The sequence below is a fragment of the Amphibalanus amphitrite genome, unplaced genomic scaffold (genome assembly GCF_019059575.1).
Source record: "Amphibalanus amphitrite isolate SeventyFive unplaced genomic scaffold, NRLGWU_Aamphi_draft 001076F_arrow, whole genome shotgun sequence".
Classification (NCBI taxonomy): domain Eukaryota; kingdom Metazoa; phylum Arthropoda; class Thecostraca; order Balanomorpha; family Balanidae; genus Amphibalanus; species Amphibalanus amphitrite.
Window position 1 is genome coordinate 2,833 of NW_024882570.1, and position 72,089 is coordinate 74,921.

General features: G+C 47.3%; 2 protein-coding genes and 1 long non-coding RNA gene across 5 annotated transcripts; 2 read left to right on the forward strand and 1 right to left on the reverse strand.

Annotated features, from left to right (window-relative positions):
* Positions 1–2,056: 2,056 nt before the first annotated feature.
* LOC122369827 (muscle LIM protein 1-like) lies at positions 2,057–5,681 on the reverse strand. 3 transcript variants are annotated; one of them, XM_043344885.1, is made up of 4 exons: positions 5,544–5,681; positions 3,424–3,560; positions 2,998–3,169; positions 2,057–2,454 (listed from the first exon to the last, which is right to left on the reverse strand). In XM_043344885.1, exons 2-4 carry the CDS (start codon positions 3,536–3,538, stop codon positions 2,436–2,438), a joined length of 306 nt encoding a protein of 101 aa, XP_043200820.1. In that variant the 5' UTR covers positions 3,539–3,560; positions 5,544–5,681; the 3' UTR covers positions 2,057–2,435. The 3 variants fall into 3 exon arrangements, with proteins under 3 accessions (XP_043200820.1, XP_043200822.1, XP_043200823.1); XM_043344887.1 differs by having other exon boundaries at positions 5,490–5,595; XM_043344888.1 differs by lacking the exon at positions 5,544–5,681 and adding an exon at positions 5,472–5,540.
* Positions 5,682–13,967: 8,286 nt separating this feature from the next.
* On the forward strand, positions 13,968–33,927 carry LOC122369828. The gene is made up of 4 exons (XM_043344889.1): positions 13,968–14,016; positions 28,966–29,648; positions 30,012–30,097; positions 33,211–33,927. Exons 2-4 carry the CDS (start codon positions 29,029–29,031, stop codon positions 33,516–33,518), a joined length of 1,014 nt encoding a protein of 337 aa, XP_043200824.1. The 5' UTR covers positions 13,968–14,016; positions 28,966–29,028; the 3' UTR covers positions 33,519–33,927.
* A 2,986-nt stretch (positions 33,928–36,913) lies between these two features.
* LOC122369829 lies at positions 36,914–39,908 on the forward strand. The gene is made up of 2 exons (XR_006254481.1): positions 36,914–37,137; positions 39,154–39,908. It is a non-coding gene; the product is annotated as an uncharacterized LOC122369829 (long non-coding RNA).
* The last annotated feature ends 32,181 nt before the right edge of the window (positions 39,909–72,089 follow it).

Here is a 72,089-nt window from a genome sequence, read left to right on the forward strand (position 1 = left end):
GAAAAAAAACGGAATATATGTGATAGAAACATGCTTATGACTTACTCTAGCAAGTTTTAGCCAGATATCTTTAAAATGACCAAGTTATACGCATTATAACAAAAATTTCACGATTATAATTTTCTAAATCAGTTTCTTAGTACGATCTGACATCGTATACCAACATAAATAGCACCATCGTGTTCCTGAGCTCAAACTGCATCCGATAGACACTTTTTATTAAAAATTTCAGCTTTAAAATTTGACTTTTATTGACTTGAAAGTGGCCCGACCTGAGCCAAATTCAACTCAAAATGACCTCGAATGACATAAACGACATCGAATTCGAAATCAATGGCCTAAATGGATCATAAAACATGTGTCACGTGACCGATGCATGACATAAGATTTCCGTGACCTGTGATGACCTGACCCTGACCTGAAAATCATAGTACAAGTTTGATACCCTCAGGGTATCTAAGGCATCTGTTCACGAGTGTGTAAACCAAAAATGAGCCCGATCTGACTCGTAAGACGGCGGCCAGAGCCCAAAATGTGAACAAGTCAATTATCGATAGTTTTACTTTGACCTGACCTGTGACGTTATCGGTGACCTCGTCCTCGAGGTCAATGAAATTAGGTTTCGGTCGACAGTTTTTCCGGGGCTATCAGACCCCGTTTGAATTTTAACGATCGGCCCAGTACTTTCGGAGTTAAGAGGGGGGGGGGCCTCCTGCAGTAGGGCGCGCCGTATACGCAGACCCCAGTGGGGCGCGGGTTAAAAGGTGTTAACCTGTGCCGTGCCGGAGGAGCTTTTCGGACCCCCTGCTGTTTTTCGCAGATACTTATAGGTAGCGGTGCAGAGCGCCACCATTTTGGGCAGACCTATTCATGCATCTTGTCAGCAAACTTTGTGAAAAAAAAATCAGAATCAAGGTCAGGTCACCAGGTGGCAGGTAACGTCAAGTGACCTCACCTCAGAAAAGTCACAATGCTTATCATATCAGATCATGAAAGGTCCCCAGCAGGTTTTTGCAATAACTTTTGATAAAGACATGCTAGAGCGATGGAAAGGCATAAGGTTTCTTTAGGTTCATGTTACGGATTGACTGATATGCAGCATGACCTTTTTCGGTCAGGTCATGACCTTGACTTTCGGTCATTTTTTAAAGGACCTTTTAAGATAAAATAATTATATTTCATTCGGCGCATCCCGATGAGAGAACACGATGATGGCAAAAATTATTGTGCTTTTCCTAAGTCAAAAGCTATTACCGAAAATACTTTTCATCAAAACGGTTTTTCTAGAGTTTTTGCCCTCTGTGGCCGTATTCACAATCACGGGTTAAGGGTAGGGGTAGGAGTAACGGGTAAAGGGTTATTTTTGTGACAGGAGGCTAAACCGTTGATCTTCGGTTAAACCTTGGGACAGCTTATGTGTAGAAAGAGCGTTAAAGGAGCTATCAGATGCGCTTTTACACCTTAGATGACCTCCGGTGACCTGACTTTGACTTGACCTAATAAATGATCGGTTATTTTCGTCATGATTTTTGACGTTCTTTGGATTGCCGCATACCGTGTGTCGCTACATAGCCCAGGAGCCGAATTAGAGAGGGGGCTCAAACGCCCCCCCCCCCTCATTCCGACGCTATTAGCGCCGAGCACCGGCCCGTCGCGTGTTGAAAGAGCTATTGAATGATTTTTTTCTGCTAATCGAGCCCAATTACTTCACGAACTGCGAAATATTTTATCGAATAACGTGAATACCGTTCAAGTTTAATGAAGTCCGGTTACCTGTCCTTTGGCATGAATTAAAATGACCCGGAAACTTAAGTCGTGTTTTTTTTTACTTTTCTAACGCTTTTTTCTGCTTATTGCTGTATGGTCCTGGAGCCCAATTAGAGTGGAAGGTAAAAAAAAACAGCTTCCGGCCAGGAGGAGCTGCGATCAGATCACAGTCCTTACTCGGGCTTAGGCATCGTTGTCTCCAGTAATCTGACGTTTACCACCTCCAAGTCACTCGCAGCCTTCGTTTCACCATCGCTCGCAGCGCTCACAACTCCACGGACACAGCCACGGTAACGGCACCATGTATTGTGCGGTCAGTGTTTGTACGGAGACCGAGCGAAAGCCCGCGGCCCACCGCGCGCCGTTCAGACCGGTCCACGAACCGGCGCGCGTCGCTCTCAGGAAAGCAATCCGGCCGGAGTGGCTGGAGCGACGGTCGCAGGCGGCTGCCCCAGCTGGTTAGTGACGGTGACGGCGCGGAAGGCGCGGACGGCGCGGTCCTTCAGTCGGCGGCGCGGCCGGCCGCCCGGAGCACCAGTGCGAAGGGCGGCGCTGTCCGGCGGCGCTGGCTGGCGGCGCTGGGCCGACGGGGCGATGAGCGAATGGAATCGTGGTGCGTCCGGCAGCCGGTGATGGCGGCGCTGCCCGACGCGGCTGAAGGCGGCTCCTTACATGAGCGGCTTGTTTCTGTTACGGAGAGAGAGCTCGGGTCAGTGTCAGTCAGCACGTGCGGGTGAGCGGGCGCACGAGCGACGGACAGACGTGGCGCAAAATGCGCCATAGGTGTCGTCACAGAAAAATACACAGAGTGAGGCAAAGGACTGAAAATACACAGAAGCGGCGTGGACGAGCTACGAACAGTTAGGAGAATCAAAACAAATGGACTGAATTGGGTACTGGGGTTACGTCCCCAGTTTAAAAAAGAACATGTTTTAATGTGTCTCGTGTACTGTTTATCGGAGCTATGATATAGTCCGAAAAGTATTTTACAATATCCGTTTAAATTACGGTATTTATAATCAATTTCTGATCAACACTAAATAAAAAAGAAACAAAAATGCCAATCAAAAGTGAGCCAGGCGGATTATAGCGACACGGACGACACGCGGCGTGGCTGGAGGTCTCCCCGTGACGTCGTCCGGCTCCGGCAGCTCGGCAGGGCCGCCGCTCCGGCTCCCCGCTCCGGCTCCCCGCGCTGTCCGCGCCGCCCGCCGCCGACGCGCCACTTACGACGCCGACTCCTTGTTGCCGAACTGGGCGCCAGTGTCCATGCTGAGCGCGCCGGCGCCGCCGCCGAACCCGTAGCCCTTGGGTCCGTACTTGCGGCCGTGGCACTGCTTGCAGAACAGAACCTTCTCGTGCTCGCTGCAGTTGGTCGAGTCCAGCGCCTTGTTGCACATGGCTGAAAACGCCGCGCACAGAAGTCAGAAGTGGTAAGGTATAAAAAACACGTTAATCGGTTGTGAGGTCTTTAACATTTTTTTTTTAGACCTTCCCATATGCCATCAATTGATATATGCTGATGTCTCATGTCAACCCCGTCCTGTATGTATAACAGCAGGCTGCACACTTAACAGCCCACATCATTGCTAGGTGCACTTCATAACTAACTATTCCCGCTGAATACACGCTGCAGACTTTTCGCCGTTCACTTACAGCACTTGAAGCACGTCTTGTGGTACTTGTATCCACCGGCGACCCGCTCCTCGGCCGCATATACTGACTTATCGCAAGCCGGGCACTTGGGAGTCTCGACGGGCTTGAAAGGCATGGTGGCTGCTTTTCGGGATTATCTGTAGAATAACAAAGAACGAGGGTTAGAGGAAAGATCACCAAAGTTGGTTTTGAATGGAATTATGCTGTCATTCAGTGTCATGTCGGCTGTCGCTATCCGTTCACAAAGATATAACTAAGAAAGGCTGTGACCGATATTTTCAGGGTGAAAAGCTAATTTCTTACTGCTAGAAATGCACGAATTCAGGGAAACTCCAACTATGGCCAGAACCCTAACCTCCCACTTGCGTCGGATCCATGCACCAAAGCTTGCGTTTTTGGCCACTAGTTAGCGCTGAGGGTGTACGGCGCGAGGAGCCAAATTTGGCGAGGAGTCAAGGTAATCCGGCGCGGCGCAGTGTCAGGCGCGGTGAGTCACCCTACGAGTGACCTCAGTGGCTCCGCTCCACGCAAATTCAGGTCGGTCGAGCCAGCCAGGCCCAGGCGGCAGTCGAGGCCGTGTAAAAGAGCTCCACCACTGAGGCTGGCCTGTTGTTGAGCTGATTGGCAAATGATGTATGAACAATGGCGGGAATGCCAAAATGTGGCACGTATATTGACCAGACTTTTGAGGAAACAACTATTGTTGATTTGTTGGGAGCATTGGAGACATCAATTCCAAGTTATTTGTAAACGTTTTGTCTGTTTATCCCGCGCTATAGGGGAGACCGGGGACTGGAGCTGTGTCGCTCTCGGGCTGCATCATTGCTGTAAATGTGATATTGTAATATTTTACGCAATAGCATAAGATTAGATAGTTTACATTTTGGAATGCTTATGGAAACATGTCAGTAAGGGTACCTTGTAAATATTGGCCCAGGAAATTCTGTTGCGAAACCAGAAACATCTCAAACACCGATTTTCTTCTCTTTTATAGAGCTCGTCTATAATTATGTTGAGTTATACACTGGCAACATACCACCTCACGCAACATAACTCTATGACCGTTAACTAATAATTGCACAGGGTGTCAGAGCTCGACGGGGCTGGAGGACTACTAACAAAGTGGGAAGAGAACTGAACGATGACAGCGTCACACTCTTCAGTCCGTGTTCTGCCACGGCTCGCTGGAGGGCGATACGTCACATGTGACATGTGCGCCGATGTGTCAGATGCGAACGATACGTCAGAACCAAAAGACGTGGGTTCTGATGTGTGTGAAGTTTCGAGTAATTTTCGAGGAGCAGATGTTACGTCCGAGATAGCAATGGGAGTCGGGAAAGCACAGCATTACAGGCCTTTATTAACACTTTTATCCATGCGAAATAAACGTTAATTATCCAGGGCTTGAGATCGATGCGGTATCTAATACACAAAAAGGACATGCCGTGCAGTGCCAATGGCCACACGATAATTCTTGGCATGGTACAACAATGATTCATTATCGCTCCCCAAAGTGTAATTCGTTAGGTTGTAATTGGTCCTACAATGGGGCTTGATGTAAAATGTCATCACGACTGGACTAACTGCGGTTAATCACGGAATTCTGCAGAATCTATGGGAAGGAGCGACAAATGCTATAGTGCGGACCCAAAGGAGCGATCATTGTGAGTTCCAGGATAGCGCGCTTCGCACCTGAAGTAGCGAGCATTTTGGGCCAAAAGAAAAGACTTTGTAGACCCGAATGATCAACCATTACGGATCCAAAGGATGGACTTTGCGGGCCTGAGTGATAGACCATTACGGGCCCGATAAGACGACCATTGCGGGCCCACAGGAGTGTTCAATGTGGCCCAGTCGGCGCTTTGGAACGAGCCACGGCTGTGTCCTGGATCAAACCACAGCCGCAGCCCACCTCGTGGCACCTCCCCGTCGCTGGGGTCACACTAGGGTCACAAGGGGTCACACGGGGTCACAACTATGTGCCGGTCGGTATCGGCACTGCACCGGTCGGGTTAGGCACTACACTGGGCTGCCGATCAGTCAGTCACATTTTCCACAGCTGGCACCACATAGCGGGCCGAGCTGACCGCCGGGCCGCCGGGCCGCTGCGGCTCGGTCACCTGGCGTCAGCAGAGTCGGAGGCTGTCTTCTCGTGCGAGGTCGGACGCGGACTGCGCACCCGCCTTCCAGCTCACCACCCTGTTCGACTAGCGATTCAGAAATATCGGCTGAAGTCACCAACCGAAAATAGCGCCCCGCCTCGGCCGGCCTCTGGATCGGGCTGCTCTGGCGCCGTCCGTGCCCCCCCCCCTCCACTGGCCCCCTCCCTGACCCGAAGAAATCGAGTGAGGTCACGGGGCGGAGCACGGGTCGCTCGCTGATTGAGCGGGGAGGGACGGGCCAAATCCCGTTCAGTGAAAATATTCTCGGCGTTTCAGCTGTGCCGCAGTTGGTACTTATACCAGTAATTTCCCTGATTAATGGTTCAGGGACAGAAAACGTCTAAAAATTAGGGTTATTTACATTATGGTTAAAAAAAAACATTCGGACACTGTTGCGTTGTTCTTCTGGACAGAGCTAAGCCACGTATTCGTACGAGGTTCTCATAAGCAAACACAAGATGCTCATCTCTTCTACAACGGTGAAAGTTTCCGAAAATTATATAGTGGCTTCATTACGGTGAACGTGGTGACTAGGGTGAAGAACTATCTGTCATTCGCTTCAGGAGAAATAATGTCGGATACATTTAGAAATATCTAAGTAGAATGAGTCTTGATGATGGGACAATTACAGTTGAAAACACATTTTCGCGTTGCAGGAGCCGGTGTAGGTATGTGCCTTTTATAATAGGAAAACTTCACTTAAATCAGCACGGGGAGCACGGGTCGCTCGCTCATTGAGCGGGGAGAGACGTTCCAATTCCAATTCTGGGAAATATTCTCGGCGTTTCAGCTGTGCCGCAGTTGGTACTTACACCAAGTAAAATTTTTATCATTTTATATCAGACATTACCAGTATAACGCCTTTTGGGGCGACTAGCGGAGCGAGCGAGAGGGTGGGCCTTGCACGTGCGAAATTTCGAGGGGGTACCTCCAACTGAATTGAGCACGGCACCCTACTAACCGGTCTCTAGCAATATGCCAAATTTGAGCACAATCGGCCCAGCCGTTCTCGAGATCTGGAAGCGGCACCCTGCACGTGCGCACGTGCAATATGGGTCCCAACTGACTTGTGCACGGCACGCTACTAACTGGTCCCTAACCGTGTACCAAATTTGAGCGCAATCGGTCCAGCCGTTCTCGAGATCTGGAAACGACCCCTGCACGTGCGCACGTGCAGCAGCACCCCAACTCTGGCACATGGATATGCAGTGCCTAGTGGGTGCCTACCTATATGCCAACTTTCAGCGCAATCGGCCAAGTAGTTACCGAGATATTGCAACAATTACAAAACGGACACCTCTTCGTTTTGCACGTGGCACGTGCATAAGGGGTCACCCACATGCATCGGGAATTGTCCAATACTTGGTAGAAGGAATGAAGCTACCGTACAAAAATTACCGCGCGTAAATCGGTTAAGTGGTTGCTGAGATATAAGCCTCGCAAAAGCGTCCGCACGGCCGGCCGGCCGGCCGGCCGGCCGCTCATACTCAGAAATTTCCGTTAATCTAAGGAAAGACTACGCTCGCTTCGCTCGCTCCGTAACCAGTATAACGCCTTATGGGGCGACTAACGGAGCGAGCGAAAGGGTGGGCCTTGCACGTGCGAAATTGCGAGGGGGTACCTCCAACTGACTTGTGCACGGCACCCTACTAACCGGTCTCTAGCGATGTGCCAAATTTGGGCACAATCGGCCCAGCCGTTCTCGAGATCTGGAAGCGGCACCCTGCACGTGCGCACGTGCAAAATGGGTCCCAACTGACTTGTGCACGGCACCCTACTAACCGGTCCCTAACTGTGTACCAAATTTGAGCGCAATCAGTCGAGCCGTTCTCGAGATTTGGAAAAGACCCCTGCACGTGCGCACGTGCAGCAGCACCCCAACTCTGGCACATGGATATGCAGTGCCTAGTGGGTACCTACCTACATGCCAACTTTCAGCGCAATCGGCCAAGTAGTTACCGAGATATTGCAACAATTACAAAACTGACACCTCTTCGTTTTGCACGTGGCACGTGCATAAGGGGTCACCCACATGCATCGGGAATAGTCCAATACTTGGTAGAACGAATGAAGCTACCCTACAAAAATTACCGCATCTAAATCGGTCAAGTGGTTGCTGAGATATAAGCCTCGCAAAAGAAACCCCGGAAATAACGGAAATTTACGGAATAACGGAAATTTCTGAGTATGAGCGGCCGGCCGGCCGGCCGGCCGGCCGTGGTCACGATTCTGCAACGCTTATATCTCAGCAACCACTTGACCGATTTACATGCGGTAATTTTTGTAGGGTAGCTTCATTCCTTCTACCAAGTATTGGACTATTCCTGATGCATGTGGGTGACCCCTTATGCACGTGCCACGTGCAAAACGAAGAGGTGTTCGTTTTGTAATTGTTGCAATATCTCGGTAACTACTTGGCCGATTGCGCTGAAAGTTGGCATGTAGGTAGGCACCCACTAGGCACTGCATATCCATGTGCCAGAGTTGGGGTGCTGCTGCACGTGCGCACGTGCATGGGTCGTTTCCAGATCTCGAGAACGGCTCGACCGATTGCGCCCAAATTTGGTACACAGTTAGGGACCGGTTAGTAGGGTGCCGTGCACAAGTCAGTTGGGACCCATTTTGCACGTGCGCACGTGCAGGGTGCCGCTTCCAGATCTCGAGAACGGCTGGGCCGATTGTGCCCAAATTTGGCACGTCGCTAGAGACCGGTTAGTAGGGTGCCGTGCACAAGTCAGTTGGAGGTACCCCCTCGCAATTTCGCACGTGCAAGGCCCACCCTCTCGCTCGCTCCGTTAGTCGCCCCAAAAGGCGTTATACTGGGGATTTGAAGATGTTTGATGTAAAAGAGATTTAGTGCAGATTTGGTCAAGTTTAGTGAACTCGCCAGACAACCCGTCGTGAAAACGGCTTATGTGTCAGATGGTCTCAGAATAGCCGTTTTCACGACGGCCATCTGGTACACATTTGGTGCACATCTGGTACAGACTAGGTGCAGATTTGGTCAAATCAGGTTCAGTGTGTCTCTTAGCAGCTATCAGCTAGGGTTGCACTAATTGCTTATATGCCTGCTTTGTCGTATTGTCAGAGAGCATCATCGATTAAAACACTGAAATAATTTCATAAAATGAAGATATTTACTGTAAAAGAAATTAGGTGCAGATTTGGTCAAATCAGGTGCATTCGCCGGATAGCCCGTCGTGAAAACGGCTATCATAGCAACAATGCTAGCTCAAGTCGTTTTTATGTAGAGCAGAAAACTGACAGACAGCGAACCATCCCTCCACTCCACCAGTAACAGCTAGCAGGGTTCAATAAATATGATTTAACCTAGATGTGCCAGTTAGCTGTCTCCCTCAACCACTTCCATTCAAACACCTCCCGGTGAATAACAGCCTGAGGCCAACAACCTTGACCCAGCCTGGCAGACGGCCCCACCTGGCCTGCCCCGTTACCCTGCTCCAGCCGCGTACTATTTGTAGCGTGTGCAAAAACCACGTGGCAATGTTTGGCCCTGATGCGTCGCTGATTGGACAGCTGGCCACTGACGTCAGTGATCTGGGCCCAACGATAGCCGAGCTCTCAGTGCCGCACCTCCCTAACACGTCGTGAAGAGAGCTGGTCTCGTACTATTTGTAGCGTGTGCAAAAGTCACATGGCAGTGTTTACCTCAGCGGCGTCGCTGATTGGACGACTGGTCGCTGACGTCAGCGACCTAGACCCAACAAGCCGGGGGCTCCGTGCCACACCTCCCTAACACGTTGTGAGGAGAGTCGGCCTCGTACTATTTGTAGCGTGTGCAAAAGTCACATGGCAGTGTTTTGCTCAACGGCGTCGCTGATTGGACGACTGGTCGCTGACGTCAGCGACCTAGGCCCAACCAGCCGGGAGCTCCGTGCCACACCTCCCTAACACGTTGTGAAGAGAGTTGGCCTCGTACTATTTGTAGCGTGTGCAGAAGTCACGTGGCTATGTTTTGCGGAGTATCGTCGGTTGGTGCCGGGCGGCACTAACGACGAAAAGAAGCTGAGGGGATTTAATTATTTTCTACCCGCTGAGAGGAATCAAGATTGATTCAAATAATTTTTTCCTCTCATTCACTGCTACCGAAACAGTGGTTTTTGTATAGACGACATTATGATATTACGGCAATGCTGATGCTTCGCAGTGGCTTCAACTTGTTGAACCTCACTTATCACTATAATATATAATTTGTCAAAGACACACGCATCTTCATTACAGCCCACACAACGTCTTCAGCTTATACTTTGACTAAGTATGATCAGATTGAAGTGAAAAAGTTACTGATTTCGGCTGAATATTGCGAAAGATTACTACAAGTCTGCATGAAAATTTATCGCTGTTGTTTGGAGGTCTTCCCAAATTGCATTGCCTGACATTATCCCTCGCCCTGGCAGGGCATTTTTCATAACACGGCCTGGCAGGGGGGGGGGGGGGTCGATGCGATCCCCCCCGCGATTGGCTCCTATGGAACCTAGAAACACCAAATTTGGTAGGTAGGTGGGCCCCCTGGAGTTCTCGCCCCTGTGCAAATTTGGTTGCTCTAGGTCAATATTTAGGGGGGTTTTGGGGGGTATAAATGTAAAATTTTTGCTAAAAACGTGTGAAAAGGTTTTCGCTTATAACTTTTGATCTAATTAAGATAGAGCAAAAAGAAAAGCACCAGTGAACTCAGCACGTCAAGGCGCGTCGAATGACATACTTTTTAGCTTGCTTAAGTGTACTTAAAGTTTTTCTTAAATTTTAACCCGCGCCGTGCTGGGGGGGGGGCGTTTTTACGCCCCCCCCTCAGGTTTTTCGCGAATATCTCAAAAACGGCGGCGCGCAGCGCCGCCGTTTTTGGTACACGTGTTCCTACATCATTTCCGCACATGTTGTGAAAATTTCAGACCTAGGCCGTTCAAGGTCAGGTCACCAGGTCACGTCAAGTGACCTTACCTCAGAAAAAGTTCAAAGGCTCGCTATAGCTACACCGACTGAACGATCACTTTGAAACTTTCAGCGATTGATATGAGTAACAGTATGTATAAAATGTATATCTCGGATTTTTTATATCTGTGACCTAAGGTCAGGTCAATTTTGCGACCTCTCCATTATAAGTCAATGGGAGAAAATTGAAATGCGCCTCTTTTGGACGAATATCGTTCAAAACGCTCTCAAACATCGGTTCATAGGTAAACATGACACACTGAATAGGAAAAATGCACCTGTGACCCCTCTGTGTGCCCCTGAGGTCATCTCAGGTCATGAACGGTCGCCAGCAGTTTTTTGGCTATAACTTTTGATAGAGACGTGCTAGAGCGGTGAAAACACGTCAGATGTGTTCAGCTCGACGATACGGATCGACTGATATGCAACATGACCCTTTTCGGTCAGGTCATGACCTTGACCTGAGGTCAAATTTTCAAAATGACCTTTCAAGGTCAACAAATAGTTCATTCGACGCGTCTCGACGAGAGGAACACGATGCTGGCAAAAGTAATGTCATGGCGCTTATGAGTCAAAAGTTATTGACGAAAAAACGTTTTTCGTAAAAACGGCTATTTTTGGAGTTTTTGCCCTCTGGAGGCTAAACCGTTGACCTGAGGTCAAATCTGAGAACATTACTCAGAAAGGTCTGTAAAAGGGCTATCGAATGCGCTTTTCCGCGGCGCTGTAGCTCTATCGGTTCCCGAGATAGCCGTTGGCAGTTTCCAAAATGTTGAAATAGTCAACATTTTACCTTTGGTGACCTCTGGTGACCTGACCTTTGACCTGACCCAAAAAATGACCGAAGTGTTTTCGTCCTTATTTTTGACGCTCTTTCGATTGCCGCTTACCGCGTGTCGCTACGTGGCCCAGGAGCCGAGTTAGACGGGGGGGCGTGAAAACGCCCCCCCCAGCACTCGGCGGAAAGTTCAGGCCACCAGCACGGCGCGGGTTAAGTAAACTAATAAATTAAGTTCAAGTTAACCAAATTGCATCATATCGCATATCATTCGATTCGGCTGATCACCTGGAACACAATGATACCATTTTTAAGCTCTAGCGTCATTATGTGCCAAGTTATTGGCAAAAACGTCATTTGGCCTCAGTTGACCTCATTTGACCTGACCCATGGATAAGTACACCAAACAAAGAAGCACCAAGTGACCTGCTGTTAAGTACCGTGGTTTCAAAGCACAAAAGTGATAAAAAGAAACGGATATCTCCAGTAATTTCCGAATTTAGTATTTTCCCATAGGCTTAACATTACGACGTAATGACCTCTAACTGACCTCAGGTCAGTGACCTCAGAAAACCCGAACCATATGTTATACAACTCGGTGAACTTAGCACATCCTGAAAGTTTGAAAGAAATCAGTCCAAAACTGTGAGTTGGACAGGTGCAAAAAGAAAATTGAAATTTGACCATGACCTTGTACCGGTTTTTCTGACCTGGTGACCTGACCCAAGATCACCCGGGCCTGAAATTTTTAGGTCATATGTAAAAAGGTTGCCCTATAGGCTGTACCAAATTTGGCGGCGCTGCGCGCCGCCGTTTTTACGCTATCTTCGAAAAACCTTAGGGGGGGGTCGCATCGACCCCCCTGCCAGGGCGAGGGCTATGATGCTCATTGACAAGTGTCAAGTGTAGAAGTGAAAATATACGTAAGACGAACGGATCTTTCAATTCGATGAATTTGAACGGATCTTCAAATTCAACATCGAGCGTCGACATCTCCAAAATCGACTTCGACAAAGACGTCGAGTACAATTGGAAGGTATGAATATATCGCTGTATCTTTCCAGAGCCTCTTTTGAAATATCTATGATGAGTTTGGCTATTCGATAACTGACATGCATGAATAATTTTCATCCGAGATATAGCCTGTTTAACCCTCGCCCTGGCAGGGGGGGGGGTCGATGCGACCCCCCCTAAGGTTTTTCGAAGATAGCGTAAAAACGGCGGCGCGCAGCGCCGCCAAATTTGGCACAGCCTATGGGGCAACCTTTTTACATGTGACCTGAAAATTTCAGGTCCGGGTGACCTTGGATCAGGTCACCAGGTCAGAAAAACCGGTACAAGGTCATGGTCAAATTTCAATTTTCTTTTTGCACCTGTCCAACTCACAGTTTTTCACTGATTTCCTTCAAACTTTCAGGATGTGCTAAGTTCACCGAGTTGTATAACATATAGTTCGGGTTTTTTGAGGTCACTGACCTGAGGTCAGTTAGAGGTCATTACGTCGTAATGTTAAGCCTATGGGAAAATACTAAATTCGGAAAATACTGGAGATATCCGCTTCGTTCTATCATTTTAGTGCTTTGAAACCACAGTACTTAACAGCAGGTCACTTGGTGCTTCTTTGTTTGGTGTACTTATCCATGGGTCAGGTCAAATGAGGTCAACTGAGGTCAAATGACGTTTTTGCCAATAACTTGGCACATAATGACGCTAGAGATTAAAAAATGGTATCATTGTGTTCCTGGTGATCAGCCGAATCGAATGATATACAATATGACGCAATTTGGTTAACTTGAACTTAATTTATTAATTTAAGTTTACTTAAAATTTAAGAAAAACTTTAAGTACACTTAAGCAAGCTAAAAAGTATATCATTCGACGCGCCTTGACGTGCTGAGTTCACTGGTGCTTTTCTTTTTGCTCTATCTTAATTAGATCAAAAGTTATAAGCGAAAAACTTTTGACCTGTTTTTAGCGAAATTTTTACATTTATACCCCCCAAAACCCCCCTAAATATTGACCTAGAGCAACCAAATTTGCACAGGGGCGAGAACTCCAGGGGGCCCACCTACCTACCAAATTTGGTGTTTCTAGGTGCCATAGGAGCCAATCGCGAGGGGGGGGGGGTCGCATCGACCCCCCCCCCTGCCAGGCCGTGTTATGAAAAATGCCCTGCCAGGGCGAGGGTTAAAACCTACAGCTCCTACGCCCTGAGCCCCGAACCTTCATTAGTCGGCCGGCGGGAGCCGCGCTCGACCACTGGCCCCGCTGCCACCTTGATGATCGCGCCGGCCGGTGCAGGCCAGCCCCTCCGCTGGATCGCCGGCGCACCTTCCAGCACCGCCAGCCGCCGGTGGCAGGTATTTTGGGGCTGGCTGCTCGGCCAGACCGGTGCCAGCCAAACAAAGACGCTCCAAAACCAACAGGCCGGGCCGGGCCGGCGCTGCGGGCCTCGCCCACCGGCCCCGCAGCTGGCAGAGGCGGCGGATCAAGGCAGTGGGCGGCGGCGGAGCGGTGGGCGGAGTCTGCACTCGGCCCTCACGGCCAGGGCGACCCACTTGGAATCGGAGAACACTACCCTGCTTTTTTGGTTTCTCATCAGATGCGTTGAAACACAAGCAGTACCTAGGTCGGCGTCAGAAAACTGTTACGCAAGCGACTTTCTGCAGCGCAAAAACGTGCACGGATGGTGCACCCAGCAAAGTTGAGAGCGACTCTATTCAGGAACCAATTGGTTAAATGGAAACAATTACAGTGGGATGGCTATCACTGATGATGTCAGGTCAAGGAAACCTTCGTTTGTAATTTATAATGAGGACCTGGTCTGCCTGCATTTCTTCTTCTTCTTTTTTGTGTGAAATGCTTTAATATTTTTGCCCACCCGACCAATGAAGAAATGGAAATTTGTTCATTGAAAGGTAAGTACACTGCACTTGTTTTCTTGCCTCAAAATAATCATCAGCTGTAACTGTCGATCTTTCAATGGAAAACTTTTTAGAAGCGGTGCGGATCGACGAAATTACGACTTACCGTGTACCACACCGCTTATGTGTTTCAAATGGTAGTAGGTATCACAGGGATGGACGAAATATAAAAAATGCGATTATGTCCATGTTAGGAATCATGCTTCAGATTAGCAAATGCATTGGTGGTCACTGCACCAACTGGTGGTTATCATGGCTTATGCTCAGTAACTGGGGGCGAAAATTCCATCTAAGGCGGGACTCCATCTAAACTCCTTCTACCCTAGCTGTCATGCACCGACCGACGAAACTACCCACTACCCAGACAAACAGGACCACGTGACTTTTGCACACGCTACAAATAGAAGGCGGTCCTCCTCAGCACAACGTGTTAGGGAGGTGTGGCACGAAGCGCCGGCTCTGGTTGGGTCTAGGACGCTGACGTCAAAGACTAAGCTTCCAATCAGCGACGCTGCTGAGGTACACACTGCCATGTGACTTTTGCACACGCTACAAATAATCATGGCCACTTTCCACTATGTGTTAGTGAGGTGTGGCACGAAGCGCCCGGCTGGCTGAGCAGGTCGCTGACGTCAGTGGCTGGTCGTCCAATCAGCGACGCCGCTGAATCACGTGCTTTTGCACACGCTACAAATAGCACGAGCTTTCTCTCTTCACAACGTGTTAGGGAGGTGTGGCACGATGCTCCAGGCTGGTTGGATCTAGGTCGCTGACGTAAGAGGCCAGCTGTCCAATCAGTGACGCATCTGAGTCAAACATTGCCACCTGGCTTTTGCACACGCTACAAATAGCACGCGGCTGGAGTGGGTTAACAGGGCAATCCAGGTGGGACCGCTCGGTAAGGTCAAGGCTGTTGGCGTCAAAAGTTATTTATCTGTGATACCTGGATGGTTGGGCGATGGCCGCACCTAACAATTGGAACGTGAAACGGTGACTTCGAGACGTTCAGCGACTTTGAAGGTAGATGATGCATGATATCGTTTTGTTTTCAATTATAGGGGAGAGTGGGGAAAGGGGTTTGTAAAGTTACATTAAAAAAAAAAATGACGCCCGCAAAGCAAGAACTTGGAGTTTCAGCGTAAGCCGACATCATTTTTCTCCACAAAATGTTACACTTCCGTGCTTGAAATATGATAACTTTTTTGATATTAGTTATTTTCCTGAAGTAGTGCAAGGGGACATCTTATCCCAGAGGGTGGGAAAGACGCCCCCTGGCGTTGGGTAAGATCCTTAGTAGGTATACATCCTTAGTATACTTAAATGGGCACGTGAATTGCCTGAACGAATCAGTTCCCTTCTATTCTGTGGTAGGCACCTAAACGCCATCGTAAGGACCCTCAAAAGTTGCCGTGAGGGGCTTCAGAGGTCATCGTGAGGGCCATCATAGTCCAGCGCGGTCAAACAAGCCTTCGTGGTGGCGTTCAAAGACCGTTGTGGGGCCCTTATAGGTCTTCATGAGTCTTGAGAGCCTTCAAGACCATCGTGGGGACATCAGATGCCAGCGCGGCCCGTGGAGCCATTTTGGCGGTCCCAAATGATGCTCTGAGGGGTCGCGGAGCCAATAACCCGCGCCCGGCTGGGGGTCCTGGATTTCCATGCCCTGCTGGGGGGGGGGGGGTGTTTGAACTTTGAACACCCCCCTTCTAACTCGGCTCCTGGGCCACGTAGCGATACGCGGAAGGCGGCGTTCGAAAGAGCGTCAAAAATAATGAGGAAATCACTTCGGACAATTTTTTGGTCAGGTCAAAGGTCAGGTCACCAGAGGTCATTGAAGGCAAAATTTCGCCGATTTCCAGGTCGAATGTCGACAATTTCCAAGAAGCCAACGCATAACTCGGGAACCAATAGAGCTACAGCGCCGCAGAAAAGCGCATTCGATAGCCCTATTAACGCCCTTTCTGAGTAATTCTCTCAGATTTGACCTAACGTCAACGGTTTTGCCTGCAGGGGGCAAAAACTGCAAAAATAACCGATTTTTTTTCGGAAACAGTTTTCCTGAAATAACTTTTGACCCAAGCCTTGTACGAGCTTACTTTTACCGGCATCGTGTTCCTCTCGTCAAGACGCATCGAATGAACTATAACTTGACCTTGAAAGGTCAACTTGAAAATTTGACCTCAGGTCAAGGTCATGACCTGACCGGAAAGGGTCATGTTGCATATCAGTCGATCCGTATCGTCGAGCTGAACACATCTAAGGTGTTTTCATCGCTCTAGCATGCCTCTATCAAAAGTTATTTGCGAAAAACTGTTCGATACCATTCGTGACCTAAGATGACCTCAGGGCATAAACAGGGGTCACGGACACCATTTTCATGTTCAGTGTGTCTAAACCACTTGTATTTCAGTGTTTAGGAGTGTTTATAATGTCTTTCGTCCAAAAGAGGCGCATTTCAATTTTCTCCCATTGACTTATAATGGGGAGGTCGCAAAATTGACCTGACCTTAGGTCATCGATATCAAAATTCTGAGATATACATTTTGTACATGCTATTGCTCTTAGCAATCGCTGAAAATTTCAAAGCGATCGGTCACTCGGTGTAGCTATGACAGACATTGAAACTTTTTATGAGGTGAGGTCACTTCAAGTGACCTGGTGACCTGACCTTGAATGACCTTGGTCTGAAATTTTCACAACATGTGTAGAATTGATGTATAATAAGGTGTACCAAAAACGGCGGCGCTCCGCGCTGCCGTTTTTGAGATATTCGCGAAAAACCACAAGGGGGGTGTTCAAACACCCCCCCCCCAGCAGGGCGCGGGTCCACACTCCACAGAGGCCGTCGTGAGGGCTCTCAGAGTCAGATATCGCCCAAAAAGTCGGTGTATGGGCCGAGAGACCGGCATGAGGAGCACCTGACCGTTATATTGCACTGTCAATAGTCCTAAATCGCCTTTTATTTCTCACCACAAGTACATATGTACTAAATGATTCGACAGGTTTCTTGAAGGGCAGCCTATGGGTTAGGTGGCGTCTTTCCCCATCAGGTCAGGGGGCATCTTTCCCCAGGCACCGAATTGACAAATAGCAATTTGTACAATTTGTTAGTACTAAAACTAAACCCTGAACCAAACTGGCTGGGACTCAGTACACGCATGTGAATGCATCACGGCAATAACAAAGTGCATAAAAATTGTTTACCTTTTTGATATTCACAATGTTTTGACACCAAAATATATATATATATATTTTTTTTTTTAATCAGCAAATACAAAACATGCAGCCACCAGCCCATCATTGCCCAACTGAGCTGCGTAATCTTTTTGTGCAGTAAACAATAAAGGCTTCCGCTTTACGCTAAGAGCATTATTTTCCATATTGTATTCCTTGTTTCGCCATTAGAGAGGCTGCGGCGTCTTTCCCACCCTGGGCATCGTAACCCACTCTCCCCTACTTTTATCATGCGGATACTTGGCGAACTACTGACAACTTCATTTTGAAATATCGACCTTCAGATCAACGAACCGAAAAAAAAAACACTTTGGCATCTTAGGTATGTCCATAAAGTTAGCGTCGTATTCGTATTCGGATTCCAATTCGAGTAACTGATTTCGCTCAAAATTGGCATACAGAATACAGATAGCCCATGGCACGCTGAGTTCGAAAATGGTGACCTGGGTAGCTCACTAGCTATATGGTCGACCTTTTATCGGCCACCTTCGCAAACGATAAAAGGAGCTCAAAGACTTGTAAAAAAAAAATAAAAATGATCAAAAAGATAAATACCTACATTGAAGTTGTTTAATTGCTTTTCATTAATTCCGCAGGCTGTTGTAATATATGTATGCACAATGATTAGTGATCATTACTAGTGATAAAGCGATCACATTTTCTACAGAACAAGAAAGTCAACGATGATTTTTACTTGGGAAAGTCACTAGAGGAGAAGGAGAGCTATGCAGGGCTTTCATGTCCCAAACAAACGTAGTGGAGGGCACGATGCTCCGGAGTGAGGCAGGGAGTCCCAGTCTCAGCTGGAGGAGATAGCAGTTTGATGTCATGACTTGGTGTGCGCCGTGCGGTATCCCAGTCTGATGTGACCTGGTGCAGGTGGTGTTAAAGTCTGAGGTGGCGACGGATTGGACTGTATCCTATTCTGAAGTGGGGAGGTCCCAGTCTAGGTCACTGGGGCGGTTTGCGCTACCCTGTCCGCCGGGTCTCGGCGGCGCCCCGGTTTGCGCGCTGGCAGGTCACTGAGGCGGTTGGCGCTACCCTGTCCGCCGGGGTTCGGCGCCCCGCCCCGGTTTGCGCGCTGGCAGGTCACTGGGGCGGTCTGTGATACCCGTCCGCCGAGTCTCGGCGGCGCCCCGCCCCGGTTTGCGCGCTGGCAGGTCGGGTCGGGGTGTCGGCCGCTGCGGAGACGGTTGGCAGCGGCTCGGCCTCGTCACCGACCTGTGTGCCGCTCGGCCGGTGAGTCATCGCGCACTATTTCGGGAGTAGGACGGCCGACGGGTGGCGGCGGCGGCTGCCCACGCCCCTGTTTACTCAGAGCAGTGATAATAAGCAGGTCGGTCTGTCACAGAGGATCCAGGGCCGCTTCAATCCCCGCGCTCCCCCGTTCTGTCAGCCGCCACCTGACATTTTGGGAAAATCCAGGTAGCCGACGTCCCCAGACGGACAGTGTGCGAGCCACGGGTGTAATTCAGTTCAGTCTCTGCTGGACCCCGTACACAATTTTCATGAGCAGCCCTGCCTTACACAGAGCGACAGCACATGCAACGATCCCAGCTCTAATACCCTCCCTTTCTCACACATGACTGCAGCATGGGTTAAACAGGCAGCAACCTTCGATAAAAAAACTCGGGCTTACAGAGAGAGAAAAAAAAACTGCAACGGACAGTCTCAAAGGGACATTGTTAAGTATTTATCACTTATCAGTGATAGACAAATCAAATCACTCAACTCACCAATATATATGGAACATTTCGGAATTGAATAGACTGACAAAGCCTCTGGGAGTTGCCTGCTATCTTGCAATGTTCTTTCCCAAGAGACTATCAGATGTTGGCTTATCGACTCACGTGAACTGCCATGTATGCATCGTGCATGCATCGTATATTTTCCATGGTCGGAAATAAGCAGTTCCTCATGTAATTTGGAAAATTGGTGAAGCTTGTGCTACACATTATGCATGTATGCACAAATGTAGGTACCCATACTTGATTGTGCCTTGGCATGAACAGGAGTTCTTGGCTGTTACGGTGTCCCTCAGTGCTGCTACTGGCTAAGTAGCACGGACATAAATTATTCAACACAAAAACACAGCTCACAACTCCGCATTTCACATCGCAGAACTTACCATAAATGTCAAAGATCTAATAAGTAATTAATCATAGGTATGCTCGCCAATGGCTTATGCATGCACATTCGAACACAAAATAGTGAAAGTGAGAGCCTTATTAGCAATGAGGCTGGCCATTTGTACCCTCTTTCCATAAGCACTTGTTAATAAGAAAATAACAATAAGAAAAACAAATGTGCTCGAAAAAGCATAAAAAAACAGAGGTCAGCCCTTGTCTCATGACATGAGACAGTGATGCCCGAGGATCAGAATGATTATCGGCCCTCCCTGCCGAATACTGTGACAAGGTTAGTGTGTTTGTGTGTGCTGGATGGAACAAGAGCACTGTGATGGTCACGCGTGTGTCAACAAAGCGCGATTTCCATTTTCCAGTGATGAAGGTGTTGTCCAACCGAGTGTCGAATATGTAGTGACAGACCGCACTGAGACAGCAGGCAAGCATCAGCTCCCGCACCTCTGTTGGGTCATCCCGCCGGAGGGGAGGGGCCCCAGCGGTCTCACGCGACGCGGGAAAACAGCTCACCAAGGTCACCGGCCGCGCTGGCCGCCTCTCGCGCCAAATATACCCGCCACGGCGGCTACCGACCAGTCTTTTTGTCGTGGCGCGGCTCGCCGGCGCCAAATTTAGCGGAGCTGACCAGTACAGTGACTAATTCCGCACCGCCAAAACGTCTGCGGCTCGCCCAGGAGCCCACTGACAGCTGACGCAGCGGGGGTCAAATGCTGAACTAATATTAGTGTGAATAGGCATTGTTATTTGTAAGTCCATGAAAACTCCCATGATTCATTTACTTCATACTCATTTTAACCTCTGCTGACCTGCACTCTTTTTATTCCGTCAGCGAAAACCAGCCTGCTTTACGACGGATCTTTCTTTTTCTGTATGAATCTACATAAAGCTATTTTGCGCAAAAATGTCTTCCTGGCGGTGTTTTTCAGCTGGAGGCCAAACCTTTGACCTGAGGGACGTCAAATTTTAGCACATACTGGTATGAGCGAACGAGCTGCAACAATAGCCACTAGCCAGCTACATTGGACATTCTGATACAGCCTAATCTTCTGCGATAGTAGGTCTGTGACAGTGGGTCTGTGACAGTGGGTCTGTTCATAGGCGGTGGAACGGGGGGGGCATCGGTGCACCGTGCCCCCCCTTGATTTTGCCATTTTAACATTAGCTCTATGGGCGTTGAAAGAATGGGACCAAAAGTCGGCAGTGCCCCCCCCCCCCCTTTAATTGAAGGTGTTCCGCCGCTACTGGCTCTGTTACTATCATGCATGTGACAACGGGTGTGCGATAGAGTTTGTAATAGCAAGCTTGTGATTGTGACAACTGACAGATGACCTGTGACAGTATGACAGAGACTTTGTAGCAGCATGTTGGTGATTGTGACAGTATGACTACGGACAGCAGGTTTATCACGGAGACGCGGGCATGTGACGGCGGTTCTCGGAGGCGGTGTACCGAGCCGAGTGTGTGCCGGACCGGCCGCGGCCGGGCGAGGGTGTGGTGAGATGAATCATCTGGTACCGGAGGGGGGGGGGGGGGCTCCAGACACTGCACTCCCCCTCCAGGCGCGCGCCGACCGATCGGACCTTTTCCGGGTGCTGCCGGCGCTGGCCACTAGGTGGCAGCAGCGCCGAGAGGTGTCGATTACCGACGAGCGCCTGTTTTTCAGACCACCAGCCCGACACCGTCAAACGCCTCAGCTCTAAATGTTCAGTGGCAGTGATGCCATTTGGAGGGCATGGGTGGAGAATTGTTTTCAAAGTTGGTATGGCGCCAGTTGCTTGAAACAATGCTTAATAGCAGAAACGTTGACACATTAGGAAAATCTGGGTACATAGGTATAACAGTGCACTTTTTGTACATTACATGACGGTTCCATATAACGTATATATCAAATTTGAGATGAAATAGTGTAATTGACACCGGACAAATTATTAAAACGCATCGAGAATAATTGCAACCTTAATTAAACCAAGTATGCAGTGGATTACTTGTCTTGTTCCCTGAAACTCCTTGTTCATGATACAAAGCATTTTTACCTCATATTTTATATTTTTATAAGCTGTAATCCTTAAATTTCATAGTTTTTACCCTAAAAGTTGGTATGGCATTGCCATACCATTTTTTAAGTTGGTGTGGCGCATGCCATACATGCCATACCGCATTCTCCACCCATGTTGGAGGGTGTTGGAAAACCGAAACTGAGCCAACGTTAGATAGGTACACCATAATACACGTGAAAAATAAAAGGGAATAAGTTCGGAAAAAGTAGTCAAACATAGGCATTGCAGGTACTGAAAGGCTAAGCCGCGCCCCGCTAAGGGGCGGCAAATCATCCCTCCTCCGTATTTCGCCAATATCTTATAGCGCTGTAAGCCCAGCTACGTCAAAGTCTCAGTACCGTATCATACGTCAATTGGACGTGATCTGAGATCTCTGAAAAATTGAACGAAATCCGATGTGATTTTGATAAAATGAGTTCTTAGTGACGGCATGTCACGGAATTGTTGCTTTAAAAGCTCAAAAGTCAAAACACGTTAAATATCTTTATCAGCTTTTAAAGATGGATGGCGTAACAAAAAGGTTGAATTGTATGTGAATGATTTGGACGCATAATTCTAAAAATAAATATGATGTTCCAGGAAAAAAGTCATGAAATCTAAAAATGTTGACTTTATCAAAACACGGAGCATATATCATAGAGCCATGCATGATAAGAGCCTACGTTCTAATTTGAACACAAAGCTGACCAAAATGTTGCTAAGCACAAATTTTCATTTTTTCTTTTGATACAGGAATGAAATAACACCATTCGATTCGTCGTGAAAAATGTTTCAGATAGACACCTTTTTGGTAGACACCTTTTTCACCTTTTTCAGAAAGACACCTTTTTGGTCTTAAAAACCAACTTCCAATGTTGACCTCACATGACCTGACCTTGGGCTGAACTTCATTTAAATAAATACGACCATATTAGTGACGTACTGAGGGACCTGAGGTGGATGTCAGCCGCCAACATGTACAGGTACCACTCGATGACCCTGTTGAAGCAGATGCTGTCCACCGGCCAACCAGAGCAACTGCACGGCAGTCTGGTGACACGCGGTGAAGTTCACCACCGTGACACCAGGCAGGCCGGCCAGCTCCACATGCCCGCGATACGCTCTGAGTCTGGCCGCCGGCGGTTTCTGTTCGCCGCCGTCGCGGAGTATAATACCCTGCCGCAATGTCTCCGAGATATGGGACCGCGGCAGTTTAGAGCAAACCTCCGAGATCACCTGATAACAAACCAGTATAGCAGCGGTTAGCTGGCTGTCGGACGCAGACTGAATGGAATGTTATGTGCGTGCGTGTGTTTTTATCATCTCTCTCGTCATTATGACATGTCAATCATAATAGCCATGAGTCCATGGAACGATTGCGCAATGTGAATACAATACAATACGAATACAATATTTGATGTAATGGATGGTGTTTTTAGCCATGATTAATGCAAATATTTATAATAGGAAAGAAATTGATCATTAACCCGCGAGTTGCTGGGGGGGGGCGTTAAACGCCCCCACTTTTTTCGCCGGGCCATAGCATAAAAACGGCGCGCCGCAGGCGCGCCAAATTTTGGGTACCTGTAGGGAATTGATTTAAGTTTATTGTTACAAAGTTTCAAAAAAATCGGTCGGAAAATTTTTGAGATATCGAGGTTCAAGTGACGTCATGATTTCTGAGTTTTCGACCAAAAACGGCATATGTTCAAAAAATCATATAAAATCACAGAATAGACATACAGACATGCCGTAAACGCCATTAGACTGCCAATACTATGAACAATCAAATGGCTATCTTCGATTATTGATTATCGTTCCGCATTTTCCAAAATCTTGAACTGAATCTTGGCAATTTCTCTTGACTACTTCACGACCATGATACATGAATTTCTTAAATTGAACTTTTTGAGCCAAACACGTACACATATGATAAAATGAATGTCACCATCGTGTTCTACGCCCCAAATTACCCATAAAACATGTGTCACAGGCTGCGAATATCAGTTTTGATTTTTGGGGATATGTGCCTACCCGGTTGACCTGACCTTGACCCTGACCTATGCTTGACTAACCCCTACATGGAGCTGACACTCTTGTAGGCCTTATATGATGGATTGTGCACCGTTTTGACAGAGTTTATGATGAGAGGCGCCCATTGCGAAGTCCTGAAGTCAATGCTACTGAAAGCCCGATTTCAGGTGTTTGACCTGACCTTGACCCGACCTGTGACCTGAAAATTCAACTTTAAAGTACTCATCTGAAGCGTCTCGTCGCGTTCTTTCGTTTGCCGCCTCGTGCGTTTCGCTGCGCCTATTGGTTCTCGAGTTATCGGCTGGGGGCGTTTAACGCCCCCCCCCAGCAAACGGTGGGTGGCGAAATACCCCAGCAACTGCCGGGTTAACTTGGCACAAATGTATCATTTTAGCAGATAAAAAGACTGATACACAGAATAAGCGTTCGCCGCTAAGGCATCGTTAGATACATCTGACGATGCTTAGCGGCGAAACATTTCCGTTTACATGAACAGTGCCACCATGATAGCACTGCTTATGTACCTGTAACCGAATGCCGTGAATAGAATAGTGTCTACAGCACTCAGCCAGATTGGGGGCTTGGTATGGCATCAACTCGCCTGATGCCTCGTCTTCACTTCACTGTTGTTCTATACTCAAGCTCGTGATTTGCTAACAGCTTAAGAGTTCTAACTGCCACTACGACTGGGCTGTCGCTGACTTACTACTGCCTGTTAAAGTGTTCAATGATTGCTTCATCTAAAAAGCCGTTTTTCGACGGCTTTCTAGTACACATTTGGTTCACATTTGGTGCAGCTTTGGTGCAAATTTCGTTAAGTAAGGTTCATTGTGTTTCTTAGAAGTTATTCTTTGGGTTGCGCAGTTGCCTAAGTACTCGTATATGCCTGATTTGTTAAATTATCAGATATTATTTTCTACTGAAACACCGAAACTAATTCATGGTATAAAGATGTTTATTGTAAAAGGAATCTGGTGCAGATTCGGTGAAGTTTGGTGCAGTCGCCAAATATCCCGTCGTGAAATCGGCTATTTTAAATTATATCAATCAATTTAATGATTATTAATGCACCTCTCATGCGGCCAGCAGCCGTAAAACGTGCGTGTGGCTACTATCCGCCTCATTAAGGGAGACCAAGGCCCACCTCATGGCTCACGCTCTGCGTTTGCACGTCAGCGAGCGTCTGCAGCAGGGGAGGTGTGTCGGTCACTGGTCACCGAGTGTCGGTCACCGAGCACCGAGTGACGATCACCGGTCACCTGACGGTCACTGGTCACCGAGTGACGGTCACCGGTCACCGAGCACCGAGTGACGGTCACCGGTCACCGAGCACCGAGTGACGGTCTTGGTCACCGTGGTGCCACTGCACCGAGGGCCGGTTGACGGCGAGGCTGCCTTCCTCATTGATCAGTGAGCCCGGGGCCGGCTCTGAGGTGGGCCGTGCTGACTGCAGCTCGTCTAGTGACACGGTCAGGTAAGGAGAGAAATCGGTGTTCGGAAATACGGCGAATTATAGTGTACTTCCAGTTATGTAGTACCTATTCCTGAGCACGATATGCCGCGAACTGAGCACGGCAAGGCGGTGTGCCCAAGCACGGTACTGCGCGCACTGAAAAAGGCACAGCACAGCACTGCACGGCACTGCGGCACGTCGCTGCGCGGTCATCATGAACATTTTGCGGTCACACTGAATTACTCGAGCGCTGTGTCAAACAAGAGAGAATACTTTCCCGAAGATAAGTAGCAGCTGATTGGTTAATCGATCGTATGCACTGACGGAGCTATGGCTAGATCGAAGCGTGGGGCTCAACGTGCTAGTATGCAGGCATGATAATTGCACGCTCCCGATGCTCCTCCAATGCGACTCCAAGGCCATGTGAGTACGGCTCTCGCGAGATTAAGCGGTAGATTTTGCACTTTAACATTTCCGGTTATACCTCAGAAACTAATCGATATATAGTTGCATGCGGTATGAAGATCCATCCGAAAGGTCGAAAAAAACAAGCACATAAGTAGGTCGCTGCACTCACTCCAGCTGTCTCATTTCATGTCTCAAAGTATTTCGATAGGTGGCTTTTCCCCTGGGGCATTCCATGTCAACCGGGACAGCCAAAATCGGCCACCTCTGCGATTTTGTTCAAACTTGGTATACTTATTGGCTATTGGGTGAAACCTCTGAGGGTGAAAGGATTTTGTCATATGCCCTCGGGCTACAGAGATACAAGTCGCTAAACTTCTGCTTTTTGAGCAGAATTGGACGTGTATTGCAATCTTGAAAGATCTATAGCTTCAACATTTTTGAAGCTATTAATTTCAAACAAACTGAAACGTGTGCATAAGGAGTTATGCTAGTAAAATTTGACAATTTTTACATTTTCTGGTGATTTTGAATTTATTTTATTTTGAATTAATTTCTTAAAATGTAATTTGTGAAAAATGGGTACCCTTCGATTTTGCTCAAATTTAGATATTGTCTTCCACTAGACGTAAGGCACACGTGCTGAGAAAATTAGAGTGGGCCAACGATAACTTTGGATGACATAGCAACAAGTAGTGCAACGTAGCACGGGCGGTGGAAGGGCCGACTTCGCTAACTCCACCTGTTTATCGCCAATAACTCACGCCATAATTATTATATTAACGTCAAACTTAAAGTATCTGTCCAGAATCGAATTGCAAATCCTCCCGTGCAAAAAATAGGTAAATCGGTCTACAACTTTTCTTGTAATAGCGGTGTAAAGTCAAACATTCCTGCCGGAGCGGCTCGGCGGCCGGCGCCGGCCGTTGCCGCCTGAATGGTAGAGTGTGCCGGCGCGGGACGGTTCCATCTTTGCACCGCGCTTCTTACCGCTGATTATGATCGATTCGTGTTAAATTTTGTGTGAAGGCTTAAAAATTTACAGGCAATCTAATGTTCAAATAAATACGAAAATCAACTGGTAAAATTAAATTTTTAGGGTGCAAACACAATATGTGACTATGACGTTTCCCGCGTCGGCCGATCCCCGCCTCTGCCGGCGACATCTTACTCTTAGCAAGCCACTAACTGCCAAATTTATGGTAAGATTAACTAGAGATTCTCATAACACTTCAAATGTCGTATAAAGGAAGAAATAGGAAAATCGGCCAGTATCTCTTAGAGTTATGGGCGTATAAACGCAAAATAGTCACTATAGCAAATTTGATCACGTTTAACCTCATTTGATCTTGAATATATTGATGTAGGGCCATGAAATTGGCACACGATAAAGTTCCCCACCGCTCCACCTACAATTCGAATTCCGTTTTTTATACCTTTTTTGGCTAAACCGGGCTTTTCTCCCTAGCGCTGGGAGAGTCAGGCGTATTTTCTTTTTGCAACCAAAGAGAGGCGCTGCCCGGAGAATGCCCAATTTCATCATTAAAAAACTGGCTTACGATGACCAGCTATCTTCGTGGCTTAGTAGTAAGTGTGCCGAGTGTACCCACCTCGAAATCTAAAGGTCGTTGGCTCGCAGCGCGGGTCAGCCTGAAGTGTTTAACACGCATTTGTTTTAGCATCTGGCCAGCCGGCAACTGTCGTGAGGGCTAATGTTCGTATCTAGGTAGCATTTGGCCAGTCGGCAACTGCCGTGAGGGCTGTATGTACATATTTACGCGTGTTAGATTAGGTCAGGTCACGTCAGGTCAGGTTAGGTTTGTTTTCTTTGGTTTGGGGTAGAAAGAAGCATCTCCGGGTAGCGCCTCTCCTTGGTTGCTAAAACGAAACACGCGAGTGCCAGACATTACGAAGTCCAAAAGACAGTTACGTAGACGTCGGCCCATCCTGGATTTTTTATATGATGTAGCTAATGTATAGGAGAATAAAATATGTAAAAATCAGCAAAATCGAAGGGTACCCATTTTTCAGAAAATCAAAATTTATTTTTTGAATTTTAATTAGGTTCACTAATTAGTTAATTACGTCAATACTGTTATCCTCAATTTAAAGCCTGACCTATTCCCTCCATTTCACACTTTGTCTCGTGGTGATATGTCTAAAACTTCAATGGTTATGACGCTTTAAAGATGATAATGTGCCTTGCCTAAGTCAATGTTTGATGACGTGTATCTCGGAAACGTGACGTCATATCTTGACAAAAATATGTCTCCTTTCTTTTCACATATAGATGAGAAGTTTCACAAAGTTTCGCAAAAATCGGAGGAGGTGAGGTTCAAAATGATCATTTTTTGTCCCACTTGACGTGGAATGCCCCCCCTTTTCTTTCTTCTTTTTTTTCACAGTGTATATAAATACTTTTTTTGACAAAACGGCTCATGTCTTCTTAATCGCTTGGCAGGCGGCAGCACTTTCACATTTCGAAGAAAAGGGATTTGGTGACGACTAAAGAAAGCTTAGTGGCTTTTGTCATTAATCATAAAGTGTTCAAGCTAAAATAAAATGAGCGCAAGCTAATGTGCAGTTTAAAGAACATATTTTATTGGCTGTCAGCTGTACCTGTGCAATAAAACGTGTTTGATTTACGAATCACTTTGTCACCATAGCCAATTTTATTCGCCAGAGGCAATAAAGCTATATTGCTGTACCCATGCCTTAGCGGTAACCGTGGTCAGTAAATATAATAGGTGACGAATTCAGAAGTCATATTGTGTGCAAATCACAGAGTCCATTTGCTAGCAGCAGCTTCCCCGTGTCAAAGTAACGCTGAAGGCCGGTGAAATTCAAGCTGCACCAGTGTCTAGTTTTCATTCGCCTATGTAGCTACTTTTGCTAGTGATCATTACGAACGAGCACGTCGTAAACTAGGTATGCACTTTCTCCAAACGAGGGAGGTCATTTGCAGCAGTAAAACTGAATCTACAGTCAGAGGGGAGTACATTAAGGACTAAATATGCCCCAGTAAGACCCGTGACACATTTCTTACATTGCGACCACGGCTGTGCATGGAAAGAAATGGACACCCGACCATCCGGGTCGGGTCGTGCATTTCGGGTGGTGCCAACCAATGCCAGAATTGCAATAAACTTGAGTAAGCTTATGTAAATGTTTCCTACAAAGGGTACTTACAATTACACCCGTAACGATCCATTTTGTGTCGGTCTCGTTCCGTCTTGTCCCTTTTCCATTCCTTCTCGTTCTATCCGTGTCATTCCTTCGCATCCCGTGTTATCTCGCCACGTAGTGTGCTCTCCCTTACCTTCTCTTCACGTCCGGTCCAGTTCCATGCTATTATGCATAAGCATCGGTCCATTACCTGACGCAGTACCGTACCCCCTGCGAACCGCACACCCCTCGCGTTTCAGCTGATCTGCCGCGGCCGAGAGCGGCCGGTGCTCGGGGTCTCCAGATCGCCGTGACCCGTCACCATGCCTCTGAGACGCCTCCTGCTGGTCCTGGCGGCACACATCGCCACCGGATGTTTGAACAACCAGCTCTACTTCGGCCGTCTAACGTCCTTGCTCGAGCTGGAGAGCTTCTCGCTGCGCGACGGCTCCACGGCCTGCAACTGCTGCGGCCTCTGCAGCCAGAACGCCGCCTGCCTGAGCTTCACGCTCGACAAAAACAGTCGCCAGTGCACGCTGTACTCGGCCGTCGGCGGCCCGGCCGAGTTCAACCGCGACTCCCAGTGGAACCACCACAACCAGTTCTTCTTCATGCCCAACAGCTCTCGGACCGGGGAGTTCTGTCGCTCTGACAGCGACTGCGTGACTCCAGGCGACGCGTGCCGAGGCCGCATCTGCACCGCCGACCCGACGGTCACCTGCCGAGACCTGCACCAGATCAACAGCGAACTGCCCGACCACCGCTACTGGGCCTACATCGCCGGCAGAGAGATGCTCGTGAAGTGCAGCATGAGCCGCGGCGGCTACACCAAGCTACTGAGAGCCTCTCCTTCCGCCAGATGGACAGTCCAATCGCGGCTCAACCTCACCTCTTACGAAGAGGATGGCACGCCAGACACGGACGGCCTCTACTCGATACTGTGGTGAGTGGGAACACGCTGGTAGTTGCCGTTATAAGGATCCGTGTCTGAGTCGCTTATCAAGACACAACGAGCACAAGCATGAGCACAATCAAAATCACAATTCAAGTCTTTCTGATAAAAGGTAGAAATTACAAATATGTAAAACCCAAGAAAAATCAAAATGAATCTTCAAATCCCTAGTGATTGCCTTATGAGGTCACAGGTCGGGTAAATGTCAAATCATTCAAATATGATGATAATTGAAGCCGTATCTATTTGCCGTTTACTCATTTTAAATCGCCTTGCGATGACTGATATCCCCCTGCTTCCCGCAATGCATGACGTCGAGGATTGACTTGTTGCTGTTTGTTGTTTGTTTGCCAGGGCTGCTGATCATATCCGCGACTCCTCACCAGATGCCACCTACTCGGTATTTGTCGGCGGAACGCGTGTCGACGATAATGGATCCGGTAAGACACGGCCGACCGATTATATAACAATTGCCGTTTTTCACGACGGCCATCTGGTACACATTTGGTGCAGATTGGGTGCAGATTTGGTCAAATGAGGTTCACTGTGTTTACGATCGAGCGAGCGCAGCGAGTGAAGCTAAGTCTTTTCAATATAGAATATAGAAATAATATAGAAATAAAAATCAACTTCAGTTTTTAGGCCAATGACCGTGCAATGCAGGGGTGCAGCCTGTGTTTACTTTTTCCGTTCTTTTCAATATAACGGAAAAATATCAGTATGAACGGCCCGGCCCGGCCTGTAACGCTTTTGAGAGGCTTATTACTCAGCAACCGCTGGACCGATTGGCCTGCGGTCTTTTTTGCTGGGTAGCCCCATCCCTTCTACCCCGTAATTGGCTACGTTTGATACATCTCAGTTACCGTCGTGGCACGTGCCACGTGAAAAGTCAAGGGTGTTCATTGTTCAAGCTGTTTTCCAAAAGTAGTGATTTTGATAGGCTTATATCTCAACAGCCGCTTGGGCGATTGTCTTGCGGTAATTTGTGTTGGGTAGCTGCATCCCTTCTACCAAAGGTCGGATACTCTTGCTCTATGTGAGTGACCCCCACTGCACGTGCAAAATGCAAAAAGAAGAGGTGCCAAATTTTTCCCCATTTCAATAACTCGGTAATGACTGGGGGCGGGGTGATTTCACTGAAACTTGGCATTCCGGTGGGCACCCACCAGGCAATGCATTCCCATGTGCTGCGGTTAGGGTGCTACTGCACGTGCGCACGTGCAGGGGGCACTTCCAGATCTCGAGAACGGCTGCAGGGCCGATTGCGCTCAAATTTGGTACACGGTTGGGGACCGGTTAGTAGTGTGTCGCGCAAAAGTCACTTTGGACCCCGTTTGCACGTGCGCACGTGCAGAATGCCGCTTCCAGATGTCAGGAACAGCTGGGCCGATTGCGTTCAAAGTTGGCACACCGCTACCGACCGGTTAGAAGGGTGCTTTGCACAAGCCCGTTGAAAGTACCCTATCGCCCTTCCGCATGTGCAGGGCTCACTATCTCGCTCGCTCGTTCTTCGCCCAAAAGGCGTTTTACTGGTTCTTAAAAGCTGTTAGCTTGGGTTGCACAGATGCTTGTAGACCTAATTTGTCAAATTATCAGACATCATTTTCGATTTAAACACTGAAATAACTTCATAATATGAAGATATTTGTTGAAGACATTTGTTGTTGTATTCCTCACATTTGACCTCAGGTCAACGACTTAGCCTCCAGTTGGCAAAAACTCCAAAAATAGCCGTTTTTATGAGAAAAAAATCTGCAATAACTATTGACTCAAGATAGTAACGATATTTATTTTGCCAGCATCGTGTTCCTCTCTTCGAGAGACGCGTCGAATGAACTATAATTTGACCTTTAAAGGTCATTTTGAAAATTTGACAACGTCATGACCTGACCGGAAAAATATCATTGCTGCATATCAGTCGATCAGTATCGTCGAGCTGAACACATCTGAGGTGTTTTTATCGCTCTAGCATGTCTATCAAAAGTCATTGTCAAAAACTGCTGGGGACCTTTCATGACCTGATATGACCTCAGGGACATAATGAGAGGTCACGGGTGACATTTTTCGGTTCAGCTTGTCGAGTTTTCCTGTAACCTGATGCTTGAGAGTGTTTGTCAAGGTGATCGTTCAGTCGGTGTGGCAATGACGAGGATTCTAGCTTTTTCTTAAGTGAGGTCACTTGACGTGACCTGGTGACCAGACCTTGAGCGACCTGGATCTGAAATTTTCACAACATGTGTGGAAAAGATGCATGAACAAGTGTGCCAGAAATACCGGCGCGTTTTCGATATATATCTGCGAAAAACCGCAATGGGGGGGGGGGGGTGTTCACTGTTCAACCCCCCCCCCCCCCCACGGCCCGGCGCGGGTTAAGTGATACATGCCACACAACCGTGCTCGTAACTTAGATACGTTATCTTTAAAACCCTATTTTGGCGACTATTTGAGGTTTTCGTCTGTGACGTCGAAATTTGCCGTGCAAGGCTCTACAGAAATCGACCCTGTGACGTCATCAAGGGGAGTTATGGTACTTTGTACTTAACCCTCGCATGTGTAGGGGGGGTCGGATGGACCCCCCCCCCCATGGTTTTTCGCGAATAACTCGCGTAAAAAGCGGCCGATCGCGACGAAACTTTCAGTACCCTCGCATTGATCAATTTTACACCTACCCTGAAAATTTCATGACCCTGACCCAAATGACCTTTGACCTGTGACCTCTTTTCCGAGACCATGTTTGGCCGGAATCGCGATTTCGCGTATGTCGGCTCGCACTAGCCGCGTGTTTGCAAGCTTTTCGTGGTTTCAAACGTTCAAACATGTGATTTGATGTTACTCCCGTGTGTGTCAAGGTCACCTGAAGGTCAGGTCAGGTCATTGACCTTTGGTGACCTCGGGTGACCTCGGTTCACTTTTTCGAGTTTTACATGTTTCTAGGCTAGTTTTTGGAGCTGAATTCGAATTTAGCAACCATTTGAACATTTACGAAGTAGTTTTGGTGACTTCGTAACATGTTACGAAGCTGTCAGAGGCGGTTGACACGTACTACGAATACCCGTCACGACGCCTACTGGTTGACCTGACCTGACCTGACCCGACCTGGTCTAAATGCTTCAAGACATCATCTGTGATCAAAACTAACACGATATTCGTGATCAGCACCCCGAAAAACCCCTTAGCAGCCACACTTTACGACTTTCTAACAGGTCCCGATTTTCCCGACTTTGGGTCATTGACCTGACCTGGAAGGTCAACCAATGACCTAGGACCTTAAAATTGGGTATCATCGGCTTCCTCTCGTCACGGGCAACACGCTCGTTTTTTCAGCGAAGCTCTAGCTCGATCAGGGGCCAAACGGCAAGGGGGGGGTCCAACCGACCCCCCCCCCCCCTACACATTAGAAGCTGGCAAACGCCGCACACATGCGAGGGTTAAAGAAGTTCGGGAGCTATCGCAAATATTCGTCAAGGGGGAAGGGTAAAAATTGTTCTCCCAGGCCCATCAGTGTAAAATAGGTACCTATGCATTTCTGACTGTGTTTTGCTATTCTTTATAGACAACTGGCGGGACTGGACCTTCAACCACCGGCGCATCTTCTTCACTCCCACGAAGGACGTCAGCCTGCTGGGCGGCGTGCCGCTGTCGCTGCCCTACACTGTCGAGCACTCGGAGAGCTTCCAGTACAGCGACGGCATCGGTCAGGTGTCGTTTCCGTACCTGCAGGACAACGGCTCGCCGATCCTGATGCATTCCAACACGAACGCCGCGTCGCCGTTCGGCGGGCTGATCCGCACCGGCGGACCCATCCGCTGGTCGCCGCCGGCCGATTATCCAGACGATGTCTACATCTACATCCGCGAGTGAACAATCGGAGTACGGGGAGCAGGCCGCCTACCACGGACAATATTTATTTACAGCGATCTCTAGACACTTGTTAAGCGACCGCGTGCACAATGAAGGTATGCGAGCCAGACGAACATTATCTAACTTGAGGGACAAGAGTGTTCAGTCTCACATGTCCCCGTCCCCATATCGCAATCGGCCGGGGGGGGGGGGGGGGGGGTTAGCCTTTCAGCTAAGGGCGCAACTGCACCGTATTATTTTGAGAGGCATCTGGATTCTGGTGCCGTCACTTGCCGGACAGTTTAGGACTTGGTGCTGCCATCTCTAAACGCCTATCTCTTTACGTGCTGCCATCTGCCCATCTTTTGCTTTCTCCAAAGCTGCCAAATCTGGCAGTCTCCCACATTAATACACGTTTTACCTGCCTTGACTGAAGTTGAACTTGCCGAGAGTACGATCAGTGGAAGTAATCACCAAATAGTTATGGGTAACTGAGGTAACAACTCCCTCCGTATTATGTTGAGGTAACCGTATTATGTTGAGGTAACCACTACCTTCCATAGGTACGTCTGTTTGCGCATTTTATGAAACTTTTAGACCGTCAGTAAGATGGGAAGGAAATTGATCATTAACATGGCACAAATGTATTTTTCTAGCAATTGAAAAGACCGAAATACAGAATAAGCTTTCGCCGCTAAGGCATCATCAAATTTCCTTTCCATCTTACTTACAGTAATCATGGCAAAAAACACCATCTGCACTACATTAAATTTTAGACCGTTGTCATTAAAGGTCAGGTAATTAGGTTACGCTAAGTGACTTAGCCCTATATTTTGAGTGGCCGCCTTAGCTAGACCAATAGAACAATCTCTCACCTTTATTTATTGATAGGTGTTGCGGATATATCAAACCTACATCTCTGATTATTATGTCATTGATCAAAAGTCGAGTCAATATTGCGACATCTTCGCCATCCACTAACGAGATTCAAAGGGATAAGTAAGTGAAAGTAAAAGAAAGAAAATTTTGTAAAGGAATAATTGTGCTTTTTATAGAAATTACGCACTGTCAAATAGGTCCTACCTACAAGCCTTTGTCGAAAGTTTAGTACTACAGAGCAGGAAGAGCTGCTCGAACAAAAACAGCAAATTTGCCGGACTTTTGCCCTCAAATTGGCCATTCATCAACTTCAAATGCATAACGACAGTCGACAAAAAAGTGGCCAAAGTGCTTTCGATAACTGTTGCCGGCGATGCTTTAGCTATGCCTTTTATGTTCACGAGAAATGGGGTAATTTGTCCAAGAATCCTAGGAAGGTTAATTAACCCTATTACTGGGCTTTCTGGACTACGTTAACTGGTGGAGGGGGGCCGATTCGGCCCCCTTGATATCTCGAAAACTAAACGTCTGATGTTAATGAGACAAGCACCATTCGATTGCTCGTATCGTGAACTCTCGGATTGACTATTAAAAGGAAAAAAGTTCAAAATTGGGGGTCCTGGAAGCAAATATTTTCGGAAAATCGCGTTTTACACCTCATGACTAAAAAGGCTATAACTTCTTTCTTTTCTGATCGATTTTGATGAAACTTTAGGGGACCCTTCTTCATAAAATGGGCCTTCATATATATTCCGGTTTTTCGGATATTTCAAAAATCATAGGCGGAATTATCAATTAGGTAAGCTAATTTGGGATGATATTTTGAGTTTTTGTCATGGCATGTCATGCGTCTTAGGACATGATGTGTTACATATATGTAAAATATGCAACGTTAGCACAAAATACACGTTTTCGTGAAGCATAGGCGGATTCAGGCACGCTAAAACGGGGGCAGTACATTGATATTACACCCCTTTCTCAGGTACCTGTATCTGCCTATTTCAATATTTTCGTTGTAAAATGGCGTCACATATGTAGTCTTAACCCTCGCCGGCCGAGGGGGGGGGGGCGGATGCCGTCCCCCATAGGTTTTTTTCGCGATAGCTCCGAACACGCTGGGATAGAGAGCTTGAAACTTGGCATACCTGACCTTTGATTCAAGCCGGATCTTTTGACACCAACTGCATTTTTGGGTCAGGTCAGGTCACTGACCTATGACGTCATAGGTGAACCTCTGCACGGTCTTCAGATGTCGCAACTTCGCAACGCCCTCACTGCCAGAGGAGTTGTCACAGGGAAATGAAACTTGCAGGATCTAGTATCCAGTATGAATCTCACAACTTGTATATCTCGGATTTTTCTTAAAGGTCATATGAGGTCAGGTCATTTTCGTGACCTCACCATTATAAGTCAATGGGGAAAAATGAAAACTGCTATTCTGGCGCCGGGAACGATCTCCAACTATCTCAAGCACACAGAATCGTGATTTGATGCACTCCTTGCAAGGTTAGATGCGTCATTTTTGCAATGTTGACCTTGCGTGACGTCATTTATGACGTAATCAAGGTCATATTAGTTTTTCGTCAATAACTCTTGATCAAATTGAGCTAGCGAGTCAAAAAAGCCACCAATGGACTCAGGAAGACCTGCCGAATCGAATGATATGCGACATGACTTCTTTAGACCAACTTCGTGACCTGGGGGTGCTGACCTGACATTGACCTGAGGTCAACACCCTAAGTTGACCTGACCCGAACAAAAAGTATATCATTTGACGCGCCTGAGCGAGGCGAACACGATGCTGCCAAAATCGCGGCTCTGCGGCCGTTTTTGCGAAGTTATTCACCAAAAACTGAGCCGTACCTTGGGGCACTTGACCTGGCTTTAGGTCACCGGTTGACCTAGGATCTTAAAATCGGGTACCAATCTCTGCGTCTCGTAACGGCGCACACGCTCCTTTCTTTCCGCGATGCGCTAGCTCCACCAGGGGCGAAACGGCGAGGGGGGTCGTACCCGCCCCCCCCCTCGGCCGGCGCGTATGTAGAAAACCAATAGGTCCGGCGAGGGCCTATTGGGAGGTGCATACTGCATACATCACATATGACGGACAGTGCCACTGATCACCTGTACAAAGCAAGTCGCTGTAGGTATAGCGGCAAATGTCGGGACAGTGAAAGCTGGACCAAAACTACCCCGCAGAAACTCGTCCTGGAGACGCCTCTGCGCAAGCTAGAAACTGAAAAAAAAATTGGCATAATGTATGTACCTATCCAATGAATAGTTAGGAAAAATATCTAAATTTTGAGCTCCTAGATCAGGTAGTTTTCCGTCGAGAATAAAAAAAAACTACAGGTGGGGGCCGATTCGCCCCCCCCCCCCCCCCCCCACCAATGTTCAATGTACTCGTCCCACGAATTGGACCACCTTTATGAAATGCCTTTAATTGAAATTCATTTGCACTCACCATCATAGTTCATCAACAACACACGATAAAATTTCGTTACATCAGCTGACGCCGCCTGGCACATCAGCCATCTATGACGTCAGTGTAGGGGCGGCGCTAAAAATAGAGCGCGGGGGCCGGGAGAGGTGCGCGCGCGCCGCCAGAACAGCGCGCCGCGGCCCGGCCGTCCAGCACGGCGCCGCCGCTCCACTGCTAGCGGTGATCAGTGGTGATGGTAGTGATAATGGTGACGCGGTGACGTCAGCATGGGCTGTGTGACGTCATACTGCTCACAAGGCACCTACAACATATCTGAAGGTAAGACAGTAGCGTTTGCTTGACATCCAACCAGAACCTTACATGCTTAACCTACCCAAACGTTACCAGAATGTAAGAGCGTAAGAGTGTAAGTTGCCATTGGTGCATCGTATAAAATATTTTTCTTACATGTACTCATTCTGGAGCATACCTACGGATGCAATCATATAAGAAGGTAGGTAGTAGACCCGTGAGGTTGTGCACATCATAGCTGCAATAGCAATGGTATGTCTCAGCGTTACGTCTTTTCATTTCCCGCGCGTTTTTTTTTTTTTGGGGGGGGGCATTCCCGAAACAAGAAGTAGACGCAAAACTGATGTTTCGTAGGTATAATAGTAGCAAAAACCCTGCAAGCTCGCATTTAATTAAACCTAGGCAATAATCCAATTAGGGCTAATTTTGCTACCTCGAATTGATGCGAGCCTATGTTATAAGTACCTAACTTGTAGGTATTATACCTACTGTGGAAAACACAGGGTCCTGATAGAGCACATACAGACCCCAGAACCCATTGGAATTAGGAATCCCGTATGGCTGTATGCCGCCTGAATCTGGCGTGGCGTCCCTCGCATTTGTTTGTACTTGGGTTATTTTTGCTGGCCTCGACTCCAAACTCCAGCATAAACAAACGCGCGCCCAGCTGACGCGACCTTCCGCAAAGCGTGCTTACCATACGCCAGGACCGACGAGTTTATTGGAAGCTGTTGTATTTCACACAGAGAGGGAAGACGTCATCTCATACGAATTTTAGGAGGGCCAAACAAACTGTTGTTAGGTACAAACTAAAAACCAATTCGAGCATATACCCAGCCAACAAAATTGGTCTGACCCGTAAATGGTTTTACTGTGCAGCTAGCTCCGGCACTTTACTACGGCCGAAGTAGGTACGGGCAAGGTCTGGAGCTCTACTGGAGTTGACACATGATCCCAGAGCTCGCCCGCAACCACAGCCGGACTTTGCCGCATCAGCCACACAACACCTCAACCGTACTTTAGGCACAGTAAGCCAGAGCAGCTAAGAGACAGCAGGCATGCGTAGCCAGGATTTTGCTCGGGGAGGGGCCACAGGTCTAGTGTCGTACCCCCTCCAAAAAAAAGAAAACTCCTCGGATATGGCCCACTGTTTTTGGGGTGTGGTGCAGCTGTTTTTATTCATTTTTATTTTTTATTTGATTTGATTTTATTTTTTGCCTTCAGGGGGGCATAGCTCCCGTGCCGCCCCCCCCCCCCCACACTTGTCTACGTCCCTGAGAGGTGGCAGGGAGCCGGACTTGAGCCGCACTTGGCGGTCCGAAACCAAACCAGCTCCGGAGAGCTATGGCAAAGACTGGCTAGCCGACAAAATGGAGCCATGTCGGCAACCCCATTGTTCCGACGGTGTTCCGTTTATCAACGGCCCAAATCTTGCATGTCGGAGTTGCCGGGGCAAAACGGACTTGAGCCAAAACAAATTGCTGGCTGGGTCGCATCGAAGCCCCTTTTGGTCAAATCGTTAAACTTTGGACTCTAAATTCTGCCATCGAACCGGAATTGCGCGGTCGGAGGGTGGAGGGCAAGGTCAACGCAACAAGCTTGAAAGCTTCGCTTAGCGGGGGCTCTGTCCATGTGAATCCTTCCAATTAAAAGGTTCGGATTAATTAATGAAAAGCTGTTCACTGTCATGGTATTCATGCATGTGTCCTGATATCAAAATGTTGGCACAGACGTGACATACATATACTTCGTATGAAATGATCTCTCTCTCTCCCTCTCTCTCTCTCTCTCTCTCTCTCTCTCTCTCTCTCTCTCTCTCTCTCTCTCTCTCTCTCTCTCTCTCTCTCTCTCTCTCTCTCTCTCTCCCTCTCTCTCTCTCTCTCACTCTCTCTCTCTCTCTCTCTCTCTCTCTCTCTCTCTCTCTCTCTCTCTCTCTCTCTCTCTCTCTCTCTCTCTCTCTCTCTCTCTCTCTCTCTCTCTCTCTCTCTTCCTCGCTCACCCATATTTTCTCGTAACTACCTACCCCTGACCCTACTGTTTCAGAAGGGCGTTCTGACAAGACGGAGCAGGAGGCGACTGCGTCTTCCGCCGTTCAGGAGCCACTTCAGGCAGCCTTTGAGGGGGCAGACGCTGAGGGGCACGCAGTGCCACCGCCCCTGGAGGAACTGCCTGAGGCCATTCGACAGAGGGAGGTCCAGGAGAGCTCCTGATTCTGATTTCTGATCCTCCGCCCAAGACCCGCGCTGATGAGGCGAGAACAGCGAGGACATTGTGTCAGACTCTGCTCAGTGATAATGACGAACGAAGCGCACAGCTGAGAACGAGCGCGGAGAATATGTGAAACTAATGTGGAGCTCAATTATTATCGCGAAAGGAACACGAACTCCCAAACGCACTCAATGAGCGAAGCGTGACAAATCTATTGTCAAGATTGATTATAAAGTTCGTGATTTTGCCGTTTTACAAAGACTTCAATCTCAATTTTGTAGCTTCCTGGAAAAATGATTGATGCCATTCAATGCGTAGTTAGTTCAATGGAGTACATGTGTTGTGTCGTCAATAATGTTGTGACATCATCATGTTAAGCAGCAAATGCAGGCGCCAGGCGGCGATTAAGGAAGCTTTTTATTTGCATTGTGGTGCGACAAAGCAATATTGAAGTAACAGCGTACGCTTGGAGAACTTTGTGTACGAAGAATGAACTTACATGTGGTTATCTAAGTCCGGTTCTTGGATCAGGCGGGAGCCTTTATTGCTGTGCATTGAGTACATTTTGACGCCATTTTGTATTCAGGTTTTGTTCCGTGAACGATGGCAGACTTGGGACGCGGTCGTTATTAACTGTTAACTTCTAATGAATAACTCATGCAAAAATATGTGTTCTTTTCTAAACCGTTTCACTAATATCTGTATTCACTGGTGGTTGATATATTATATGAAGTGAATAAGTGTTTTCTAGAATACAGTGTAACACGCGGAGCAGGACAAATACCTTAACCCTCGCCCGCACATGCCATTTTCCCATCCTAGAACGCACATGGGGAGGGGAGGTTGCCACCCCCGCCCCATTTCGTTCCTGTTGGAGATAGAGCTTAGCGGTAAGACCAAAAAGATTCTTTGGGAAGAGACGAATCCAATGATACCCAGTTTTACCTTCTCACGTCAGTCATTGACCTTCCAGGTCAGGTCAAACTAAAAAATGTTGCTGTTTTGGGTCACCGTTGGATATCAAGTGCACTGCTTATCACATACCGATGACGATGCCGTTTTCTGGTGCCAAGCCAGCTAGAACCTCTTTGTCACACTACCCGACCAGGTTTTTACTGCTGAGGTCATTTCAGGTCAAGTTAGGTCAGGGTCAATTATATGTGTTTGTATGTCGGTGTGTGTCTGTGTGTATACTGATGTGTGCACCGATTGTTTATGTGTCCATATTACATGAAATCATGATCTGAGAAGCCCTTACCAAAAATGCAGTCAAAAAACTTCACAAAAAGTAAATTCCGCTTGCCTAAAACGCAATTATCTTAGATGACCTAGGTTGACCTTGACCCTGATGTTGACATCTGTACATCGTCGAACAATATGTTCCATGATAGGTGGGAGCTAAGACTGGCAAAAAAGGCCGAAATCAAGGTGTCAAAAGCTCACAAGGCCCATAGCCAACGCAAGATGTTGAGAATTGGCCATTTGGGTCCCGGTCATGACATGACCTGAAAAACAAGGTCATATCTCCGAAACCAAAAACCACAGAAACTTGAAATTTTAAGTGGACATCAAAAAAGATAGAGGAGCAGCTATATCAAAAATCAGCCGTCTAGCTCTAAAAATATTGAGTGCAGAGCAGAAAGACTACCTGGGGGAGCAACCCCCCCCCCCCCATGTGCGGGCGAGGGTTAACCGGCGCCCCGTTGAGGTGGGTGGCCGAAGCGGCCCTTCTTGTCTTCTTCTCTCGATATTTTCCGAATGCTATGCTGATATCCCCTCCAAATTTCGGTATCCCTTCCACATGCTGTCAAAAAGCAACGATTAAAAGATTCTGATACAACGGCTGCAAAAAGAGAAACGTTTGAGTGGCTTTCGCCATAAATAACGCTGAAGAGATGTTGCTACAAAACAGTAATGGCTGCGATTTGCAAAATAATTTAACTTTTAGCGTCAAAACTTTTGGCGCTAAATTCTCTTAGAAAAGTGACAAAAGCTAAATGTTTTTTTTCTTCTTTAAATCTAGAATCGGTCGATAGAAACTAAATCAGCGCATTTAGTTTCGAGCCATAAAAATATCCTCGAATTATGACTCTCAGGGCCCGAAAATGATTATTATTTTCAAACTCGGTCTGTAGACGTTCCGGACCAAACACCGCAAGTAAAACTTAGAAAACCACCAGATTTCTAGCGGCCAGCTGTTGCGAACCCGTTTTCCAAAATAACGTCTTTAAAGTTAAACGTGTTTTGACATTATCTTGACCGGACCTCGATGTGGACTTGATTTACATGGTCCAAGTAGTAGCCAGAAATTGTCGATGAGTTTGGACTGCGAAAATTGCCCCAAAATAGTTCCAGTGTCAGTCTCAGGTTTGTTTTAACCCGCGCCGGGCCGGTGCTCTGAAATTCCGCGCCTGGCCGTGGGGGATGTCTGAACACCCCCCGTCTAACTCGGCTCCTGGGATACGTAGCGACACGCGGTAAGCGGCATTCGAAAGAGCGTCAAAAATAATGACTGAAATACTTCAATCATTTTTTGGGTCAGGACAAAGGTCAGGTCACCAGAGGTCATCAAAGGTCAAATGTAGTCCATTTCAACAATTTTGGAAACTGCCAACGGCTAACTCGAGAACCAATAGAGCTACAGCGCCGCGGAAAAGCGCATTCGATAGCCCGTTTACAGACCTTTCTGAGTACCTATTGCTCTCAGATTTGACCTCAGGTCAACCGTTTAGCCTCCAGAGGGCATAAACTGTAAAAATAGCAGTTTTCATGAAAATGGTTTTTCGTCAATAACTTTTGACTCAAGAGAGCCACGACATTACTTTTGGCAGCATCGTGTTCCTCTCGTCGAAACGCGTCGAATGAACTATATGTTGACCTTAAAAGGTCATTTTTAAAGTCTGACCTAAGGTCAAGGTCATGACCTGACCGGAAAGGGTCATGTTGTATATCAGTCGATCCGTATCGTCGACCTGAATACATCTGACGTGTTTTCATCACTCTAGCACGTCTTAATCAAAAGTTATAGCAAAAAACTGCTGGTGACCGTTCATGACCTGAGATGACCTCAGGGGCACACAAAGGGGTCACAGGTACATTTTTCCGCTTCAGTGTGTCATGTTTATCTATGAGCCGATGTTTAAAGGTGTTTAGAACGACTTTCATCCAAAAGAGGCGTATTTCAATTCTCTTCCATTGACTTATAACGGAGACGTCGCAAAATTGACCTGACCTTAGGTCACAGATGTCAAGATTTCAAGATATAGGTACATTTTATACATACTATTATGTGTTAGGTACTCTTATCAGTCTATGAAAGTTTCAAAGCGATCATTCTGTCGGTGTGGACATAGCGACCATTGGAACTTTTTATGAGGTAAGGTCACTTGACGTGACCTGACCTTAAACGATCCGTTCTGAAATTTTCACAACATGTGCATTGTGCAGAAAGGATGTATGAACATGTATTTGCGAAAAACCCGAGGGGGAGGGGCGTAAAACGTCCCTTCCCCAGCACGGTGCGGGTTAATTACGCCACTTTTGTCCCCAACGGCGGTTGGGGTCCGGAAATGGTCCAATGAGGCTCGGACTAGTCTCTCGGGCTCGGTATTGAGGGTATAGCAAAAGTTTGATACCCCACTAGCTTATTCTATAAATAAGAGATGCTAGAGCAGAAGCCGATTACAGCGACCACTACGTAACGGTATGGATAACTAGGTACTGTCCAGACGCGGGCAGATGGCAGCACTATGCAGTGTTAGAGTCGCCTGAGGGCGGCGGCGGCAACACTTCCGCTGCACTAGGGCTGAGCTGAAAACAAAAATGCATTGACCAATGTCTAACTAGTGTCATATTGGGGTCAACTAGCATGGCTGATGGCAAATGCGCATTCAAACAAAATTAAAAATGTACTAAAAAAAATGAAAACGTCCATATTGATCGTTGTTGCCCCCTGGAGGAAAAATCACTGACCTTAGGTCAAATCTGAGGCCTGATGGCACGATAGCGAAAGGGCTCAAGATAAGATTTCGCCCTGTCCTGAAAATGCGACAGGTTTCAATGTTTCGACTGTCCTGTTCCATCCTCAGGAAGGTCAAAACCTTCTCTTTGACACGCCTCCAAGCCCCGATCAGTGCTGAACGGCCACTTTCATTCGAATCGACACTAATACATACATGGCTCATCAGGAGCAAGCTCACTCTAGATATGTACCGTTAGTGGTTGGCCTGTCCAATGTGACGAACTCAACCCCGGCGATGAACCAGGGTGGTCGCCCACACCAATGTCCCTAATTCCTGTCACCCTTCCGGCTCTGAAAAGGTCTCGCTTAACCGGAACGGCCTAACCTAGCGGAGTTATTGTATATTGTGTTGTATTTACATTTAAGAGCGATCCACATACAAAGTGCGTGGCGAGTTACGTGCGCACTGTTGCTAACGCACTCAGAGAAACCACCACTGCAATATGTTCTTATGAATGCCAATCAGGGACGTCCTCTAGCCTCTAGGACGCTGTTTTCAAGAATAGCAAGACCTTTCATTCCCATTTAAAAAGCAGCGAAATTACAGCGAAATTTATCGAGAAAATCTTCCGATGCTGCCTACGAGTTAAAAACCGTTGCTGATCGATCATATCGACACTGAGAGCTGCTGCAGCTTAGCCAGCGTAAAAAGCCACTGAGTGGACCGCAAGCGTGGCCAACCTGTTGACGTTTGGCCGGCTCTCGGCTCTGAGACGGGCCAGGCCCGGGCCGAGCCGTCATTTGTAACACACGCAGACGGGCACAGAGAGAAACACAACACCCGACCGCCGCGGCCGCTGATACACTCACTCACGCAGACACTGATACCTACACTGGTCGTCCACTGGTTCATATAATCCATGCAGTCGCAGCCGGCGTCCATGGCTATGAAAGATAATAGCCGGGTTCATGGGGGCAATCTGGTACACATTTGGTGCAGATTTCGTGCAGATTTGGTCAAATTAGGTTCAGTGTGTTTCTTAAAAGTTATGAGTTTGGGTTGCACAGATGCTTATATACCACATTTGTTCAAAGCATCAGACATTATTTTCGATTGGAACACTGAAATAAATTCATGATTTGAAGATATTTATTGTAAAAGAGATTTGGTTCAGATTTGGTCAAGTTAGGTGCATTCGCCAGACAGCCCGTCGTGAAAAGTTAATAGTGCCCTAACGGTAAAATTGGTGTATTGAGGCGCTCAATATTCCGTTATAACGTATAACATCAGAGTAATTAATGTTTTCATTATAACATGAAGTACTGACATGAAGTAATGAATCTTCCCATTTAATAAGTGTGAAACGTTTACTGGTATAGGGAACTTATGCATACCCTTCTAAAAAAGTAAAATAATTTTCAGCTCATCCAGGTGGAATGTCAAGCTTAGGATTCCTGAGGAGTTAAAATTTGTATTTGAATCTTTCACAACTTCCAAAGTTTGTTCGTAACATCTACCGCGATCACTTAGAAACACGTGCAAAATATCACTCCTGCTATACCGAATGATAAAATGTATGGAAAATAATAACTTTTCTGAGCAGTAGACTTCCTTATTTTCTTCTTTGTCTTTTACCTACGTTTGATAAAAAACCAAAGCCATGAAAGATCACACTAGGATGTCGTCTTCCAGCTGGGGTGTTGACAAAATCCAGATGCCTTCCCAAGTCCAGGGTTCCTGGAACCATGGACGGGGACCGGGGAGGATTAATCGCTGCCACCTTGCCCGGGATGGCGCAAACAAGTCATGCCTAGCGGCCGCAGCACCAGGCGGCGGGGGTGGGTGTGGGGGGAGCACGAACTGTTCACGTGCCGTACCGCGGAGGGGGCGGGGCGGCCTGCTGCTGCCCCGCGCGCGTTGGTAACAGGCTGCGAGCCGCGGGCGGATACGGTTGGGATCTCTCAGATCGACCGGCATCGGGTAACTGAAACAGGGAAATTCCGCGGCGCCCCTGGTCGCGCGGGCCTGACCGTGAGGGTGACCCGCGGTGTAGCGTTCCACGAGCGGTGTGCGTGACACGCGGTCGCATACCTGCGGCCGGGACGGGTGATCCCGGCGGCGGCTCTGTTTGCACGGAAACACTCAAAAACATCAGTTACCCGGTGATGGTAGCTCCTTTTTTTAGGGTAAACGAGCAGGCCTGATTTTTCTAGGATATCAAAATAATTAGTTGTTACATACCTACGCAAGTACCTACATTTTCCTTACTGTTCTTGTCGATGGATATAAAGCGACTACTGGGGTGCAGCGCACATTAGCCGTTTTCACGACGGGCTATCTGGCAAATGTACCTAATTTGACCAAATCCTTACCAAGTCTCTTTCACAGCAAATATCTTCAAATTATGGATTCATTTCAGCATTTTAATCGATGATAATGTCTGGTACTATGACAAAGAAGGCATACAAGCAATTAGTGAAACCCTAGCTGATAGCTACGAAGAAACACACTGAATCTAATTTGACCAAATCTGCAACAAATCTGCACCAAATATGGCCAAATGTGTACCAGATGGCCTTCGTGAAAAACGGCTATTATTACATCACAGCGCTGAGTGTGAATGACTGGGATGTTGGTAACTAAAGCATTTTAGCGTCAGCTCGGCATCGACGGATATCACTCGTATGCTGGGAGAAAGGATCTATTTAGGGCCCACAATGTCGTTTTCTGCGGGGTATCTATGTATGCTAAACGAGAGGAGTCAACGCTACGAAACATTCCATGCATCCATTCTTCATGTTATGTATGCATAAATGAAATTTTATAATCATTATAAATCATCGCGAAATGCCACCTTTTTATTGACGTGATACTCAACCAAATTTGCTGCAAAATAACCTTTTACAGTATTCGATGCACTGTTAACTATTCGCTTAATTTGTTAACTAACATTGATTTTTGGCATACTAGATATAACATAACAAATACAGCCATTTTACATAATAGATACAGATATGACCACAAAATTACTGTATGGGATTTTCAGCAAAAGGGATTGGTCGAGTTAGTCGAAAATGTACGGAAAAACAACAACATTTTTTCTTCTTTTTCTCTCTTTCCGTCGACAACATAAAACATAGAGACATGCAGGGCATATTTTAAGGTACTTACTGCGTCCCATTCTGGGACGCAGCCCCCTCGCCTTGGGACGTAGCCCCTGCTGATTTGACCCTCTGCGTCCCTGCCCTATGCCCTATCCGGTTCCCTTACCTGTGCCCTGCTGTGTGCCCTGACCTGCACCCTTCCCTCTAAAATGTCCTGTGCCATGCCCTGTAACCTGCCATGCTCTACTTTCTGCCCTCCTCAGTACCCTACTCTGTTCCTTGCCCTGTGCCCTTAGTCGTAGCACGTGCCCTCTGCTCAACTTTGGGACGCAGTAAAAATTTGTTAAAATATGCCCTGGAGACATGTGATAAACTTTCAGGCAATAAAGGATCTAATGAAAATCTTCAGTTTTAGGTACACATGAAAAGTAACAAAAGTGGTTTTCTTTTTCCTGTTCTTCGGCCTAATTTTTTGAAGAATGGCTCCGATTCATGGGGACCTTAGCCAATGTGTCACAAACTTGCTGTCGCAACTCAATTCCCCATGTTAAGGAATGACGAAGACGTGTAACAGGACGTTTTGTATCTAGCTACATTTTGCACACTGCACTTATGTATTGCTCTCTCCAGATGTAAGTTCTGCCATTTATTTCCATATATCTAATGCTGGCTTTATGACCCACCGAAGCACGTTGTCAGTCGTGATTCATAAGATGACAGCAAGATGACAAGCATTGAGCTAGGCCTGTCGAAGTGCTGACCTCACCGAAGGTGCTGTTCTCGATATAGATCGGCGCTGATCTCAATGTTAATAGAATGCATGTTTGAATCCTAGCCCGCGCGGGGCTGGGGGGGGTAAATTTTACCCCCCCCCCCTCGCGAATTTTTGCAATATCTCAAAAACGGCGGCGCGCAGCGCCGCCAAACTTTCAGTACCTTTTCTTACATCAATTTGACACGTTCCCTGAAAATTTGAGCGAAATCCGTCGGAAAATTTCCGAGAAATTGACGTTTTAGTGACGTCATGTTCGCCATTTTCGCCTAAAAAACGGCAAAAGTTCAAACGCCGCTAACATCTTCATTTTTGAAGGAATCAAGACGTAACAAAAAGGATATACGTAATTCTACTTTGTCTATCAAATGGCTATCTCGTTTTTTTAAATCTTGGATTTTGGCCCAATTTTTTTTCAAAAAACTGACTTTTTTGGGAAAATAGCTATAAAATCCAAAATATTGGGTGTATCGAAAAAACCAGAATATATGTCAGAGAAGTGGTCTATGTGCACCTACATACCAAGTTTTAGAAGAATCAGTTAAAAAATGTGGGAGTTATTCAACATTGTATGACGTCACGACACACAAATTTTTTGAAAAATGACTTTTTTGGAAGTTCTAGACCTCGTACGGAAACAAAAATAGCACCATTCGATTCGCCGTGAAAAAACTGCTACAGATAGACACCTTTTTAGGCCGTAACAACCAACTTCAAAATTTGACCTCACTTGACCTGACCTTGACCTGACCTCGACCTGAAATTCATCCAGAGGTGGTCCATATCACTTATTGAGTGTGCCTATTGAATTATATGAGTAAAATGACCCATAAAACATGTGTCGCACATGCCCTTTTCTACATTTTGTTTTTGGTGACCTGACCTGACCTGACCTGACCTTGACCTTGACCTCTGAATGATATTGTATGCAACGAATATTGTCTTGGCAGCCTAAGAATACGTTTTGGGCGATCAGTCTCAGTCCATGACTCCATTCTTCGGCAACTACGATGCAAGGCCGATACTGTAGGAACTTGCAATTTGTACCCTTGACCTGACCTTGACCTTGACCTCAAACTTAAAATTAAGTACATGTTTTTAGTTGTTCGTGATGAGATCTTTCGATTGGCGTTTGAATTTTCCAAATCGGACCATTAGTTCGGGAGATAAGAGGGGGGGGGGGTAAAATTTACCCCCCCCCAGCCCCGCGCGTTCGGCTGGAGACCCCAGCCCCGCGCGGGCTAGCGCAGCTTGTGTTAGTGATATCATTCTTATTCAAAGTATGGCAATGATGACTTATTCGCGCGATATCGCGGTAAAATGATAATCACATCGACTATCGCATTTAAAAGAAAACATTGAAGCTGACGTAAAATTGGCATGGAGAATTGCATCTTCAAAAATGCATGTCAAGAATAGTAAGAATATTTTATCGGAGTGAGCTGTTGCGAAACGAACTAATTCTAGTGGCATGATTCTAGTGGCATTTTATTTTCTTACTTTAATTAATAAGTAGGTACTCACGAATGAGCGCACTGCCGTGGCCTGCATAGCTGGCTAATATCATACACATAACTGCTGTTGCAAGTTGCAACTGCTACAAATTAGTCCTATCCGAAGTGTCTACAATCGGCACTTGAAAGCACTGTCTGTGGCTCATGCTCGCAGTTCATGGGCGGCCTTCATTACAGTACCAGCACACCTTTTCTCACTTTCCCAGCTCCTCAGAGGATCCCTGTGAAGTCCGGATGGATCCGCGTGGCCCACGCAATCGGTTATCTATCGGCGGCCAAGTGTCCCTGCCATGTTTACATGTATGGCCATTGGCCACGGAACGCCGTTTGATCACCGCCCCAGGGTCGTCGCTCCGGCCTTCCGGGCGACTGTCCATCATATACCGTCCGCCTGACCTCAATGGCTGCTGGGTGTGTCCCAGTGACGTCACGGACGCAGTTTTGGTGACGTCACACACACTCGGTGTCCGATGACGTCACTGGTGAGTGTGTGATGTCACTGGCATGGTTTGGGCAAGACCCATGCCGCGACTAGCAACAGCGGCCGTCCGGGAGCGGCCGAGGGCAGATGGGGGGGGGGGGGAGGGGTGGACTTGTCTCGCAGATATGTTCTCCATTTGAATGGGTCGGAGAACATGAGGTGTCTTTTGTTCCATGGGTTGAACTACTTCATTGACTGGACGGTACTGTTTTGTGGACAAAATGATGTTATGACGTGTATAGAATACAGATACAAATGGGCCAGTGGCTTGTTGCATCTTCTATATCTTCAGAATCAGGGCTGCGGAGTCGATGGATTTTCGGCGACTCCGACTCCGACTCCGGCTTTCAAAAACCAGCTCCGACTCCGACTCCGACTCCGGGCAGAATTGTCGACTCCGACCGACTCCAACTCACGACTCCGACTCCGTAGACCTAGCAGGGCTGCGGAGTCGACAGATTTTCGGCGACTCCGACTTCGACTCTGGCTCGGGTTTCTAAAATCGACTCCGACTCCGACTCCGACTCCGGTCACAACTGTCGTCTCCGACCGACTCCGACTCCGACTCCGACTCCGACTCCGCAGTCCTGTTCAGAATAGGGAGCCACTAAAAGTCTACCATAGGTAAGACACGAATTTCAACGGCAAATATGAATCTTCGAATCCGTGTAAAATCGTTAGCCCTTGGCACAGCAAAGGACAGCAATGAGCAAACTGGAGTGGCCCACACTTTAGCAAATAGACGATCATCCCACTCCAAAAACCATCCCCAACGAACCCCACCAATAGCTCGCGGGGCACATGACCTCCCCGTCTCGTGCACCTCTCAGACCGTGCTTCTCCGTCTCACGTGTCTGGAATTCCGGAGACACGTGATCCAGAAAGCTCCAACACCAAAGGGGACAAATATTTATCCTCTGGTCGAGAGCTGCGCCGTAAGGGGCAAGCGAGCACATTTATTGTGAGCGATGGGGCAAGCTGCGATTTTGTCATAGCGTGTAATGTTGCGTCAGAGGCTAGAATGTATAGTCGACTACATAATGATGTTCCACTTTTCACAGGCATTATTTGCCTGGAGTGGTAGGCTGTGCCGCATCACACGGGCTGAGTTCAAAAATAGCTTTGTCCCAATGTTCACAATCGACACGCTTAATTACGTGATAAGCGGCACAACTTAGCGCTCCGGTCAACTGATAGCTTCTGAGGAGTGGAACATCATTCTGTAGTCGACTATACAAAATCGTTGAATGATAGTACAAGTAAATGCCTTTAAAAGGTATAGAGCTATTAATAATAATAATAATGCCCTTTATTTCGTTCCATCCTTGAAACATATGTGAGCACACATGGAACACACACCACACCACAGCAGTCCCATACATGGGACGTCAGCGCTCAACAATGCGCTTTAACTGTGACGCAAACACATTTACAAGATCAGAGCGAGTCACAGAACTGATCTCGAGGCCCATGAGACCATACTGCCGGAGAAGACACTGGTAGTCTTTGATCAGGATGCCTCCACGGCCAATCTCACTTGACAGGACCGCTTTAATTATAGCATTGTTGCTGCACAGCAGTCTTTTATAGAACATAATCTTCCTATTAGCTATAAGCATTGGACATGTAAGAATATTCAATGAGTAACAGAGAGGATGATTTCTATGGGATTTAGGAACACCGACCAGTTTTTTCACACACGAGTGGTAAGCCACACACAATGCACGATAAGCCACTTTAGCACCTGAGGAATCCCAAAGTTCACAGCCATAAAGGTTTGTACAATAGGCCTTGAACAGTTTAATCTGAATCTCACTGCTTGCCTGCCCCACCAAAGCACGAAGCATATTGACATTATAGTACAGCGACCTCTTGGTTCTCCTGATATCACCACTGTCATTTAGGTCAGGTTCCAGCACATGGCCAAGGTATTTAACCTGGGTTACGAGAGATAGTCTGGTACCATTTAAGGTAATGCTAGGAGCCTGAGAATTGGATAAATGTGCAGAAGCAGCACATTCCTTAGGATTAAAAACCATGCACACAGTTTTTTTGGTATTAAAACTAATATTTCTGTCAATTGCGAACCTTTCACACTCATTAATTAGCTTTTGTAGTCCAGCTCGGGAAGGCGACAAAAGCACAAGATCATCTGCATATGCCAAAACATTAATGGGACGATTTCTAACATGACAGCCGATCTGAAGCTGCTGCAACCTTTCAAGAAGATCATCAATGTAAACATTGAACAAAAGTGGAGAAAGATTACCACCCTGCCTGACTCCATTGGTGACTGCAAATGACTTTGATCTGCTCTCAGCCCACTTAACTTCCATCTTTTGTGATCTATACCATTGTATGAGCAGCTTTAAATAGGGTTGGGGAACGCCACGCTGCTGGAGTATCTGAAAGAGTTTGGAATGACATACTCTATCAAATGCCTTGCTGGCATCTAAGAAGCAAGCATATACAGGGCTACCTAACCTATTATACAACGCAACTGTTTCCTTAAGGATGAAAGTTGCATGCGTGGTAGAGTGATCAGCCTTGAATCCAAACTGGGCATCGCTGGTATGCAAAAAAGGCTGCAGTCTCTCAAGAAGAATTAGTTCCAAGACTTTTGATAAGGTAGTAGACAGAGCTATAGCTCTATAGTTTGATGGGTCAGTAAGCGACCCGCTCTTATCCTTAACAAGAGGTGTCAGAAGTGAAAAAACCAGTTCATCAGGGATGGAAGCATGGTTTAAAATGGCATTTAAGATAACTGCTACTACAGACAGCACATCAGGCTGTAAACACATTAAATGTTCAGCAGAGATATCATCAAATCCAGCCGCTTTACCAGCTTTAAGGGTTTCTACGACCCTGCAAACGTCCCCTGTGGTAATGGGAGGGACATCAAGTGATGGTTCATGGGCAAGCTGATAGAGAAGAGCACTGTCACTCCCACAACTGTCATCATTCAATATATTCCTAAAGTGGTCACCCCACATTTCAGCAATATTGACACTACCCGAGACATTTCCAACGCTGGGAGGGAGAGAAGTACCCGCTCCTAGACGCCTCTTAACAAGGACCCAAAAATGGTCATACTGTTTGTTAAACAACGAGGCAGCCAGTCGGCCTGCCTCATGTTTAAGCTGCTCTCTTTTACACTTTCTCAAGGCATACTTGAAAGCAAGCCGAGTTTGTCTCATCTGCATCGCAATTCTGCCCTCCTTTGGAGAACCACGTGACTTCCAAAGAAGAAAGGCATGACGAGCAACGTCGTGCTTAAGTTTAACAGACTCATTCCAACCTCTAATGAATTTAGCATTGTTTGTACGATTTGACCGACCTGCTAAACATAAGTTGCCACTGAACCTGAGAGCCTCAATGAAGGCTTTGTAACAAAATGACAGTGTATCAATGTGCGACTCATTAACACAATCAATACCGCATTCAGTGCTGATTTCATCTACAACAGACTCTTCAAACAGGCTAATCTTCTCACGGATAACCTCGTTATACATAACAACCTGCTCCCTGGTGGCAGAAGTCCAGCATAGCTTAGGAGAGCTGGAACAGACAGTCTCCTCCAATATTTGCAACATAGGTTGTGAGGCAAAGCTAACAACGAGAGGCAAATGATCGCTGGAGTAGCCATCATAATTAATACAGACGCTTTGTATAGCAGAGTGCAAACTGAAGCTACATATACAGTGGTCTAACCACGATGTTGTGCCATGAGCAGCACTGATATAGGTGTAAGTACTGCTAGATGATCCAAGAATCTCGACATCAGATATCACAAAGCCATTCTCAGAGCAGTATTCAACAAGTTCTAAGTAGAAGGGTGAACCATAAGCATTTGCATTAAAATCGCCCAAAATACCAACAAAATTTGTCCTCATGCTAGAAAGCTCAACCGAACAGGATAACTGGCCAAGTACCAAGCAGAATTGGTCATGACTGTCTGTGTTACGGTAATCTGTTGGAAGATACACATTATACAAACAAATAACACCAAGATTTGTTGCAATGTCCAACACCATTATGCGATCACTTATAACTTTAGCTTGAACACTACCTTGTAATGACTTCTTCCACAATATGGCAATTCCTCCATAAGGTCTACCAGACAATAGTGCACTAGACGAGTCAAAGGCAGAGACACCAAGGCCAATGAAGTCATCATGAATTTGATTTAACATAAATAGCTCAAACTTCGCAAGCCAGGTTTCCTGCAAGTAAATAATATCATTGCTATCACAAAGCCTACGTACTTCAAGAAGCGAATTTTTCAAGGAATTACAGTTGTAAGTGCAAATCTGGATCATCAGCTACAGACACCCATAGTACCTACTACACACCAGACACCACATTCCCAACACTAGTGCTACGTGACAGAGCTTTTGTGACAGGAGGTGCTGCACCCACATTTTTGTTTCCCTTTGGCTGAAAATACTTTCTGACTGACACATAGCTCGGCCACTTGTCAGGAAGCAGCACACTGCTGGCTACCTCTGCAGGCACACTTACTTTAAAACCTCTGTAGCCATACTTTTCAGCACAGTGAGGAATCTCTGACACAGATACAGTTGCAGTACCCTGAACTAACCAGTGAAGATGAGTCTCCAGCGCCTCACGAGTTGTCGACATGTCCAATCTACCGACAAAGAGATCAAGCTTCTTCTGCGGAGGAGCTACGCCTTTCAGCAGAGTTGAAGAGCTGGTCCCCTTAACATCAAGCTTTTTTCTACTGCCCTTTACCTTCGCTGATGTCACCAGAGTGAAGCCATCACTGTCGACGGTAGGCTGCTGCCGCTGCTGAACTGGAGCAGACTCACCCGACGGCTGCATAGACTGACTGGAGGCAGGGAGCTGCTGCGGCTGCAGAAACTGCTGCTGCCTTTCTTGACACTGCTGAGCTGGAGCTGGAGGCCGTCTGGCATCTCCACTTGCACTGAACTGTGGCCGTGAGGACTGTTGCTGCCGCTGCTCGACACTGGGCTGTTGCAGAGAAGACGCTGCCACGCTAGCCCAACTTCTTGGAGTCTCAGGGGCAGAGTACGTCTTCTTTGGAGCAGTTTCTTGCAAATTTTGCATTGCACATTTGAGTTCTTGCATATCCGCCTGCATTAGGCTGAACTGACTAAGAAGCACAGCCAAGTCCAAGTTCTCAGGGGCTGAGAAAGGAATGCTGCTCAAATCAACAGCATAGAAGGTCGGCAGAGCTGTACCTTCTCTATCGCAGACCTGTAGAGCCTTTACGATGTCTTCTGTATCTGCTCTTGCTTTTGAGCTGGCTCCCGTGTTCTTTCTCTTGATGTTCCGTAGATCGCGACGGTCACCATGGAACACCGTCATGACCGTTTCCCACAACAGGTCTTTGGCCTCTTGTATTTTTTCAGGGCTATAAAAGTTAGCACACGTCTTCACCAAGATATCATAAGGCATCGTGTCAAGCTTGTTCACAGCAAAACATAGTAGCTCACTGTGGTAGGACCGTGAAGACGAAGCTTGCGCACCGTGCGCCATTGTGGCGATCAAAAGAAATGCTTCGGAGAGAAAGGGAAAAAATGATTCACCCAATTCATGCCTTACATCGTAACCAGTAAGGTCTTAGCATTCATTAAATCAGAAATGAGCTTAAATTAGATACTTGCACCAGGAAATATCGCTGTAGAGAACGGAGCGAATCAAATCCAATGTAAACAAGTCCGTTGCCATGGCAACCTCCCAATTCCTATTATTATCAATTCCTATTACAACCTTCCTATTATTAGGGAAATTTTAAGCTGTGGATATCTATGTTGCAACCAGGCGAAAATTGTCACAAAATTGATTCTGGATATATCTCTTGTGGATTATGATTGCTTTGTGATTTACTTCAGATTTCTTCAATGGAAGAAGCAGTGTCTACGCATAAAGCATGCAGAGCAGCGCTCGCAGCGGAGCAGACTCATTAAAAAAAACGAGATCTTCTCTGTGACACATGGACCAGGGAGGTATGTCCATAGATTGCAGAAATCGCCGCCCTTTGGACCAACTAAGGACGGCAGAAAAGTGCAAGGACAAAATGCGCAGCGACAGAACATAAACCCTACGAAGGACATCATTTCTGGAAGGTTTGCTTAGACAGTCGCGAGTCCATGGGTAATGTCTGTTTTTAGCCAAGGCGCAGAAACAAGTTATGCCCGTGTTTTGAGGCTGGAATCTCCGCGTTTGACGTCACAATGTAAACACCTGTTGGCAGAGCATGACTTAATGAGGATCTGTCTCTAGCAAAGTATAAGCAACATCGGATTGCCAAAAATCGAATAAGCATGACCTTTTCCTCGAGATATTTAAAGCATAAATGTAAACGGTTGGTTACTATTTTCCTTCTTTTCAATGTTTCAGTGTTGTTCAATATATTTCAAAACAATCCTTTTTCTTTCAGAAATTCCCATAAGCACTTAAAAACATTTTTGGAACACAAACTTCAAGACTATGCTCCGAAAAGTCAAGTTTTAATAACGAACTTATCGAACTGAGGGGCCGAATATAATTATAGCGGAGGTTCAACTTGCCTCTTTATTCAAGTTCGTTGCAATAAAAGGAGTAAGTTACACGCCATACGATGCTCATGCCTCATTCCAGTGCTAATTTGTTAACCCGCGCCCCGTAGGGGGGGGCCGAAACGGCCCCCCCCCTGTCCTTTTCGGTCGATATCTCCTAAACGGCTGGAGATATCGCCACCAAACTTTCAGGACCCCTCCGGACATCAATTTTGCACATTGTGACCAAAAATTTTTTCCAGAGGCTATGATAGGTTGGCCACAAATGACGTCAGAGTGACGTCATGTTCTGTCATTTTCGACCGAAAAAAGACCTTCGCGAGAAGACCTGTCAGGACTACAGCTTTGAAGATACAGAAAAATGATTAGGGCATAAAAGGTGTAGAATTGACAGGGCTACAAAACTGCTATCTCGAATTTTTGAAATTTTTGAGTTTTGACCCCCAAAAATAAAAAAACATTTTTTTGGATATATTCGCCAAAAAATCCAAAAAGTTTTTTGAGTTTCGAAAAAACCGGAATATATGTGATAGTGCCTACCGTCTTCTATCTACATACCAAATTTCAGATCGATACCTCGTTTTTTGGCCAAGTTATAGCGAAAAAACTGTTCAAAAATGATGACGTCAAATTTTCAAACTCAATTTTTGGCAATTCTAGAACTCGTAGAGCAAAACGAAGACCACCATTAGACTCCCCGTGACGAGCTGCATCGAATCGATACCCGTTTTATGCAAAAATATCAACTTTGAATTTGACCTAATTTGACCTGACCTTGACCTGACCTTCACAAAAACGTGACCTAGGCTGGCTCCAAAGGCTGCCTAACCCACATAATCGCATTTGTCATGTAAAATGGACCATAAAACATGTATCACACGACACATTCATATTGTGACCCCCGGTGACCTGACCTCGCTGTGACCTGACCTGGTATCAGTGACCTCAGATAGCAAAGTATGTGTTTGACGAACAATGTACCATCGATGGTTTTCAATAAATTACCAATTTACTCGCTTTCACAGCACATTTCTTGAATTGCCTGTGAACGGTGAAAATCTGACCTTTGACCTGACCTGTGACGTCATCGGTTTGACCTAGGTCAATGAAATTTGGTCACAAGGTAGTTCCCGGGTGGGGCTATCGAACGCCGTTTGAATTTTGAAAATCGGCCGGTAACTTTCCGAGATCTTAGGGGGGGGGCCGATACGGCCCCCCCCCCCCCCCCTACGGGTGGTAGGGTCCGCCGGTAGCCCTACGGGGCGCGGGTTAACACATATTCGAAAATCTTAGGAGTGTAAAAACATCCTCCATAGCTTATCCATCGACCCGAAACACAGTCTCAGATATCCATCCAGCTAGCGACAGATATGAAGAGGTAGGGCTTTAGGCTAGATGTAGGGAGCTACCTCATTTGAAGTGATTGGATTGTGGGGAGGGGTAGCTTGGAAATTGTTGTTTAGGTATTTAGCCTTTAGGTATGCATAATCATTTGTTTTGGGATTAGGAAATCGCATTTGCAGGCGAGGGGACAAGCACAAGTGGCTATCTCATTTATTTTTGCTTTCTGCTATGACCATATGAATGATATAGAATATACCTGATTTCATGTTGAATTCAACTATAGGAACATCTATTTACCAAACAACTCTTTCCACTCATGACTCAGCGACTCATGCTCATCATTGATGGTACAGGTCTCGCGGGTTTTAGCGGTAGGTTTTGCACCTAGAAAATTTAGTGTACTTCAGGCTATATCTTCGTCGTCTTAAGCTTTTAAGTGTTGAAGATGCGATCGACTTGTTGGGTAACAAGCCGGCCATGATCGTGTAAAATGGCTTCATCGTAGATCGATTAGTTTCTGAGATATAACCGGAAATGTAAAAGTGCAAAACCTACCGCTTAATCTCGCGAGACCTGTACATACTACATACCCAATGTGTTCTTACTTCACTTGCATTTTCATTCGGCAGCCTCAACTTGCAAGTCCCGCGACTGTTAGCGATACCTTATAGCTACCGACTTGCACCGTGCACAGTCATTAGGGTTATCACCATCATGTTATCGGCCTGCGTGCCCTGTCTCCTCCACCTTCTCGCATAGCGTCGCTCGACAACATAAGTTTGCAAGTTGCATGGATGACATGTCACAGAATACTACATTCCTCTGTAAATGAATCCTGGAACGACGTGCAGAGCTCCGATCAGGGTCCAGGGTTTAGAAGTGTTTGGTTCGAACATCTTACATTTGGCAGGACCTCAGATCTGGAAAAATCTGGTCGAAAGGCGTTATCACAAGTGTATTCGCGGCCATTGGGGCGGCGTAAGAAAAGAAGAAAACAACTGGCCCCAAGAACGTTAAATTATCATTTAGCATGCACATTTTCCTTGATGTGTAGAGAATTTACCATAAATTGTTAGAGAAAACTGCATTTAATATCTTCCATTTATGCTTTTTTCATCGTTTGCACAATGTGTTCTTTTACTTAGCTAGAAACACTAATTAGAAATAGTTCCCGCATCCGTCAAGAACAATGGGGAAGGCTTGAAGTTAATACAATAATCTAAACGGTTTTGTAATCTATGTGAAGACACTTCTAAAATTGCCTGTAGAAATATTGAAGGCAAAAAGTTAACTTCTTCACAAGACTGATGTCTATAAACCTATTCAACGTGTGACAACTCAGCCGGTATTTCGTCGCCTACAGCCCAGCTTTCCCTAGTGACCGATAGAGGCGCTGCTATCGATGTCCACCCGTGCCGCCTAACGTTTAGCTCTACAGGACTGTTCATTGGTGCCATGCAATATCACAGTTCATTGCTCCTTGTTTTCATTCTAGCTTCTGCATGTTCGATGATTGAAGACACGTTAACAGAAACAGCCCGAACGGTATCATTAGCTCTTTACAGTCATTTTTTATGTTCCCTTTGAAGTTCATTATCAGGTAGGTACTGCCTATATGCAAAATAATTTTTGAAGTGTGTCGCCAGGACGACTTGAAACGAGCGGCTTCGTCAAGGTTCGAGCTCCGAGCCATGGCCTCCAGTTCGAACAGTCAAAGTTATGCTTCGGCATGAGTAAACGTTAATCAAGCGGCCATTTAAATTTTAACACTTTTAAAATAGGGGCCATTTAAAATTTTAAAAATTAAAACTGAAATGGCCGCTATTCAAAATTTAAATAGCGGCCATTTTTGACCAAAACGTAGAGGAAAGAGCATTTCTGGTTTCGAATTAGAACGCGTATTTATTGAATGTGAAATTGTGGTGCAATGCGTACTATCCTCATAATGCAATGCTATATGATCTAACACCGAGTGTGCCGTGCGTATGCACAGTGCGCATTGCACACTTTATCTCACACTGCACACAGCGCATGTCTGAAACGGCTCAAGCGAACGAAAAGCGCACGAGTATGAGCCAAACAGTTTTCACACGGCCCAAAAGCGCTCAAACAGCTAAGAGCGAGCTACCGAACATCGCCTAAACGGCCGAACATTGCCTAAACGACCGAATATCGCCCAAAGTGCTGTACAAGGCTCGAAGAGCCCAACATCCCCCGAACGACCGACATAGCGGCGCGGCCGGCCGGACGGCGCCCATGGCAACAGGAGCGTGCGGACCGGGACCGGCGGGCCATCACAGGCCGAAGCGCCAGTCTGCGGTAAATATGGTGTCGCTGATATAACAAGCTGGGCCGACGTTTCGGCGAAATGTTTGTGTTTCTTTCCGAGCCGCTGCGCGCCTTGCAGAGAGTGAATGGGCCGGCCGGCACCGTTGGGATTAATGATACCATGCCGCCGCCGCCACCGAGGAGCGGGCGCGGAGAGGGGGTGGCACCGGGCAACTGGCAACTGAATGCAGGTCAATCGAGGCTGGGGACTGTGAGCGAATGAAACAGTTTATATAGCATGGGCCTCAATCATCGTTAATAACATCCAAGTCAGCAATATAGGTGTGATTTAGGAATGTTTTCCATCAGGTACGAGATGTAACATGAGAGCGATCCATTTCATATACTACAGGGACATATTTTTCTATTGAATTCTTCAACACAGAAATTGAGAAGCGCCTGCAAATTGGCACCAAACAACTTTAGAGCACCCTCGGGCATCGCTCGTCCATGAGAAGTTGCTACCGTCGTTCCTGCATTAAAGTCCCCCACCCCGGGTCCCAAACTGCTGCGGTGCCATGCCGTGCCGTCCTCTGAAGGTGACAGGGAGTGTTCCGGTCCCGCTGAACCTGGCACAAGGCCGGCGGCACGTCCTGTGATCGAGTTCGGGGGTGATTGACAGCCGGATAAACAGCGAGCCGCCGGCCCATTCATTGAAGACACTGACGGGGCGGGCCGCGCCGGGACATCGACCACCGGAGTGGGACGGTGAGCTACTCCACTCCGCCTGGAGCTGACGGAAATGGCGCTGCCACTACCATCGCTCAGTTACTGACTCACTTCTTATTGAGCGCAGCTGACATATCTACTGAAGCAGCTCTGATTGGTGCGCCACTCCGATGCCGACACTGTCAGTCCATTATCTGCCTTTACGGCCTGCTGTGCACGTTGTGACGTTGTTTGCCAGTGGAGGTGTTTTTGCCCGCGGCCGAGGTTCACTGTAGGACGTAGGTCCCCTCACATAAAGGGTAAAATCCCGGAGTCGGTTCGGAGCGAAACAAGAGACAGTGATGATATAAGCGCGTGGCTCAGCCATAATCAGTACTCACGCCTGGGGTCCCCTGGTGGTCGTTTTCTACCACAAACAGCACTCTGCATGTTTTCTGCAGCGGGTATCACTGTTTATATATTGTCATACTCTGACACCATATGCTGCTACCAACCAGTGTCCGGGAGCATGGAGTCTTTTTCTCAGAACGAGTTCACAGCTGTTGTAAACAATAAACATTTATAATTAACAATGATTACAGTAGCACTTCAGTAACATAGCACCTATTACCTGTAAGTCCTACAATGTGTTCAGGATGTTCTTAGTGCCTCGGTGAGCCCAACGAAAGTGTGTTCGCATGTGAGATAAATATAGGTGTCGGTAATGGGTAGCCGATGTCATATAAGATAACCGTCCTTTAGATATATCTAAGTAAAACCATGTTCATTGTTCATTGTTCATATTGGCAATGATGCCAAATATTTCAATTATATGTCACATGTGGTGTAACGCTGCCATTGGAGAATACATTAAATGAATTAATTATAAAATTAAAAAACTCGTTTCCAAATCATGCCTTCATTGATTCTATATAATAGCGCGGCGTTGTTTGCCAGCCATCGAGCAGCCGCCGCGCTGGCAATGGCACCTTGCTAGGTAGGCTGTACCGCAAGACAGCCATGTGCTGCGGGACAGTGGCCAAACAGAGCCGGTCTAAATGCGCTCCCCCGGCGGATTCCTGAATAAGCCGGCTGTGCTTACATTACTTTGGTTTGCAGTAAAAAATCATATTAAACTAACAAAATAAAGTATCAATATCACGTTGAATGAAATAAAGGAATATTAGCTCAATGGCTTTCAAGGCTTGTGGATGTCTTATCACGCATTTTTAACCTTTTCTCTCGTCTGCGTTTACACTAAGCTTTTACAAGGGAAGACCACTGTTGCCTTGCGTCTGAATGCATAGGCAGCGGAACGGGGAGGGCACCGGGGCACCGTGACCCCCTTTGATTTTGGCATATTAACATTAGCCCTATGGGCGTTGCATGGAAAGAATGGGACCAAAAGTCGGCACTGCCCCCTTAATTGAAGGTGTTCCGCCGCTACTGTCTGAATGTGTGCTATTGCAAGCATATCATCAAAAAGCTTTTAGCGTGAAATTTACCCGCGCCTGCTCAAAACATATTTTACGCTCATCATCTTTTCATTGCATTGATTATCTCTTGATTCATTTTAGATCTTAAACCACATGCCTGCTTTGGTTTATGGTAGGTTGCTTTTGTGCATTTCACTAACAGTTCATCCATGCGCTCACTGAGTAAATATGGAAACATCAATGGTAATCAATGACGAATCCATCGTACGATGGATTCAAGTACGATGATTTCATGTTGGCTGCCGCGTTCTCCCATACTCTGCAAATGTTTTTCTCGATGTAAGTCAGGCTAATTGACGGAAATGGGTACAGAGGTCGGTCGATACGATCCGTAGAGCCCCCAAAACATGGTCATTAGGGGGTGCTGCGGTCAGAAAATGATATACACATTGTTCTGCCAGGGGCTGGACGGGCCCCGCTCTCTGAAGGACCGAGCTCGTTGGCCTGTTTCGTGCCTGTTGTCGCCGCGGCAGAGGTCAGTCTAAGGTCGGCCCCCACAGTCAGGGACAGAGGATTTACACCCCATGCCAACAGGGTCGTTTGACGTGGCCGGTGGCGGCAGCTGCCCGTGGTGGCCGGCAGCAGCCGCCTGGTAACAGCGAGAAGGAAAAACCAGCGGTCCGTGCCGCGAACCCGCGCCCCGGTCACGCGCGGGGGAGATGACAGCGGCGGTAGGGCAGCGAACTAAATCACGATGGGAACATTGGTTACCGATATCTCGCTGCTTTTGGGGCGCTTCGCGGTAGCGCTGTCAAACGAACGTGGGACATGGAACGGTGATGTTAAAATCCCGGTTCAGAAAGACGAGACCGAATGATCGCTTGACGCGTGACCTCCACCACTGCACGGTTTTGATGTGCGCTGATAAAGGGACTTTGCATATAATCGGACCTTGTGGGTCACAAGGATCTCCGATCAGTCACCCCGAGCCGGGAGGGTATTGCGGTACCTACTGCAGGTGAAACTGAAAACAAGGTCGCATGTCCGTCGACCGTCCTCACTATGGAAGTAGTTGAATTATTGGTTTAACCCGCGCATCGACGGGGGTCTGCGCCAACTTCGCACCGACGGGGGGGGATGACCGCCCCCCCCCCCCTGAGATCTCGAAAACGAAGCAAGATAGCGACAAGCGGTAAACGGCATCGGATACGCACGGACAAGGTCTACAATTTTTACTAAGGTCATTTTCAGTTCAGGTCAAAGATGACGTCACAGGGGTCGAAAAAGTCAAAATGGCGGCGCTAGATATGGAGAGAGTTTTTCTCGAATAACTTTTGAATTAGTCAAGATAGGAACAAACTAAGGGCATCATCGTGATCCTCTCGTCAATCCGCATCGTATGATATATATGTTGACCTCGAAAGGTCAAGGTCAAAGGTTGACCTCAGGTCACGTGACCTCGAGGTCATCATGTATTGCATTCGATGCGTCTTGACGAGCTGAACACAATGAGACCATCCGCACGGCTGTATCTTGTTCCTGTACGGCAGGGCGTATTTTAAGGGATTTTCACTGGGTCGGCAATCACATTTAGGGGCGGCATTTTGCACTCATAGGGGCGGCACTTGGCATCTGAGGGGGGCGCCATACCTACTGATATTTAATGACAAAAAAGACACGTTCGACGGTTCTTTTATAACTCTTTCTAAGTAATGATTTCAGATTCAACCTACCTAAGCTCAGCGGTATTACGTCTATTTTTCCGGGATATAACTAGTATTTCTCGTGTCATAATGCGACAAATGAACTATAATTTGACTTTACAAAAATTAATTTAAAAATTTTACCTGAGGTCAAGTTCATGAACTCACCATAAATAAAACATGTTGCATACCAGTCGATCCGTATCGTCAAGCTTAAAACATTCACGGTGTTTTATGGCTCTAGAACAGTGGTCGGCAGGTCGCACGAGTGGTGCCCACTTTATGGGCGCTGGACGGGGCCATTACCCCCACTTGTCATACCCCATTGCAAGCCCCATTGCTTACACAGCAAGGGTCGCTGATATTCGGCCATATCCTTTGACGCCTCTATTTTTCTGCATCTAAATAAAATGCAACACAATTAACTCTCTTTTTATGGAGAGGGAGAGCGGGTGGAGTAAGGATGAAGTCATAAATTCTTTATTCATTAGTTACTCGCGTAATGAACAGCGTATTGATTTGTAACGATACGTTCATCCCCCCCCCAAGTTAATGAATGGTATACCTACCTACTCAAATATTTTCGTGACCCCAGTGACATTTTCATTGAGTTTTTGAAATTTGAATGACCTTCACTCGGTAACTTTCTCTCCGGATCGGCCGGCGGACAAAACGCAAGCGAAGACAATGCGGGGAGTCCGGTGCTCTACCAACTGAGCTACGGAACAGGCAAATGCTCACCATGGATACACCGACTGAACGATCCCTTTATAACTTCAGCGATTGATAAGACAAACAGTGTGTAACTGTATATATAAAATGTAAGTCTCGAAATTGCTATGTCTTTGACCAAAGGTAAGGACAATTTTGCGACCCTTCCGGCTTCCATTAGGTATAAGGAAATGGGAGAAAATCAGGGCATGCATGCCTCTTTTTTTAGGTAGACAAATGTCAAAGTTAACGAATTTAAACATCATAAAACAATTAAAAATGAAACACTTAATCGGAAAATTGCCACCCACGACCCCTCGTTATGTCCTTGAGGTCATGTCAGGTCATGGAAGGCCTCCATCAGTTTTTTCAATAACTTCTGATAGAGACATGCGACATGCCTGAGCGATGAAAACACCTTAGATGATATCAGTTTGACGATACAAATCGACTGATATGCAACGTGACCTTTACCAGTCAGGTCATGACCTGGACATGAGCTCAAATTTCCCAAATGACATTCGAATGTCGAATTATAGTTCATTCGACGCATCTCGACGAGAGGAGCACAGTACTGAAAAAACAATGTCATAACTTTCGTGAGTCAATAATTATTACAGTAAAAAGGTTCTTCATTAAAACAGCTCAGTAGAGGGGCGGAGGGGGGTCCACTGTCCACTCCAACCCTCCCCGGCCAGGCACGGGTTAAAGGTAGTGTGCCAGCTTTCCTGGACCGTATGGAGTTAATGGCCCAGATAAGGAGAACCGAATTTTTAGAACTTATCCATACCTTCAAAACTCATGGAAACGTCTTAAATTCTTCAAATTTTGAGTACCCCAGTGCGAAATTCGCCCCGACGGGTTGTCGGTCGTACCCCAACCACATTTCACACCACTATGAACAATAAATGCACACACTGAAATCGCTATTACCGATATGCTCATCCAATCAAGTTTCGATAAACCTGTTCATCATCATCTCCTGCGGTTTCGAACACGCCTGTTAGGTGGTGCGGTAGACCGCGCCCAAAGCCAGGGCCCCGGTAACGGAGGTAGCCGAGTCGGGGCAGCGTGCGCTGACCCAAGCCGGGGCCGCGCGTCCTCCCGGTGTCATGTGATAGCCCGGGGCTATCCGCGGGGATGCGGTAGACCGCGCCCAAAGCTGCGGCCCCGGCTTGGGTCAGCGCACGCTGCCCCGACTCGGCTACCTCACGTTACCGGGGCCCTGGCTTTGGGCGCGGCTTCTGCTCATACTTTGTGGTGCGGTGGTGGTGCGTCGGGCCGCGCGCTCTGAATTCGGCCAAGAAAAATGCGTCAGCTGATCATTGTCATTTCTGCCACTTGCGTGTGGTGAAATGGGGTCATAACTTAAGAGACGGCTTTTTCATATCAATTATTTTACATAAAATCATATTTCAACCCATAAATAATGTTCGACAGCCAAATAAAAGAAACAATACCAATACAGGCTTACAGTTTAAAGCTCGACATTGTGTTGTCTACGATTAGACAGCTGATAACTCATTCCCGTACGTCGTAACACTATAATGACCTTTGCTTATTGTCACATGTGCGCCGCATTCGCGATTGTTGCCGACGCCTGTTTGCAGGTGAGCTCACTACAGTTGTTATACATATCGAAAAACCGATAAACTTTTAGGCGAAAAAGGCACTATTCCAGGCCCATTTTTGATTTTTTGCGATATTAGGTAAAAACAGAAGCTTCTTATCCTAGGAAAAATAAAATGGGAAATCTTTCAAAGGTGGCACACTACCTTTAAACTAGTTGTGCTCTGGAGGTTAAGCCGTTGATGTTAGGTCAAGTCTGAGGACTTTATAGGAACGTTGAAGAGCAATCGAATGCGCTTTTTTTCGCGGTGCTATAGTTCTATTCTTCCCCGAGTTATCGCCAGTTTGTCAATAAATGTTGAAACAGACAACATTTCACCTTTGATGACCTCTGGTCACCTGATATTTGACATTTGACTTGACCTAACCAAAGTACGGTTAACCAACTAACCCAAGAAGTTTTTGACACTCTTTCGAATGCCGCTTACCGCGTGTCGCTACGTGGCCCAGTAGCCAAGTTATAGGGGTCGGGAGGGAAGTTCAAACCTCAGCCCGGCGCCGGTTAAGGGAAGGCACTATCATTTTGGAGGCGCTGCAGATATGCTAAGGGACGACAGCATCATTTTGAGGCGCGCCACCAACTTTTTTAGGGCACTTAAACCACTTTGAGGGGCACCACCGACACTGTGAGAAGCGCAATTATCTCTTTGAGCGTTGGGGGTGGCACCATTACATTGAAGGGCGGCATGTGCGCAGTGATGTGGGGCAAACTGACAATGAGGAGCGCCTCCGATACTTAGAAGAGACGCCAACATTACTCGGGGGGGGGGGGCAACATCACTTTTATTTTGAGGACGCCACCCCATTGTAAGGAGCGGCACTGTAACTTTAAGGACCGCCGCGGATACTTTAAGGGGCGGCTCCATCATATGGAGGGGCGCTACAGATCATTAACCCGCGACCGCCTGGGGGGGGTCGGATCCGACCCCCCCCCCCTCCGTTTTTCTTGAATAACTCATGAACCGCTTGCGCTATCAACTTGAAACTTCGCATACCTTCTCCCCCATCAATCTGACGTCTCCTGTGCAATTTTTAAGAGAAAATTTTCAAAAATTTCTGAGATATATCGATTTTAGTGATGTAACTACATGGCGTTTTCAGTCAAAAAATGGTAAATGTTAAAAAATCGCCAAAAATCGAGGTTTTAAGCAAATTGCAAATTAAGGACATGAAAAGACGCAGCTCAACGAGTTCTTTAAAATGGCTATCTCGGATTTTCCATAAAATGCGTTTTTCACCCCTAAAAATTCAAAAAACTATATTTTTTGGAAAACAGCTAATAAAATCCAAAATTTTTAGAATTTCCAAAAAAAACGGAATATATGTTATAGAGCTCTATTAGAACATTAGATGTCCCAAATTTCAACTTTCTATCTTGATTTTTGACCCCCAAATTGTAAAAAATAGCTCCAACATGCATAGGGCATGGTGACGTCATCAGCATTTTCGCGAATTAGAGGCACTTCTGAACATCGCATGTGAAAACAAATGGCACCACTAGATTCCTGGGACAAAGCTGGTCTAGAAAAGTGCATTTTTATGTCAAAAATAAAAAGTTGAAAAATTGACTTTTTTTCTTAGCCCTCGTTTAGTTATGTATGGTATAAACGATTTTTTATGCTTTCAATGCACACTTATCACCAGCACAGTGACTTGGGGTCACATATAACCATTACCATCGGATTTGGCGTCAAAAATAAGCCATAAAACATGCGTCGCACGCCCATGTAGCAGAAAGTGAAAACCGTGACCTTTCGTGACCTGACCTGACCTTGACCCGTACTTAGTATGACCCCTATACGCACATGGTACCTTCACTAGGTCTTTGAGGTCATTTGTGGTGAGTTTCGAGCAGCAGCTATCGATTCCGCTGTCCGTAAGCCTAATCATGCAAAACCCCTGAATTTTTTTTTTATTATAAATTTAGTCCGAACCTTTTGATGGGAAGGATTCACAAGGACAGAGCCACCGCTAAGCGAAGCTTGTTGCGATGACCCTGCCCTCTACCCTCCGATCGCGCAATTCCGATTCTATGGCAGAATTTAGAGTCCAAAGTTTAACGTGCGCACAAATCCGCGCACGGCCGGTCCCCTCGCTGACTTCGCCTGGATACGGCCTGCCACCAACCGCAACCATACCTGTCAGGAGGCCCATAAATGTCGAGCGCCCGTCGCGCTTCGAACCCGGACTGTCATAACCGGGAACGCGTGCTCTCACCACGCGGAGTCCAACGCTCTAACCAACTGAGCTACGGGACCGGCAATTTGACCTTTGACCTGACCTTGACCCGAAAGTTGACCTCAATCTTAAAATCTTAAGAGTGCTTTGGGAAGGTCTCGTAGAGACCTTTCGAACGCCGCCTCGCGGGGCTCGATACGACCATTGGTTCTCGAGATAACAGGGGGGGGGGTCGGATCCGACCCCCCAGGCTGATGTGGGTACGGAAATAGCCCAGGCGGTGCCGGGTTAATGGGCGGCAATAGGTATGATATTTAGGGACTCCGATACTTCGAAGGGCGCCACCGTTTGTTTGAGGGTGACATCATCACTTTGAGGGGCACCACCGATACTGTTCGGGACGCCACCGACACTGCCAGGAGCACAGTCATCACTTTGACCGGCGCTTCTATGAAATTTAAGGGCGCCGTGAGCACATTGGGGGGGGGGGGGGGCGGCACCATGACGTTGAGGGGCGTTACGGAAGGTTTGAGGGGCGGCAACATGACATTGAGGAGCGCCTCCGACACTTCGAGGGATACCAGCATTTCTTTGACAGGCGGCACCTTGACTTTTGAGGAGACACCACCGACACTGTAAGGGGCGGCACCATCACTTTGAGGGGCGCCACGGATGGTTTGAGAAGCGGCACCATTATGTATATGGAGGGACGCTACAGAAAGTTAGAGGGCGGCAACATTGTATTGATGAGTTCCTCCAAAACTTTGAAGGGCGCCACTGACACTGTAAGGGGCGGCACCAGCACTTTTAGGGGCGGCAGCATCATTTTGAAGGCCGCCACCGACTCGTTGACAGGAGACACCATCACATTTAGGGGCGTCACTGGCACTTTGAGGGAGGCACCATCACATTGAGGGGCGCCACCGATGCTGAAAGGGGCGGCATCATCTTCTTGAGGGGCGGCATCATCTGCTTGAGGGGCAGCTCCATCACAATGAGAGGCGATGTGGATACCTAGAGGGGCGGCACCATTATATTGGTGGGTTCCTCTGACACTCCGAAGAGCGTCACTGACACTATATGAGGGACGGCACTAACACTTTAAGGGGCGGCAGCATCATTTTGAGGGGCGCCACCGACTCGTTGGCGGGCAGCACCATCACATTCAGGGGCGGCATCATCTTCTTGATGGGCGGCATCGTCTGCTTGAGGGGCGGCTCCATCACAATGAGGGGCTATGTGGATACCTAGAGGGGCGGCACCATTATATTGGTGGGTTCCTCCGACACTTCGAAAGGCGTCACCGACACTGTAAGGGGCGGCGCCAACACTTTAAGGGGCGGCAGCATCATTTTGAGGGGCGCCACCGACTCGTTGGCGGGCAGCACCATCAATTCAGGGGCGCCACCGGCACTTTGAGGGCGGCACCATCACATTGAGGGGCGCCACCGATACTGAAAGGGGCGGCATCATCTTCTTGAGGGGCGGTATCATCACATTGCGGGGCTCCACAGATGCTTAGAAGGGCGGCACCATTTGGTACATTGAGTGGGGCTACTAACAGATTCAGGGGCGGCACTGTCACATTGAGTTGCGGGATCATCACTTTCTATAGACGGCTGCTTCACTTTAAGAGGCGGCATTATCATTTCGGAGGGCAGCAGCCTCACTATGAATGACGGCACCTAGCCTGCATGTGCGTGCTGCATCCTAGAGGGGGCGGCAACTGGGTCGGCAAACGGCTGTCACTGGGTCGGCATTCTCCGTGACTGGGTCGGCAATTGCCGACCCAGTTAACATGTTAAAATACGCCCTGCTGTACGGAGTTATTGGCAAAAAACCTTTGGTGACCTTTGATGACGTCACATGACCTTACAGCTGCCCAACAGCAAAACAGACCTCAAGGTAGTGAAGGTTGATCGTGTATGAAGTCATGTATGGTATATGGGGCCATTCCGACCCGTTTTAGTGGTAAAAACAGGGAGTTGATTTTTCCCCCATCGACTTATAATGGGGAGGTCGCGAAATTGACCTGACCTTAGGTCACCGACATCAAAATTCCGAGATATACAAATTGTAGCTACTAATGACCTAATAACATCCTGCGACTTTCAAAGGCCTCCAACATCTACTGTAGCTCTGGCACGGTGACAAAGTTGCAAAAAAGTGACTTGAGGTTGGGTCATTCAAAGTGACCGGGTGACCTGACCTTAAAAGTTAGGAGGTTCAAACTTGCACACCATGTGTAAAATTGATGAGAGAATAGTCGTACCAAATTTCGCGGCGCGTAGCGCCGCCGGTTTTCCCGCTATCCGCGAAAAACCTCAGGGGGGGGGGGGGGGCGGATATCCGCCCCCCCCCCGTCGGTGCGCGGGTTTAAGATAAGCCCAGGTAGAGCTGAGTGGAGTCCTTACTTATGAACAGCAGTTTCGAAGTAGGTACTACCCAACTTAGCACTACTGAATCATTTACCCATAAATGACAAACTGTGACTTGTGAGTGAACTATATGTACACGTAACCTGTGAATTGCAACTGGACGAATATGTTAATCCCTAGAATAGAGAACATACTAGGGTGACCCGCGTGCTCCGCAACGCGAACAGGGGTATTTTCGATCGGTGGGTGTTTGGTTCTTGTGTCGGTTGGGTTATCTATCCATTTCGGTCGATTGCTTTTTGACGGCTAAACGTTTTGGTTTGTGGGGAAAATATCCATCACATCGAGGTGCCCGTGTCTGATAAGCATGCTTTCCACTTCAGAATCTGTCAAATGTGCTTTATAATTTAGGCGCGTAGTTTTATGACCAATTAAAGGCGTAGATAATCTACTATAATAAATCTTAAAAAGTCCGCCGCCGCCGCCGTCGGGGTTACGCAGTCGGTGTTACTCCCAAAAACGCTTATTGCGGCGCCGTCGATTGACGCAGGAGGGTGAAATTTTCACGACTCGTGGGTCACGTAATTCAACAAGTCGCATTAAATTTTGGGCACGATGCGGCCAGGGGTGCACCCGTGGCGCGTGCTCATGTGCGCCATAGGGTTAGCATTAGAATCGCGACCGGCGCCGAGCAGAGGGCACGTGCTTTAGGCTCAGTTGTTCGCTTAAAAAAAACTGAGTGAAAAGCATCAGAGCCGGCAGGTCATTGACCTTTGACAACGAATACCGGCGCCGGGCACCCCTCGCCAAGGGGATTCGCCAGTAAATACGATAAATTTGTGTTTGCAATATCTCAGCCGTTTCTGGGCCGATTTAGCTGAAACTTGGATTGTCGGTGGCAGTGTAGGGTAGGGTAGGGTAGGGTAAAGTAGGGTAGGGTAGGGTAGGGTAGGGTAGGGTAGGGTAGTGTAGGGTAAGGTAGGGTGGGGTAGGGTAGGGTAGGGTAGGTGAGTGAAAAGCATCAGAGCCGGCAGGTCATTGACCTTTGACAACGAAGGCCGACACAGGGCACCGCTCGCCAAGGGGATTCGCCAGTAAATGCAATTAATTTGTTTTTGCAATATCTCAGCCGTTTCTGGGCCGATTTAGCTGAAACTTGGACTGTCGGTGGTAGTGTAGGGTAGGGTAGGGTAGGGTAGGGTAGGGTAGGGTAGGGTAGGGTAGGGTAGGGTAAGGTAGGGTGGGGTAGGGTAGGGTAGGGGTAGGGGTAGGGGTAGGATAGGGTAGGGTAGTGTAAGGGTAGGGTAGGGTAGGGTAGGGTAGTGTAGGGGTAGGGTAGGGTAGGGTGGGGTAGGGTAGGGTAGGGGTAGGGTAGTGTAGGGGTAGGGTTAGGGTAGGGTAAGGTAGGGTAGGGTATGGTAGTGTAGGGTAGGGTAGGGTAGGGTAGGGTAGGGGTAGGGTAGGGTAGGGTAGTGTGGTAGGGTAGGGTAGGGTAGTGTAGGGGTAGGGTAGGGTAGTGTAGGGGTAGGGTAGGGTAGGGGTAGGGTATGGTAGGGGTAGGGTAGGGTAGGATAGGGGTAGGGTAGGGTAGGGTAGGGTAGTGTAGGGGTAGGGTAGGGTAGGGTAGGGTAGAGTAGGGTAGGGTAGGGTAGGGTAGGGTAGGGTAGGGTAGGGTTGGGTAGTGTAAGGGTAGGGTATAGGGTAGGGTAGGGGTAGGGGTAGGGTAGGTTAGTGTAGGAGTAGGGTAGGGTAGGGTAGGGTAGGGTAGGGTAGGGTAGGGTAGGGTAGGGTAGTGTAGGAGTAGGGTAGGGTAGGGTAGGGGTAGGGTAGGGTAGGGTAGAGTAGGGTAGGGTAGTGTAGGGGTAGGGTAGGGTAGGGTAGGGTTGCATTGAGTAACATCCTAACTTACAAAGGGCTCGAACAACTCGCATGCATCACCATCATACTTTACAGTTCAATTAAAAGCAGTTACCAAATTCTACACAAATAATACCAATAAAAATGCAACTTCTTCACCCAACAAACTAATGCATCCGTTAAT

Bases quoted from the DNA above. Each gene is read 5' to 3' on its own strand.
- LOC122369828 (XM_043344889.1), top strand. From the start codon at position 29,029: ATGCCTCTGAGACGCCTCCTGCTGGTCCTGGCGGCACACATCGCCACC. The intron at 29,649-30,011 runs GTGAGTGGGAAC...TTTGTTTGCCAG, and splicing joins GGCCTCTACTCGATACTGTG to GGCTGCTGATCATATCCGCG. The intron at 30,098-33,210 runs GTAAGACACGGC...TATTCTTTATAG, and splicing joins TGTCGACGATAATGGATCCG to ACAACTGGCGGGACTGGACC.
- LOC122369827 (XM_043344885.1), bottom strand. From the start codon at position 3,538: ATGCCTTTCAAGCCCGTCGAGACTCCCAAGTGCCCGGCTTGCGATAAG. The intron at 3,170-3,423 runs GTAAGTGAACGG...CGGCGTTTTCAG, and splicing joins CAAGACGTGCTTCAAGTGCT to CCATGTGCAACAAGGCGCTG.